The 72,089-nt window shown below is 40.4% G+C and overlaps 1 protein-coding gene across 1 annotated transcript; it reads right to left on the reverse strand.

Annotated features, from left to right (window-relative positions):
• Positions 1-6,221: 6,221 nt before the first annotated feature.
• Positions 6,222-57,316, reverse strand: TXLNB (taxilin beta). Its single transcript, XM_003255796.3, has 10 exons — positions 57,167-57,316; positions 53,688-54,125; positions 42,792-42,883; positions 36,436-36,606; positions 28,583-28,777; positions 26,334-26,453; positions 21,591-21,665; positions 13,872-13,964; positions 10,691-10,786; positions 6,222-9,437 (listed from the first exon to the last, which is right to left on the reverse strand). The coding sequence occupies exons 2-10, from the start codon at positions 54,109-54,111 to the stop codon at positions 8,664-8,666; spliced, it is 2,040 nt and encodes a 679-aa protein (XP_003255844.2). The 5' UTR covers positions 54,112-54,125; positions 57,167-57,316; the 3' UTR covers positions 6,222-8,663.
• Positions 57,317-72,089: the final 14,773 nt, after the last annotated feature.

Genomic DNA, 72,089 nt, shown 5'->3' on the forward strand with positions numbered 1-72,089 from the left:
ATGGGCATGGCTGATGGGCCAGTAGGATCTACAATCAGTCCTGGTTTGCTACCTTCTGATTCACTGATTAAAACATAAATGGACTGGACACTATTTCTCTTTGGCTTTTGGTTCAGGGAAACTATTCAGGGGCTTGATTTCAGCTGGATAATAGCAGAGAAAAAGGAGACTGGGACTCTGCCTCCAAGGACGTCACCCTAGTTAAAGATAGTAACCATCTGAAGAGCTCCTCTCCGCTTAGGCAGGCCAGAATCAATTTAGCCTGTTTGCTACCAGTTCTTGTACTCCGTGCGCTGCAGCTGGTCTCTGTGAGGAATGGCGTGGAGAATTTCTCAAGACATACTCCTTGCCTTGCCTGGGGATGGAGCTGTGAGTCCATGATGACTGTCACATTGGGCTGGTGGTACATGCAATTATTTCATGAATAGCTGACACTATACTTGCAGCCTCACACACCTGCCTGTTTGTTCAGAAGCCAAAATAGTGAGAGCCTTGTGACACTGTAAGCAAAAGAGGATTAGTTAAGCAAACAAAAGTCTGCAGCAAGATGTGATCCTATGAAAAAGTAGGTAGCCACATGACTCAAATTACACCTGCAGTGTTTCAGCTTTTCAGTTCCCAGCCCCAACACATACCCATTGTAAACTTGCATATAATCATTACCTATGTCCATTACTTTATTATGCATAAATACAGTTACATGCAATTACAGGCATTCATATAGAACTACATACATACAATGCACTCCCAGAAAACTACACATACCGGCATGTTTTACACATAAATACTCATACACACCCTCACACACAAGTACACACTGACACATAAATACATGAACACACAAATAACCACACACATATACCCTTAGGGGAGCATGCAGAAGGGCACGCCCTGCAATGGGGATAAGAAGCGAGCCACACCCCCATCACATGCCCTGCAATGGGGATAAGGAAACTTTTCCCATTTCAATAGTGAGTGAGTTCTCACAAGATCTGATTGTTTTATAAGCATCTGGAATTTCCCCTGCTTGAACTCACTGCATCCTGCTGCCCTGTGAAGAAGGCACCTGCTTCTCCTTTGCCTTCCACCATGATTTTAAGTTTCCTGAGGCCTCCCAAGCCATGCAGAATGGTGAGTCAAACCTCTTTCCTTTATAAATTACTCAGTCTTGTGTATTTCTTCATAGCAGTGTGAAAACAGACTAATATACAGGCTCAAGCGATCCTCCTGCCTCAGCCTCCCAAGTAGCTGGGACCACAGGTGCCTGCCACCACACCTGGCTAATTTTGTAATTTTTATAGAGATGGGATTTCGCCATGTTGCTCAGGCTGATCTACAACTGCTGAGCTCAAGTGATCCTCCTGATCCACCCGCCTTGGCCTCCCAAGGTCCTGTGATTACAGACCTGAGCCACTGTGCCTGACCACCTTTATTATTCTAAAAGAAACACAAATAAGAAAACAAGGCAGCAACCCTACAAACCCTGTGTGTAAAAATTCTCCAGGTTGGAGCTGTGGTGTTAAAGTGTATTAAGGTCATCATGGGTTGGGCTTTTTATTGCTATTCTGCTTCCCCAAAAGGGCTCACCAGTTTATGTCCCTCTTCCTTTCATTGTTCTTAATAGTCTTACGGTTTTATCTTATGTGTCATATCTTATCTTAAGGTCTTACCCTCTATATGATAGCTTATAGATTTGAACTCTTTCACATTATTTTTGAAAATATGTAATGTATTGGCCGGGTGCGGTGGCTCACACCTGTAATCCCAGCACTTTTGGAGGGTGAGGCAGGTGGATCAGGAGGTCAGGAGATCAAGACCATCCTGGCTAACACAGTGAAACCCCGTCTCTACTAAAGATACAAAATATTAGCTGGGTGTGGTGGCACATGCCTGTAGTCCCAGCTGCTCAGGAGGCTGAGGCGGGAGAATCGCTTGAACCCGGGAGGCGGAGGTAGCAGTGAGTCAAGATCGTGCTACTGCAGTCCAGCGCCTGGGGGATGGAGTGAGAGACTCCATCTAAAAAAAAAAAAAAAAAAAAAGAAAAAGAAATGATGTAATGTGTCTATTCTAGATATTTTACCTATAACATATATACATATGTAATAGATACAATAGCTATCAGATTGAAAGTATTTCCTTTTTTTCCTCTTATATTGTCTTCTTGCTTGGCTTCTAGCAAGTAGTTTTTGTGTTATTTGACATAAAATGTCATCAACTGACTGTCAGTTCTGAAATAATGAGTTTTACATGTCAGTATGTTTTAGTTATGATTTGAGGTAACTGAACATTATATCACTTAAAAAAAAAGTCAAAGTGGAATAGATGTTGGCATGAATAGAAATCTTGGGCTCTAAAATCCAGCAGGAAGGACTTGCATTTGGGTTTAGCCGAGCTTGACTGTGCTGTAGAAATAATTTATCCTTTTTGTTATCTCCTGGCAAGGTGAAGTAGCTTCGTGAATAATTTTTGTGCCATAGATCAATGAATTTCTAGGCTTATTTTGCTAGTTAAATGTTTCTACCAAATATCCTTATTCAGTGGAAACGATTCTTTTTAATAGTTTTTTCTTGTCAGGAAAGATAATACTAAGTATCCTTTGAAAATACTGGTGTGAGCCCAGGCATGGTGGCTCATGCCTGCAATCCCAGCACTTTGGGAGGCCGAGGCGGGCAGATTACTTGAGGTCAGGAGCTTGAGACCAGTCTGGCCAACATGGTGAAACCTCGTCTCTACTAAAAATACAAAAGTTAGCCGGGCATGGTGGCAGGTGCCTGTAATCCCAGCTACTCAGGAGGCTGAGGCACGAGACTGGCTTAAACCTGGGAGGTGGAGTTTGCAGTAAGCCGAGATCACGCCACTGCACTCCAGCCTGGGCAATAGAGTGAGACTCAGTCTCACAAAAAAGAAAAAAGAAAAGAAAATATTGGTGTAAATACTCATCTATGGGACCAGAATTAAACTTAGGTCAAATTTTATACCTCCGTATTTATGTATATGTATGTGTGTGTGCATTCACATGCACATGTGACAGAAGCTAGCATTTGTAGAACTTTTATCAAGAGATACCACCAAAGAGACTTAATTTCAGTATTGAGGATACAACTTAATAGCGTTGAGAAAAATCTTCATTATTATCACATGAAGCTTCTGTTCCAACAGAGTGCTGTCATGGATGATAACCTTAATTTTCAAGTTCTAAAATACAGAAATGGAAATTATTTAAACCTTGTGAAAATTGAACTCTTATGCCCCACTTCCCTGTGAAATCCTCCTCACCACTTTATGATGAGAATGAACTTCGAGGGCCAGAGTCCTTATTTTCATTTCACATCTTCCATTAGCAAATTCTTTACATTTTAAATTATTTTACTCTCCCAAATACTGGATTTAACTACTGGTTAGAGGAGAATGGGCTGGGAAAATTGTCCTGAAACCATCTGCCTCTCCTGTTTCTTGTTGGTCTTATTGAAAAGCACCATCAGTTTTACAACGAACACGTTACTTTTATAATCTCAAAAAAGGGGGTATTTAAAACGTGTACGTCAATACCAGGCCAAAAGGAGCAAAATCAGCCTTACGGGCAGGTCTTACCTTTTCTCCCTTCCTAGCTCACAATCCTGTTCTCACAGCATGCTAGGAAATGTGGTGCTTGAGAAGCTCCTCCCAGGTCAGTGTGGACTGAGAGAGGGGGAAGAATCAAAAGGCAGAGCAGCTGGGCCTCTTTGAGTCTTGTTCGATGAAATTCTTGGAGCAGTCAGGAGGGCTGGAGAGAGGAAAAGTGCACCGGCACCTTCTACGCTTCCGCCCTTCCTCCAGGAGGACACACGGCAGACAAGCCTGTGGAAAACGTGGTCTCATGGTGACAGGTGACAGCGTACTGGCAGTCCTCACAGCCCTCCCTCGCTCTTGGCTTTTCCTCTGCCTGGGCTCCCACTTTGGCGGCACTTGAGGAGCCCTTCAGCCCACCACTGCACTGTGGGAGCCCCTTTCTGAGCTGGCCAAGGCCGGAGCCCACTCCCTCAGCTTGCAGGGAGGTGTGGAGGGAGAGGCGCGAGCGGGAACCGGGGCTGCACGCGGCGCTTGCGGGCCAGCTGGAGTTCCAGGTGGGCGTGGGCTTGGCGGGCCCTGCACTCGGAGCAGCCGGCCGGCCCTGCTGGCCCCAGGCAATGAGGGGCTTAGCACGCGGGCCAGCGGCTGCAGAGGGTGTACTGGGTCCCCCAGCAGTGCCAGCCCACCGGTGCTGCGCTGGATTTCTCGCCGGGCCTTAGCTGCCTTCCTGTGGGGCAGGGTTCGGGACCTGCAGCCAGCCATGCCTGAGCCTCCCACCCCCTCCATGGGCTCCTGTGCGGCCCGAGCCTCCACTACGAGCGCCACCCCCTGTTCCACGGGGCCCAGTCCCATCGATCACCCAAGGGCTGAGGAGTGCAGGCGCACGGCACGGGACTGGCGGTCAGCTCCACCTGCAGCCCCGGTGCAGGATACACTGGGTGAAGCCAGCTGGGCTCCTGAGTCTGGTGGGGCCTTGGAGAACCTTTATGTCTAGCTGAGGGATTGTAAATACACCAATTGGCACTCTGTATCTAGCTCAAGGTTTGTAAACACACCAATCAGCATCCTGTGTCTAGCTCAAGGTTTGTGAGTGCACCAGTCGACACTCTGTATCTAGCTACCCTGGTGGGGCCTTGGAGAACCTTTATGTCCACACTCTGTATCTAGCTAATCTGGTGGGGACGTGAAGAACCTTTATGTCTAGCTCAGGGATTGTAAACCCACCAATCAGCACCCTGCCAAAACAGACCACTGGGCTCTACCAATCAGCAGGACGTGGGTGGGGCCAGATAAGAGAATAAAAGCAGGCTGCCCGAGCCCCAGAGGCAATCCGCTGGGGTCCCTTTCCACACCGTGGAAGCTTAGTTCTTTCCCTCTTTGCCATAAATCTTGCTACTGCTCACTCTTTGGGTCCACGCTGCCTTAGGAGCTATAACACTCACCGCGAAGGTCTGCAACTTCACTCCTGAAGCCAGCGAGACCATGAGCGCACGAGCCCACCGGGCGGAACGAACAACTCCAGACACGCTGCCTTAAGAGCTGTAACACCGCGAAGGTCTGCAACTTCACTCCTAAAGCCCAGCGGACGACCCAGACCGGAGCGCACCGAGGTCCCCACCCGGGGCCGGGAACGAACAACTCCAGACATGCTGCCTTAAGAGCTGTAACACTCACCGCGAAGGTCTGCAGCTTCACTCCTGAAGCCAGCGAGACCATGAGCCCACCGGGCGGAACGAACAACTCCAGACGCGCTGCCTTAAGAGCTGTAACACTCACCGCGAAGGTCTGCAGCTTCACTCCTGAAGCCAGCGAGACCACGAGCCCACCAGAAGGAAGAAACTCCAAACACATCTGAACATCAAAAGGAACAAACTCCAGACGCGCCACCTTAAGAGCTGTAACACTCCCCGCGAGGGTCCGCCCGCGGCTTCATTCTTGAAGTCAGTGAGACCAAGAACCCACAAATTCCGGACACAATGGGAGGTTGGTACTGAGAAACAGATCAGCCACGTGAGAACTGTCCACCAGCGCTGCAGGGCCAGGCAGAGAAGTCTGGGTTTTGTTTTCTTATTAGCCCTGGGTACTCCGTTTCCAGTGCTTTTCTCTTGTAGGCCTCAGTGAGATTTTTTCTTTTTTTGAGACAGGGTCTCACTCCGTCACCCAGGCTGGAGTACAGTGGCATGATCATGGCTCACTGCAGCCCCAACCTTCCAGGCTCAAGCGATCCTCCTGCCTCAGCTTCCCAAGTGGCTGGGACCAGAGGCGTGTGCCATTATGTCTGGCTAATTTTTTAAAAAAAATTTTATGTAGAGATGGGGGTTTTACTATGTTGCCTAGGCTGGTCTTGAACTCCCAGGCTCAAGTGATGCTCCCACCTTAGTTTCCAAAGTGCTGGGATTATAGACGTGAGCCACCATGCCTGGCCTCCGTGATTTTTAACTGTAGCCTCATTGTTATTTCTCCCTCCCTTTCTCTCTCTGTCTCTCTCTCTCTCACACACACACACACACACACACACACACACACCAATGTCTTCAAAGTGTTGACTACACGTAATTCTATTTAGTGACCAAAAAATTAACTACAGAATAAAATCATAATTTTCATTAGGTATTGTTGAAACATAGAAGTAATAAAAATAGATCAAAGTTAAAAAAATGACTACTAGAGAATTTGGGAAGAGAAGTACCTTTTTAATAGATACATAAATTATAGTTATTTAGAAAACAATAACTTTAGTGTTTCTAGAAAGTAGATGGCATTTCTAAAAAATAGTTACACACACTTGATAAAGAACAGATATTCCTTCTGAATTTAGAACTTTATGAGTTATTGTTATAATTAGTAAGGCTGAATTTTAACACAAAGGACTATAATAAAACATTCTTTGAATATTAAAATAATTCCCCCAAAACCTATATTAAGCTTTACAAATTTCAGGCAAGTCATTCCATCTGAAACTCTGTCCAAGATATACGTGGCTGTGAGTAATGTGTTTCTGTGAAAGTCTTTTGGATGAAAATAATGAACTTTGGGTTTTAGAATATTTGATTTACTGCCTTTGGGTTCCTCTCCTGCCTGTTTCTCTTGCTAAACATTCAGACTGAGACTTTACTATGACTAATCTTACTCCATTCTTGGACATTCTGCCTCTGCAGTGGGGAAGGAGACCCTCCCGGATTATGGTGAATATTTAGCTCTGAATCAAATGAATGTTTAAATCTCTAAGACTTGCAGTAATGTTGAATTTGGCTGGTTACCCTGTGGTTATAATATTTTAAGCCTTTAAAAATATACAGATTCTCAAATAGCGACAAGCTTTTTTCCTGATTTTTTTTCCTGCCTAGCAACTTTGCTATTATCCTCACTGTCTACTTCAAACAAACTGTATGCAGTTTACAATTCTTGTAGCATATGGTTGCTGCCTACAAGCACTTTGTGTGCCTTGGCAAACAGCCACATGCAACATTGAAGAATGGTTTCCTGGATGAGTACTAGAGAATTTTGTTTCTATCCATTTTTCTACTTGAGTTCAACTTTTAAGATAGGGTTGGGTTAGACATTGTTTCTTTCTTCCCTTCTCCTTCCTTCCTTTCTTCCTTCCCTTTCCTCTCTCTCCTTTCCTGTTTCATTGTTGCAGCTATCCTTCACCCTAGGTAATTTATGTTGTCAGTATCATTAGAGGTTCTCATCAAGCAATGTTAATGTAATACTCATGTTGACAACCCCAAGTGTTTCTAGCTTTTGCTTTCTCCTGAATCCTCACCTGTATTTCAAATCATTTTGATTAAGATCCATTGGTTTTTTGTTTTGTACTTCTGGCCTGAAGAGAAATCCTCATGGCAGAAAAAGTGTTGGTTTGTAAGCCTCATCACTGATATTGAGACCCAGTGTAGATATCTGTTTCGGAAAAACAATAGGTTTATTTAGCATTAATTGAAATGAGGGCTGGGTGTAATTTCCTGCTGCAAAGGAGAAATTGGGAAGGAAGGAGCAGAAGCTTTTAGAATATAGACTGGGTCTGACAGCAAGATATGAATATTCTGTCTTGAGACATTGGTAGTGCAAGAGGTAGGGGATCAAAGCACAGGCCCTTCTTAGTGTGAGGTCCCTTAACCCCTCAGTCCCTAGCTCCGTTTCCGACTTCCAACCCTTTCCTTGCAGGAAGCCTGGAATGGGATGTCCTGGCACATGAGGGGGCGGCAAAGCAATGGGCTGAGAAGTGTAGGAGAAGCAGCTGCAAGAGGTGAGCTTGTGTTTCTCTTTTCTGTTTTGGGCCCCTTGTGGCCATCTTTGTGTCCATGCTGTCTGCACAGATTGCAGTCTGCTTTTCTGCCATTCGATCAACTGGTTGAATTCATTTATCTACCATTGGGTTACTTATTTTTGCCCAACATAATGATAGTCTAAGTACAGTCCAAACTCACTTCAGATTTATAGAGCATTAGTCTACCATAGTCCCAAGTGCAAGTAAGAGATCATTTTTTGATTAGCATCTAAATATTCTGCATTGAGAAAAATGCATTAAGGGGTGAGAGAAATGTATGTGTAATAATGCATTTATGTATACATATAAATATATACGTGCATATATGTATATAAACACATATTCACACATCTATACATATGTGTATATATACATATAAATACACACATATGTATATATTATGTATATGTATAGTTTAAATGTAACCTGGACATCCATAAATTACTATGGAACTTATTAAACTATATATCCAAATAAGCAGAACATCACATTTTCAGTATTTATATATTGCAGTGGAAGTCTTTAAACATCAAATCTTACTGGTGATTAACAAATTTAAATATTATCTTAACAGAAAAGTAATATAAATTTGCTATCTGTATGTTTTGTTGCCCTTTGGGAAAATTATACTGTCAACCAGTGTTAAATAGAAAACCTTCAAATCAGTTATAAATTGACAACAAATAGCAAAGTCTGAATCAATGTGTTCTGCCTAACATTAAAAAATGTCTTGATCCTAATTCTCTTCCATTTGACATCTCTAGCCCTTAATGCCTTTTTCAGAAGTCAATCTGTTATGTTGAATATGCAAAGAGGCAGGAAGAAGCCTCTGAAGGCACGGTGAGGCTTAGTCGACGCCTTGCAGATTGGTGTCAGCCACATTGCGCGGCTGGGCCCCTGCTGGCAGCTTCTCTGCTGCTGCTGGTGGGGGCTGCCTACTGGCCTCGCATGCAGGCACCATGGCTGTAACGTGCTCTTCTGCTGTGCATGCTGGAGCAGGCACATCTGCCCCCATCTCTTGTAGGGAGGCGTCGGTGCGAGCCTGTGGGGCCTGACCGGAAGCTTCTGCCTCTGGCTTCCAGAATTGTTGATCAACCTGTGCTCCAACAGGGAGACCCTCGCATTGGGTTTCTGCTCCCAACACGGCAGGAGAATTACTGGCTTTGGAGGGAGGTTCAGCCTCACTACCTTCTTCGGCTTCAGCCTGAGGAGTTAGGGGAGGCAGGGGACTCTCTGAATCCCGTGAAGGGATCAGAGGGGATTGCTCTGGCTCCTTGAGAGCGGCGTTACCACTCTCCTGAGAACTGATTTCGGGTTGGGTTTCTTTGGACTGATGCGGGGTTGATTCTGGATGATGAATTATCATGAAGGCTGTGGCCAGATTTTTCACAGCGGTTTGGACACTATTAACCTCCTCTGCGTCAATCTCTTGATCCACAGAGACATTTGACTCTGGCTCTTCATCGGAGGTGTGCTGACTTTGGTCATCCTTTTCAGATATTTTTGCGTCTCTAATTTTTTTGTAGAGTTCGTTTCTCTCTTCTTGTAAAGCACGGCAGAGGTTCTCTAGCCTCCCAATTTTCATCACGAAGCACTCATATTCTTTAGCTCTCAGTGCTTTCTGTGATGTGAAAACACACGCACATACACACACACATGAAATGACATGATAAGCAAAATGTCTAGGATGCTCTCTGGAAACAAGCAAAACTATTTGTCCCAGAATTTGTCTACTAGAGGCTGAACAGACGCTTGGTCATGGACGTCACTTCCTTTTTTTTTTTTTTTTTGGCATTGTGTACTAGACTGGTAGATTTTTTAATCACCATAGCCTATTCATTGGGAAAGAAAGATGGTCAGGCTTCCTTCTGCTTTGGTCCATAGCCTCTCAAATCTTATGGATGAATTTTCTGCTTCCGAGACTTAGAAGGTAGAAGCAAGACTTGTGGCAAGATAAATGAGATGGATTGGGACTTGGGTTTCAGCAGTGCCTTCCTTATCTATTCTATGAATAAACTGCTATGTGCTAATCCCGGCGGCCACTTGATTTATGTTGATGAGTAATATCTCTTTGGAATTGGTTGCAATTTGAGAAGAATTGTTAGAACAGTAATTATAACCATAGAAATTCACCATATACTAATTCATGATGCTGGCTGCTCAAACGGTTCAATTTTTTCCTCTAGAAATGTCCATTTGTGCATGAAAATGTTCCTGATTATCTCACTCCTTCACCTCACCTCTGAGCTACTCTGTCCCTTTGAGACCTTTTTTTCCCCACTCGTTATACATGGAGAGACCTTCACCTGTAAGCCCTACTTCTCGGGTCAGGGGCCATGTATCTTTGCCTTTGGACTCTCAAAACCTACTTGGAGCCTGGCATGAGATCAGTATTTAAATGTCTGTTGGAGGAATTAAAAAGATATCTCCGTATCTGTTTACATTAGAAAATAGCACGTGCACTGGACGCTTGGGCTGGTGTCTTCTCACAGTATGTTCAAATCAACTAATTAATTTATTCAGCACCTGTTATGTGTCAGACACTGGGGAAATTTAAAGTAAAATAAGACACTCATCCTACCTTTAAGGAATTCACAGCCCTTAAAGGGGACAGCTGCCCTGGGTACAGCTATAGAATCAACAGGTAAGCATGTGACTTAGGGTCACAAAACTCTTTGTGAGTCTGGACCTGATTCTAAATGACCTTTGCTCTTATTATACTTATTATAATTTAAAATGTCACATCCTGCCACACCAAATTCAGCTCTTTTTCACACATAACCATTTGTACTATTAGCAGGTTATAATTGTATCATAAGTCTGAATATTTTGACTAGACAGAGAGGATTAAAGCTAAGGGAGAAACTTCCTCACCTCTTCAATCATGTCCAACAGAGCTTTGTTACAGTTCTCAAATCGGGCTTTCCATGTGGCTGTGTCCTTTTCCAGCTTCTTCATTTTCTTAGTTGTCTACAGAAATTAGAGTGAGTGTGTGTTAATCTTGAAGAGTTAACATATCAAGGAAGCTATTAGCTCCACATGTGAGACCAGGAGAAATCCTTTTGTTACCAGCTGCTGAAGCAAACAAATGTTCAATGTCAAGAATGAAGATTGCAGCGGAGTCATGATTTATTTCTGAGCCATCTAGGGCAGTGGTGAGCAAACTTATTTGCACCTGAGCCAATTCAGGAAACGGGAAATGACTTAGGGGCACATGGTTTTGTCACTGCTTTTTCTTTCATTTAAAAGAAGAATATCTTTATGGAGTTCCATGAACAAGCCTGTAATTTAGGATATTTACTGTATTGAATAGAAGACTATCACAGTGGGAAAGCTGGTATGGTCTTTTTAGCCATTAAAATGTTGATAATATCTGGGCACATCTGAGAAGTAGCTACACAAAAGCAGTCTCTGTATTTTCTGGGTCTTTACATTTATAGAGTGAGGTAGAGTTCACAAAATGTGATTACATGCATTATGTATTTTACCCCCATTTTATAAATGGAGAAACCGAAGTTTGGAGAGGTAGAGTAATATTTAGGTGAATTAACATAATAGTGGGGCTGCCATTCTTTTATTTCATTTAGTGAAGCATATAGAATGTCTGGTGGTCACCAGGCCCTGGGCTGGGTGCGAGGAAGTAAGAAGTGAATAAAATGCAGCCTGTCTTTTTTGAACCTGAGGCTACTCACATTCTTGTTTGTAGGATCTCTTCTTTGCTTGGATGAAGTGGAGAACAAGGCATGTACTCAGGTGCAGTTTTCTTGTATGAAACATAGCTGGGCACTCGCTGCTTGGTGCCAAGCTGCCTGAAGCTGGGTACCCACGGAGGCCAGAGGCTGCGCCCAAGACTGTCAGCCCCTGGCTCTATAGACAAGCTAGGTTTTTAATTTTGATCATATTTTAATTTAGTTAGTAGTTTGTAAACTTCTTTGTTTTCTTGTTTTTTGTTTTTGTTGTTGTTGTTTGTTTGTTTTTCACTCTTTTGCCCAGGCTGGAGTGCAATGGCGTGATCTTGGCTCACTGCATACTTTGCCTCCCGAGTTCAAGCGATTCTCCTGCCTCAGCCTCCTGGGTAGCTGGGATTACAGGCGCCTGCCACCACATCCAGCTAATTTTTTGTATTTTCAGTAGAAACAGGGTTTCTCCATGTTGGCCAGGCGGTCTTGAACTCCTGAAGTGATCCACCCGCCTCAGCCTCCCAAAATGCTGGGATTGCAGGCATGAACCACTGTGCCCAGCCAGTTGTTTGTAAACTTTAAGGTCATCAATCTTTTTAAGAATGGTGAAAGCTATGGGACCACACTTCACAAAAATGTGCATATGTGCATCATTTTTTTTGTAATTTCTAGAGAGTTCTCAGATAAACTACTAATGTCCATAAATGGACCCAAGATTAAGAACTCCTGATTTACTATTTATTCCACTCTTAAAACTACATAATTTTGAAAAACACTTTTTCCTGTTCTAATTTATTCCAATCTTAAAATGCTAGAATTTCAAAAAAAAATTAAGAAAATGGATAGTTCCATTCTGAAGTGGGAGAACTGTAACATTTAACAAGTGTCAATCTTCTTCAGATTGCTCATTGTAAAATTTATCATAATATTTTAAAAATATATTTTAAGAGGATGTTTTCTACACTTCAAAACCATTAATGCCTATCCCTGTTTAGAAACACAGTTCTGATGGCTGATTTTGTATTGGGAAGACACTGAACAAGCTTTAAACATTACATTAAATTATAATACTGGCACCTTATATTTGAAAAATACACGTAAAAAGTTAAAATCCCTTCCAAAATGTATAATTTAACTTCACAATCTTGTGAGTTAGGCGGGGAAAGTAGTATCTGCATGGATTTAAAAAAATTAGAGGCCAGGCATGGTGGCTCATGCCTGTAATCCCAGCACTTTGAGAGGCCGCGGTGGGTGGATCACATGAGGTCAGGAGTTTGAGACCAGCCTGACCAACACTGTGAAACCCCGTCTTTACTAAAAATATGAAATTAGCCGGACATGGTGGTACATGCCTGTAATCCCAGCTACTCGGGAGACTGAGGCAGGAGAATTGCTTGAACCCAGAAGGCAGAGGTTGCAGTGAGCCAAGATCATACCATTGCACTCCAGCCTGGGCAACAAGAGCGAAATTCCATCTCAAAAAAAAAAAAAAAATTAGATTCAGGAAGTCAAGTGAATTGATGAGTAAGACCACTTGATGAGAAAGAACACACCAGAATTGAATTCAGGCTTTCATCTTCTCATTCAAGGCTCTGTCAGTTACATTACATTACATAAGTTAAATTCTCTTCTAAGAAGGTTCTTATAAGATGGTATTTCCTATTCTAACATTCTACTTTTGTATATTTATATGGAAGTTTTTTTGGTTTTTTGTGTTTTTGTTTTGAGACAGAGTCTCGCTCTGTTGCCCAGGCCGGAGTGCAGTGGCATGATCTCACTCGCTGCAACCTCTGCCTCCCAGGTTCAAGCAATTCTCCTGCCTCACCCTCCTGAGTAGCTGGGACTACAGGCACATGCCACCACGCCTGGCTAATTTTTGTGTTTTTAGTAGAGACGGGGTTTCACCATCTTGGCCAGGCTGGTCTCAAACTCCTGACCTTGTGATCCACATGCCTCGGGCTCCCAAAGTGCTGGGATTACAGGCGTGAGCCACCGCATCTGGCCAAAAGTTTTTTGTTTTTTTTTTAATTCTTAGAAGGTTATATTTTGACTTCAGTATATACACCATAATGTTAAATTGCTAGCTCTGGTCTTTTTTTTTTTTTTTTTTTTTTTAAGTTATCCATGGGTTAGGAAAAGAACTATTCTTCCTCAGAGTGAAAATGTAACCTAGAATTTTTGGACTCCTGCTCAGATTAATTCACTAGATACTTACCAATTTAAAAATACAACCCAAACCTCATTCCTACCTATAAACTTTTCATTACTTCACAAAATGCACCAAAATATCTTAGTGAGAGAAAAAGGAAACCAAAGGAAATTTGCCTGTCAAAATAGAAAATGTCAATATTTTGTTGGTGATAAGCAATACTCACTTTGTCCATTTCCTGTTTGAACGTGGCAAACACCTCGTTGCTTTTAGTTAGTGTGCTCTGGAATTCTTCAAACCTTCCTGAGTAGAGAGTGAGCTGTGAACAGAGGAAAGAGTGGATCTTTCAGAATACTTTCCAGAAGAAAACATGTCATTGTTCATTATTTAAAGGAATTCTCAATATAGTATTAGTAATATGTTTAATTATTTTATTTACTACAACATCAACCTAGGCCAGTGAGCATGATTGAAATGCTTCTTTAAAGAAAAATGGAAAAATAGTCTGGGCGCGGTGGCTCATGCCTGTAATGCCAGCACTTTGGGAGGCCAAGGCAGATGGATCGCCTGAGGTCAAGAATTTGAGACCAGGAGAATGGCGTGAACCTGGGAGGCGGGGCTTGCAGTGAGCCGAGATCATGCCACTGCACTCCAGCCTGGGCGACAGAGTGGGACTACGTCTCAAAAAAAAAAAAAAAAAAAAAAGAGTTTGAGACCATTCTGGCCAACATGGTGAAACCCCGTCTCTACTAAAAATACAAAAATTAGCCGGGCATGGTGGTGGGCACCTGTAATCCCAGCTACTTGGGATGCTGAGGCAGGAGCATCACTTGAACCCAGGAGGCGGGGGTTGCAGTGAGCCGAGATCACGCCATTGCACTCCATCCTGGGCAACGAGCAAAACTCTGTCTCCAGAAAAAAAAAAAAGAAAAAAAATGTTATTTCATTATATTAAAACTTTTGTCAACATTTATTGAGTACTACGTGCATGGACTGTATGTACAAAAGTATTTAACCCATGGATCTGCATTTGAGGGACCTGCACTTCTAATGGGAAGACCATCTCAAAGACAACTTGACTGTGGGACAATGGCTACAAAGTCAAGTCAGTTAAGGACAGTGGGTGATCGGAGAATGTGAGCGTGGCAGGTGATCATGTGAGCCACATGTTTATGGAGAAGGTAAACCTGGAACTTGGTCTTGAAGGAAGGGAAAAAATAGACAAATGAAAAGATGTGATAAAGGCAATGTGGGCTGGACACGGACGAGGGCCGTTGCCGTGATGCAGGTTGTACGCCACTCTAGGCAGTTGGCATTTCTGTTTCAGACATCAGAGTTTTGTATGTTTATGAATATAGCATTCTAGCCAATAGCAGTTAAATGTCCCTTTTTATCAAAATCAGTTTATTACATCAGTTTTCCACAGATGGAAGTAATGAGTCTTGAAAAAGAGATGCCTTTTTTTAATTTGCAGAGAAGCATTGTATGGGTTTGCATTTGCCAAGTGTGTGGCTCACCATAGAGATATAGCGAGGAGCATTTGTATCGCCAAGTCCTTAATTCCAGTGCTTACATTCGGGGTGGAAATGGGGCAACACAGGGAAGGAAAGTGTGTAAATACTTGATCGTTAATGACAGTGATAAAATAATAAAATCTTGTCTTTGAAAATAATATTAGGGTAGCATGTTTTGAATGAGAGAGGATTTAGTATGGATGAGTCAGATTGGTCAAGCCTCAATTTTCAAATGAATCTTTGGTACTCTTGAGTGTCCAGAATAGTCCCAAGTCTTCAAATGGGTATAACATTTTCATACAACATATTTTTTTTGTATGAAGAAGCAGACTTGCAGCATCCATCAATAAACAAGGGCCCTGGCTGCACTGGATAGACCAGGAAGGCTGGGTTATCAGCTGGAAGGAAGGCACCGACTGGTGTTATCAGTGAGACTGTCTTTTTTAAAGTACAGAAAGCACCCTGAATGAAAGCTGGCAGATTGGAGAGTTTCCAGACTTGGGGTGTGGGTGTGAGAGGGAATATGTATGAGTCAAACAACCCCTAGAGCCCAGAAAATTGCTTATCTAGAATGGGTTTTCCCCAATAATTTGGAGTAGTGGAAATTTTACTGCAGTAGACAGCAATGATAACATAAATCATTTCCATAGAATACAGATTATCCAAAGAAAAGCCAAATGACAGCTGATCATCATTTTGAAATCTCTCATTTAGTACTGTGAGTATATGACAGAACCAAAATTTGTTTCTCATGATTCCTTGACATACAGATTAAAGAAGACAGAGTAAAGGGGCATCAAGGAATTCATGGCCAAGAAGGGGCTCTAGGGTTTTACACACACAGAGAGACACACACTCTCTCTCTCTCCCACATACACACACACACACACGCATGGTGCATAAGACAATATTTACTGTGGTTTTTTTTTTCTTTCTTTTAAGGGACAGTCTGATTCTGTCACCCAGGCTAGAGTGCAATTGTGTGATTCTAGCTCACTGCAGCCTCAACCTCCTGGGCTTAAGAGATCCTCCTGCATCAGCCTCCAGAGTTGCTAGGATACAGGCACATGCCACCATGCCTGGCTTTTTTTTTTTTTTTTTCCCACACAGGCTGGTCTCAAACTCCTGGCCTCAAGCAATCCTCCTGCCTCAACATCCCAAAGTGGTGGCATTACAGGCATGAGCCACTGTACCCAGCCAATCATGTGCAAGGCACTCTGACATATTCTGTTCAACTGTGTTTTCTTTTTTCTTTTTTTTTTTTTTCAAAATACTGGTTGGAATCCACTGTGGGCCAGAATTAATTTCAGGGCCCACAAATGGGTCAGACCTCTTGGTCTGAGACACTGTGCCCTAGGGTTAGCTCTTGGGGACTGGCTACCTATCCTGTACATCATCCATTGGCCTAGGGTGGGAACAACTATCCCCAGCAGATTCTGGTCACCTTCTATCACAAAAATCTTTTCATTAGTATTCTCAGCCCAGCCTCTTTTGTTAACTTTTTCCTTAATTTCTCCCCATTCTTTTTCCAACTTATCAGTAACTCTAGCAGAGTTACATAGAGGCCTCAGACACTGTGGTCTCCTGAGCTGGTCCTCCCAATCCCTCTTGCAGCACTGTAGTTGCGGGCTGCAGACAGACGGGGCAGGAGTGAGCACGTGTCTAGTCCATCTCACAGATGCAGCCTTGTTGGAATCAGCAAGAACAACCACCCCCAGGACTTCAGCCTCAATATGAGCTAACAGGCATTAAAAGCCCTCGGGTTTGATTGTCTTCACTTAACTGGGTAAGGCTGTCATCATGTCTTACTTTTCCATTTGTACCTGTTATATTTTTCCATCATGTCTCAAAGTAAAGGCTTTAAAAAAGAAAAAGGCAGAATGTTCTTTGTGGTGTATTAACTGGGTGTATTAATTTGTTTCCTTTTCTTATGTTTTCTTGTTGCTGGCTCATGAGCATGGAGAAGACAGACACACCCAGAGTTCTGAGAAGTAGTGTCTTGATTCATCACCAGCTCTTCTGTGCTTTTTCTAGTTATGGTTTTCATTTTTGCTTTCTATTAAAAAAATTAATTGTAGTAAAATACACATAACACAAAAGTTACCATCCTAACCATTTTTAAGTGTATAGTTCAGAATTGCTAAGTATATTTCCAGTGTGGTGCAACCAATCTCTAGAACTTTTTCCATCTTGCAAAATGGAAACTTTATACACATTAAACAACAATTCCCCATTTCTTCCTTCCAGTGACCAGTCTAACATTTTGCTTTTCTTCCTATTTGACCTCTCTGGTGGCAAAAACTATGGATTTCTCAGATAACTCTAACACTCTCCTACTTACTAAACGTTTGTACTTCTTGTTTACTAAATGGATATTTGTTTGGTAGTGTCTTCCCTCACTATCATGCTGACAGGATACATGTTTGGTTTCGTGTATCATGTTCCCAGTCTCACTTTGGTATTTCACAGAGCCAGGGAAGGACATCCAGAGGTCATGCACAGCATTTCCCCTGCCAGAGGCAGAAATAGAAACAAACTCTTCTATGATTAGAACAACAACAAAAATTGCATCAATTTTTCACTGAGCACCAAATTTTAATTATAGACATTCATAGAGATGGGAAACAACTGTGTCCAGGAATCGTCTTGGTGAACCTGTGAGATTTGGTTTGGGAGTAAGTCCTATGACAAGAACAGGTGCAGCAGTGCTCTCCTCTCACCTGTAGAGGTATGGGGAGGATTTCAGACTTTAAAGACTCTGATGACATGCTTTCCACAATTTACCCACTCATCTTTCTCCTTGGGCAGTATTTTGTGTCCACATCAGATATTGCTGACTTCCCACATCTGCTACTGTCTTCATCCTTGTTGATCCAAAGAACACTATTTTGTAGTGACAATTGTATCCCATTGATCATCTCTGACATTAATTCTGTTGCCTTGGCTTGTATAATTGAAAGCCAGACATCGCTTCCTTAAGTGAGAAGCCTGCCCCCAATTGGCCAGCAGTTGTCTTATGACTGAAAAGTGACTTTTCCAGGAAAATAACATAATCTGTCCTTGATAATTCTGTTGCCCAGACCTTAGAAATGAGGCCTTGGCCTTGGCCTCCTGCTACTCCCACCCCTTTAAAGACAGCGTAAAACCAAAGGAAGTGTTGGAGTGTTATGTAAAAGAATCTGTGATAGAGTTTGTTTTCAAAGTTTAGAAGTTTTAGAAATATAATGTTGATACTTTTTAATGAGGAGCTTGTTTAAACATGATTACACATACGGATTCAGGACCTCTATTTTCTTCTTGAGGCTTAAGTAATTATTGGAATTTCAAAGGTAACTTGGAGACAAAAAAGAAAGACAAAGGAGGGTTCTTGCAATTAGTGAGGCTGCCTGCACTGTGGAACACTGTGGGCAATGGAGAAGGCGGGGTCAACTTAGCTTAGGGCCACACTTCTTCAGCTCTGGAAGTTCTCTATGCTCATGAACTACAGCTGAATAGCATCTTGAGATCATCTTTTCTAGCGGTTCTTCAACTTTTTTGCAACTTAAAACTCCTGTTGGACCGGGCGCGGTGGCTCACGCCTGTAATCCCAGCACTTTGGGAGGCCGAGGTGGGCTGATCACGAGGCCAGGAGATCAAGACCATCCTGGCTAACACGGTGAAACCCTGTCTCTACTAAAAATACAAAAAATTAGCCAGATGTGGTGGCGGGTGCCTGTAGTCCCAGCTACTCAGGAGGCTGAGGCAGGAGAATGGCGTGAAACCGGGAGGTGGAGCTTGCAGTGAGCTGACATCACGCCACTGAACTCCAGCCTGGGCAACAGAGTGAGACTCCGTCTCAAAAACAAACAAACAAAAAAAGACTCCTGTTGTCTCATATTTCCCTCTCATATTTCCATATTTCCTTATTTGAATCCTTACCTATGAAATAATACTACTAGTTCATACACTAATTAATAGTCAAGCAGAGACTTTTCTCTCTTATTGGTGATTATATTGCCAAACCTAGAACCATGGCTAGCACTTAGTAGATGCTCAGTAAATACTGGTTGAATTAATTCTGCTTATTTTGGGCCAGACACTGAGCAAAATGCTTTTCATGCATGATTTGAAAACCAACTACATATATTACATATGCATTAATTGATTTTCCTTTTAAAAACTTAAACATAGGCATAATTTCCATCCACAGTTGCTGAGCAAGAGGTGAAGTAATATCAGAAACAACTACATTTTAGATATTAGCTGCTACCTTATATGCTGATGTTTTGGAAACGCTGAAAAGTCATAGGCCTCTCAGGGGTTGCAGGACTCCAGGCTAGGGTCACTGATTCATTGTAGCATTTTCATTTTGCAGACAAGGAAATTTACTTCCACAGAGGTTTAGGTGAGTTGCATGGGGTCACACAGCTTCTCGGTAAAAGAGCCAGGACTCTAACCCGGTGCCTGGACTCAGGGATGAATGAGGAACAATAGTGAATCTAGAACCCCTGGTTGATGGTTTTTTAAGTTTGAGGGGGTATAAGCGGGAAATTAGATCAAAACCTTTATATTTGTATTGTACAGGTCATTAGAGGCCTCAATTCTGATGCCAGCTGAGTGAATCACTCTGTAGCCCACAGTTTAACATTATAATCTACTCTGCTCAAGTTGATTGTCTTCATTTTGCATGGAGGAGTAGAGATTGAATGTGGCAGATGATGTGAACAGTGCACAGCTTCAAGTATTATTTATTGTTCCCCTCAAGGCTCTGTGTGGTGAATGAGGCACAGATAGAATTAGAGGCCTTGGTTTGATTCCTTGAGGTCACACCCCCTTTCCTTCTGCTAGACAGTCAGCAGTCAGCTACCCACCCTACACCATGATGTGATGAGTTCCGTGACTGCCTCAAGGATGATCTTGAGTTTGTAACTCTGGGCCCTTTGCTTCAGACACATTATAGTTCTAACTTCTATGTATCTAGTGTATTAAGACAATTCTTCTTTATTATCAGAGAGTAGTTCATACTGGAGAAAATAATTTATTATTGCTTTGCTATATATACATTGCAGAAATATACTTTAAGAAGGCTAGATATGAAAATGTTCCCTGTATTTTTGTCTATGTAGTAGTATAATCTGTGATTTTAAATTTCTTTTTTGATTTTATCTTTTACAATGAACACGATTTGTGTGTGTGTGTGTGTGTATGTTTACAATGAACAAGTACTCAGCTGTCAGCATATAAACATTTACAAATCTTAAATTAATGCTGCCCAACTTGGAAGGTTTCTGATTTCCGTGCCTTCGGTGAATTTCTCCCTGTGACCTCACAGTCCCTTTAGCACTTGGGTGTTTCCCAGGGCAGTGGAAGTCTGTGGCCTGTGGCAGCATGGTACTCCTGGAACCCACAGGGACCATTATTTAGGACAGGCAGAGCCCCAGGTAGGGGGAATATGGGTAGGTCTGGCTTTCTTCCAGAGTCAGCTGTGGCATAAATGTCCAGAATGGTCCCCCTTTTTTTCGAGTCTGAAATAGGAACCCCCAGAGTCTAATAGAAGCACATAAAAGTTGCCATGCAGCCAAATCAAAATGGTTCCTGACTTGCCTGCCACTTCTATCCATTCACCACTGACAACGTCAACCTCTGATGGCACAGAAACTTGAGTGGTGACTATTTTTCTCATTTTCTTTTCTTTTCTTTCTTTTTTTTTTTTTTTTTTTTTTTTTTTTAATTGAGATGGAGTCTCACTCTGTCGCCCAGGCTGGAGTGTAGTGGTGTGATCTCGGCTCACTGCAGCCTCTGCCTCTTGAGTTCCAGTGATTCTTCTGCCTCAGCCTCCTGGGTGGCTGGGATTACAGGCACATGCTACCACGCCTGGCTAATGTTTGTATTTTTTAAATAGAGACGGGGTTTCACCATGTTGGCCAGGCTGGTCTCGAACTCCTGACCTCAGGTGATCCGCCCACCTGGGCCTCCCAAAGTGCTGACGTTACAGGCATGAGCCACCGCACCCGGCCTCATTTTCTTTTTATGATAAATAATATCAAAACATGAGGACATTTTAAGAATAGCCAGTCATAGATGGTGCATCTGAGCAGTTTACGTTTTCTTCTTACCTTAACAGGGCAATGAGAGGGGAAACACAGTGGAAATAAGAAGCCCTAGATGGGAACCTGGACATTGGCTGACTCTGTTGACCATTGTACTGTCACTCTGTCAACAAACCTTTGACTGGATGTTGCCAGCGCAGAACATTTCTTTTTCATAGATATAATATTGTGCTTTTATTTTTACTTAAAAATACGAATAAATGTGAAGTTGTTCTTCATTTGCAACTCCATCCCCCAATCCCCTGCCACATAGGAGGACTTCTGCTGCCCACCTTTGGCCCCAGCCTTTTTATCTGGGGACAGTGAGGACAGTGCCCCCATGCCTCGTCCGCCTGGCCTCACCTGAGCCTGCAGGACTGTCTCTTGCTCCTTCAGCACTTTTGCCTGAAGTTTCCACTCTGCCGCCTGGTTCAGCAACTATGAGAAGAGAGGGTGTGTGGAAAGATGGTCAGATTTGCCTTTTAGATTACTATTTGGCTGTAATTTGTCTACAAAACTTAACCTGCTCATTAACCTCCTTAAGTAATTTTTTGGAACTTTGAAAAGAATCTAAGAAAGCTTAAAAAACCAGGCCCAGCATGGTGACTCATGCCTATAATCCCAGCACTTTGGGTGGCTGAGCTGGGAGGATTGCTGGAGGCCAGGAGTTTGAGAACAGCCTGGGCTACATAGGGAGACCTTGTCACTGAAAAAAAATACAAAAATACAAAAATTAGTCAGGGGTGGTGGTGCATGCCCGCAGTCCCAGCAACTCGAGAGGCTGAGGCAAGAGGATCACTTGAGCCCAGGAATCCCAGGTTGCAATGAGCTATGATGGCACTGCTGCACTGTAGCCTGGGCAGCAGAGTGAGACTCCATTTCTAAAAAAAAAAAAAAAAAGGAAGAAAAAGAAAGCTAAGAAAATAATTGGTCTAAAAAAGTTGGATTCTCAACTATAAACTAGTGGTTTTAATGAAAAAAAAAAAAAGTCTCCAGCTCAAGTATGAATCACAAAAAATTCAACTTCCCACCACATTCTGGAACCTTCTCTAGCAATCCTGGCCAACAATCATTCGGCCTCTGCTGGAACCTCTCCAGAACATCCCCACTTGGTGCACTTTTGTCAGCAACTATTTCTTTTCTTTTTTCTTTGAGACGGAGTTTCTCTTTTTGTCGCCCAGGCTGGAATGCAGTGGTGTGACCTCAGCTCCCTGCAACCTCCGCCTCCTGGGTTCAACCAATTCTCCTGCCTCAGCCTTCTCAGTAGCTGGAATTACAGACAGCTGCCACCATGCCCAGCTAATTTTTATATTTTTAGTAGAGACGGGGTTTTGCCATGTTGGCCAGGCTGGCCTCCAACTCCTGACCTCGTGATCTGCCCTCCTCAGCCTCCCAAAGTGCTGGGATCATAGGTGTGAGCCACTGTGCCCGGCCAACAACTGTTTCTTTGTAGTACACACAGAGTCATTCTCCTAGACTGTTCTCCACCGTAGCACATGTGATACAATAAGAAATACGTATATTCTTGGTCTTTGTCCCTGATTCCTGACACAGAGCTTCTAACATGCATCAGAATCTCCTATGGAACATATTAAAATGCAGATGCCTCTCAGATAATACGATTTAGGAAGTACAGAGTGTGACTGAATTCTGTGCTTAAAGAAAATACCCAGAATGGTCTGGATATTGGTGGCCTGTGGAGTACATGTTGAGAAATATGGGTTAGAAGTTTGACCTATTGGTCTAAATGCTGGCCCCTGAGAGCTGATGGGTTAAATTGGAAAGGTGATTTGGGCATACAATAACACATTCATATATAAGCTTGCAATTTTAACTTAAGATGAATGTCTATTTATCAATTTTGAGGTAGGGCTGTGGTCTTTGTTTTGGGTATGGATCTTCTGATTAGAGTTCAGAGGGTTTTTTGTTTGGTTTTTATTATTATTTTTAAAAATCACATCCATAGTGTGCCATATAAGATTTCTAGGTTGTTAGGCTTGTGTGTGTGTGTGTTTAGCAATAGTGCTAGAACCTAAAAATACTTATGAAGCAGCTTGTCTGGATAATTCTCTAGAGTTTTCCACTTCCCCCCAGTCTTTTATACCTACTCATATCTAGTTTTACAGTTGTTTTTTGCCATTTGCTTGCATTTAGTCTTTCAAAGCACTAAGCATAATTTGCACAGTTTTTTGTTTTCATAGTTATATTTCATCAGTTTATGTAACATCCTGTTGATTTACACAAAAGCAAGTGCAATTGGAAAGAAAAGGTTTGTGCAAAGAGCTGATTCTTGGTAAGCTCCACCTTACTAAACTGGGGCAAATTTTGTAGCCCTTCCAGAGAGTGGCTTGGTACACTTGCGAGTCAGCATACTGTGGGCATCGGTCAGTGTGTTTTACAGAGAGAATAGTGAACATAGAGATCAATCTGGCTAGTCAGTCTGGAGGCTATCAATTAAGAAGTTTCTCTTGTATTTGAAGATAAGCTGATTAAAATTTCCTACTTTTAGTTTATCCCTATTGTAAAAAAAGTCCACGATGTCTATGTATTACTTATATAATCAGAACGAAAAAAACTAACAATAAAATCATTTTTTAAAACTGGAAAGCTTCTTCTTCCTCATCTAAGTTTGTCTTTTTCCCATGACCCAACCTCTCCATTTGTAAAATGGGTTGCATTTGTTCCTCTATGCCTCCTCGGGTGCAATGAAGATTGATTCTCATAGAAGTGCAACCAACTGGTCCTATGAGAGGACTGGGGCAGCTGTGGAATAGAAGCCCTACAGTGTCCCCTCTGGCCATCTGAGGAGAGTGGTGGCACTGTGCCTGCTTATTGTGAGCTGGCTATGCAGCTTTGTTGTGATTGGTGACCCCCAACCTTGAGGGAGGCTGGTGGCTGCCTATTCTGCCTGAGTGACTTGATATCTCATTGCTTCCAAAAGGAGGTGTCCGAGCTGCAACCCAGGTAGGTAGGTGGCTAGCTTCTAAGAACTGAGATGAGCTCCCTCTCTTTGACTCAAATCTGTTTTGCTGAACCAAAACAGGTGCTAGTTTCCTGCTAAGGCTGGGTCGTCTCAAACCTGCTCTCCAATGTCTCTCAAGTGCATCTTTGTCTAGTTCTCTCTTTCATGTCTCGTGTTATATAGCAAAGTATCGATATCCTGTGGGAAGCATATTTTACCCAAGAGGCTAATTACACCAATGGTGGAATTTCTGTTCTCTTGGATTGTGAATAATAATTGAATGTTGTATTTCTTACTTTCAGAGCTAGGTTGTAGATGGATTTCATAAATTAATCTTTTTCTTAAGAGAACATGGACTTCTGATTTGAAATTATCCAATGTCCACCAGATTATGTTGCCCAAAATTTGTCTTTTTGTTGCCATGTTTGAAAAATTATTTTAAAATTACTATTCTAATCAATTGAATTGATTCTGGTCTGATTTTAAGTAAATGAAAAGCTCAAGATCAAAATGTGAAATGGCCAAATTTGAATAATTGGTCCATGGACCATGTTTTACCTCTCTCTTACCCCAGCAACAGATATATGCGTCAACTTACACCTCTGAAACACACGTCTGGGTGTGATGCACCATCACAGAGAGTGTGGGCTTTGGGAACAGATGCACATAAGATCAAAACACATCTTGCTCAGTCAGCAGTGTGCAACCTTAACAAGTTGCGTATCTTCTTGGAGCCTCAATTCTCTCATCTGTAGAATGACCCTACAGCTTTTTGGGGAGTGCTTGGGGTTAATGAGATATCAATAAACACTGCCACTCAGTTTCCTCAGCCCAAAACTTAGGAGTCATCCTTGACTTTTTCCTTTTCTCTTTGTCACCAGCTTCAGGTCTGTAGCACTGCCTGTTGATTTCACATTGAAAACAACTTTCATCCATCTCCACCCCTCTTTTCTGCTGCCATATCCCTAAACCAAGTCATCGTCATATTTCATCTGATTGCTATAGTGGCCTCCTAACTGTCTTCTTGCTCTCTCGTCCCTCTGCAGTCTATTTTCCATCCAGGAGCCAAATTAATCTTAGCAGATGCAGAGCAGATCATGCCATCATTTCCTTTGCAGAAGCACCCAGTACTTTCCCATTGTATTTAGAATGAAATCTAAATGACTTTTTAAGCCCTACAAAGCTACACGGTTTGGCCCCTGCTTACCTCTTCTACTTCATTTTGAACCTCTCCCCCATGCTTTTGCTTCCCTGACCTTTTCCTGTTTCTGGAGCACACCAAACTGGTTCTAGCATTAGGGCATTTGTTGCTGCTGCAGATGCTGGAGACGATGCTCCAAGTGGCAGCTCCTCATCGGGCAAGGCTTAGCTCAAGCATTCTCCCCTCCAGGAGGCCTTCCTGGTCACTCAATCTAACGTACGTCCCCTTTGGCCCCTTCTCAGTTTCTCCTTACTTCCTTAGTAGTGGTGATTATTGTCTGAAATGACCCTCCCTTGTTTGCTTGTCTATTGCCTGTCTCTTTCCAGTTAGACTCTAATCTCCATAGTGGGAGATGCCCCTTCTCTGTCTTGTTCACGGCTATGTCCCAGCACCTAACACAGTGCTTAGTAGATAACAGGCCCTTGAAAAATATGTGTGGAATGGATGAATGACTATTTTATGTAGAAAGTAGTGTAGATACAGTGCCTCAGACTGGGCTGGCTAATTTAGTTCTCCATAGAAGCTCGGGCTCTTTCTCCATCAGTCTAGTGCTCTTTGACCATTATAAAAACAAGTTTCGGCCGGGCACAATGGCTCGTGCCTGTAATCCCAGCACTTTGGGAGGCTGAGGAAAGCGGATTACCTGAGGTCAGGAGTTCAAGACCAGCCTGGCCAACATGGTGAAATCCCGTCTCTACTAAAAATACAAAAAAAGTAGCCTGGCGTGGTGGTGGGCACCTGTAATCCCAGCTACTCGGGAGGTAGGAGAATCGCTGGAATCCTGGAGGCCGAGGTTGCAGTGAGCCGATATCGCACCACTGCATTTCAGCCTGAATGACAGAGCGAGACTCTGTCTCAAATAAATAAATACAAAACAACTTGCTCAGAGTGTCTCTGACACTGAGGTAGACCAGATATGCACAATGACTAAAATAATAAGTACATATTCCTTTTCTCGTTTGTGTCGCTCCTCTGCTTCCTTCATCATTTCTTGGGCTTGCTCAAGCTTTGCATCCACCAGCTTCTGCTGCAGTTCTCTGTGTTTAAATATTTTGTCCAGATGCTAAGAAAAATAAAGTATACATAGAAAGCTTGGTTTATTATTGGTGCTTAAAATGCAGAGTAAAATAATTCACATTAATACACATTCCCCAGGTTTTAAGATTTTAAAAAAGAGAGGGATAAATGCATTGGCATCACTTACAGCTTTATACTAAAGCTGTAAATTGGTGAACCCCTCCCCCCAACTTTGCACCACACACACAAAGGTAGCTATAAAAGGTAGAGGCACCAGAGTTCAGCAGTGTCAACGCCAAAAGATCCATACAATATTTTTCAACATTTGGTAACTATTAGATATGATGCTATTTATTATGCTAGACAGCACAGACAATGATGTATCAGTATACAATATACAGGGGCTGCAGTTGTATCATTTGGTATTTTGGCTCTTTCTGTGAATATAAAACCACTTTTAATCGCAACATTTGTGTAATGTATCATGATGAATTCTCCGCATTCTTGCCTCTGGTGTTGTGAGAAAGCCTTGGGGTGCCAGCATGTGGTCCGAGGTCTGGGAGTCAGGCCTGAGCCCCCCTGAATTCTACTCTGTTGCTCTGGTGGGGATGACAAGGCCAAGGGTCATAGAGAAATTGATTTGCAAATGTGCAGACCTCGCCACACCTTTTGACCTCTGGACTAGTTTGGTGAAGAGAAACTTCCAACTCAACCTCAGGATGGATAACTTCCTGGTCACTGGGAGGTCCCATCAGAAACAGAATATGGAATTCTACCCTTGGGCTTTACTTAGAACCAGTCCCAGGAATATACAACTAGTATAGCAGCCCATTCCCATCTGAGATCTCTGAAAAGTATGGACATTTTCCTTTCACTCCTTCCTTTCTTCTTTAGTCTGAACCTCCATTCTGGAGCAGGATTGATCCTCGTGACAAGATGAAATGGTAGCATGGCATTTTGGCTTACTGTGAGGAGTTTCTTGATTTACCTAACCACTGCGACCATATGCTGTTGGCTCAGTTTTGTGCCTGATAAAATCTTAGCATGTTGCCAACAGAGCCGCTTTGACTATGTTATGTTACATTTTAAAGCAGAGATTTAAAATTTGGGTGGGATAGGGAAAGGAATATGATGTATCAAAATCCTGAGAGGGTGTCTGGAATCTTAAAAATACATTAAATATTAAAATATAAGGGGATAACAAAAGACCTTGATCATCCCCCTAATATAACCTATTCAAAGTAAAAGGCTTTTGCCTCTTGTGACTGTGGGAAAGTGGTTTAATCTCTTAGCTTCTGCTTCTCATCTATAAGATATGGATAATATATTATTATCTAGTGCATAAGATTGTTGAGACAATTAAATGCCATATGGTATGTAAAGTACAGCACTTAGCACATTGCCTGATACAAACTAAGCACTTAATAAATGATATCATTATTATTACAATGATTACATTATTAATACTATTATTGGCCTGGTAGGGTACATAGAATACAGACTCTTTTTTTTTTTTTTTTTTTTGAGACGGAGTCTCACACTGTTGCCTGGGCTAGAGTGCAGTGGTGTGATCTCAGCTCACTGCAACCTCCGCCTCCTGGGTTCAAGAGATTCTCCTGCCTCAGCCTCTCTAGTAGCTGGGATTACAGGCGCCCACCACCACGCCTGGCTAATTTTTTTTGCATTTTTAGTAGAGACGGGGTTTCACTATGTTGGCCAGGCTGTTCTCGAAGTCCTGACCTCTTGATCCGCCTGCCTCGGCCTCCCAAAGTGCTGGGATTACAGGCGTGAGCCACCGCGCCCAGCCAGAATACAGACTCTTAATTTAGATGACATGGCAATTCTTAAGAGGGAGTGCGTGAGTTATTTTTGGCTACACAGAGAGGATTTTTAAAAGGCTGAGAAATATTATTTTCAAGGAAAACTGTGCCCACAGCCTATCACTTTCTATTTATTGCCTTTGCGGTGATGCCAGTTTTGAAGAAATCCCATATAACTTTCAGTCAGGTATTTTGTAAGACCATCTGTCTTCATTTTGGCTAGTCAAGGAAATCCAATCCTGAACATTAATCAGTTGAGAGGGCTGGCCGTAACTGTCTTATTAACCAAGTTCCCACCTTTAGCACACAGATCCGGATCTATGTACTGTTCTAAGTTGTTTGATGTGGTTCTCACCTCCTCTCTGAGCTCATACTGATCGATGATGCTTTTCAGCTTTTCTGCAAGCTCTGTGTTCTCCTGACAGAGCTTCATATTTCGCTCACTCTGCTGCTCGATCTGGCCCTGGATGTCCGTGAGGGTACTCTGGAAATGGCTTGTGATTTCTTTCCTTTTCTCTTCTTCCTCACGTGCCCGCTGAAGCGCCTCTTCCTGCGGATAAAAAGCAAAACATTTTGTTTAAATGCACCCCGGGTTTATAGAACTCAGGATTAGGTCACCTAAAGGAGATTAGTGTGCAGAGTAGATGGGATGTTTTTTCTCAGTTCTCTAGAGCTAAAGCTGCTCAGCCCCAAAATAAATGTATGAGTAAAGGTTTCAGCTGTGAGTACATAATTACTCAGAACAGGTGCTGTGAAGGCCTTGAATTTGTAGTCAGTGATGAATAGACTTGTTTTAAAGATGACAGGTCTCTTGCTGAGTGAATGAACTGCAGCGATTTCTAACAAACACACAGCCACACGATTTCGATCTCTTGGCTGTGGCCTGAAAAAAAGGCCCCTTGAGTTTACTGATAGATGAGACAGATCATGTGTTTCTCTGGTTTGGTAAAGGGAGAACAATAGATCTTATATTTCTCTATAGAAACCATGGATATTAACCACATAATTATATTACCAAGTTTTGTAAATATGAGTGATCACAATAAAAATTTTCTCTTCCTGAGAAAAAACTTTCATCAAAAAGCTTTAAAAAAGGAAACTAAGATAGCATAGCTCAATTACAGCCATTCAAGAATATAAAAGGGAATCTTTCCAAATATGCTGGATATTATTTTGTTTTTTAAAGAACAATCATTAAATGTGTCACATAGGGTAATTAAAATGTTCAATGTAAATTTTGAATCTGAAAGCAATATTAAGTTTCAACTCTTCTTTAACTCTAAAGTGAAACGTCTAATTTTCCTTCTTCCGCTTTGCATTGAAGAATTGCAAATTAACTTTTATATCATTTCTGTTCTCTTTTCTCCTAAATCAAAACTCTCCATTCATTGCTAGCCACTAACAATGAGCTCCAATTTCCTCCATATCTATATTGAGAATTGCTTTGTGATTGTTATTCTTATTCTTTTTGAATAAAAGAGTTTAATCTTGCTACATCCTACCAAAGATAGAGACATTTACGTGGCTGACAAATGATACAGACATTTTAGGATTCCTTTCAGTTCTGATTAATTGTTAATATGAAAGCTTGCTTCGTTGTTGGCAAGTAAAATTATACTGCATTTGATTGCCTACCAAGTTCAAATTATGTAACAAGATTTTTTAAAAGAAATAATTTTTAACAGAAGTAATTGTACAGACCTTTATCATAACAGAATAATGTGACCCAAATAAAAACTGATGCTGAAAATATATGCTCTGAAAATATTTTATCATTAGGTTTCTTCTTTCCTCTACAGTAACAACACATTTCCTAACTCTAATGTGACTCCTGATGTCAGAATCATAGTTTATTAATGTTATAAACCTTTATTAAGCAACAACTTCTCAGGAGTATTGAAGATATCTGTACTTCCTAAACTGAAGAAACAAACTATCCGAGATGTTATTTCCCTGAACTTTGTATACTAACACTATATGTGTTTCGCTAAAAATGATTATGGCTACCAGTTAGGAGCAACTAAATATATGTGTGATTGCGATTGTTTCCTCATTGGTCCTGATTAGCTTAGAAGTCAGCAAGTTTGGAATCAGAACTACAGACCATGATTTGAATTCCATTTGTATGTACAAATATTCCATGAATGAATAAATGAACCACCCCATGCAAGTCTGAGTTTTTTTTGTTTTTTTTTTAAATTGGGAACTGGCTATAGAAAGAAGGTACAGATGTTAGGATTGGCACTAAATAAATGTCAAACAAACAATCATAACCCCCAATCCTGGCCCAAAAGATGTAATCTTGCATATATATATATATATATATATATATGTACATTTTTTTTTTTTTTTTTTTTTTTTTTTGAGATGAAGTCTCACTCTGTCGCCCAGGCTGGAGTGCAGTGGCACAATCTCGGCTCACTGCAACCTCCACCACCCGAGTTCAAGTGATGCTCCTGCCTCAGCCCCCTGAGTAGCTGGGATTACAGGCACGCATCACCAAGCCCAGCTAATTTTTTTATTTTTAGTAGAGATGGGGTTTCACCATGTTGGCGAGGCTGGTCTCAAACTCCCAACCTCAGATAATCTGCCCACCTTGGCCTCCCAAAGTTCTGGGATTATGGGCGTTGAGCCACTGCGCCTGGCCTATATTGTTTTTCAATGAGACCAAAAGAAATCTAGCAAAATCTTACAAAATTTGAGTCCATTGTTAAAGGATTTTCAATCATTTGGACAGTGTCTGAGATAAAATTATCTTTTCTTTATCAAATACATTATTCAAAGTCAAAATAATGTCAATAAAATTGAGGGACGAAGTCTGAGATAACAAAGAAAAAAACCTTGCAAGCATCATTGTGCATCTTACAATTGGTGCTGTGCCTGGCACATAATCCATAGGTATTCAGTAAATGTTTATTTAATGAATCAATGAATTATTAATTTATGTACAGACATGTGAGTAGCTTGGACTAGATCATTCCTACAGTCTTTTCCACATTAAAATTCTGTGATATTCTGATAACAAATGCTTCTCATTTCTTTAGGAAAATCGTGCTCCCTGAGACACTTACGCCTCTCTTACTAGGCAGTTCTTTTTCAGCATAGTTTGAGGCTCAGATTTATCACTTCGAATATATGTATCATTTTCTTGAAACAAACCCATGTCTCAGACTTTCATCAATCCTTTCTTAAGTTATCCTAAATTGTGAGGTTCTGTGTGTATGTGTGTTTGACTCATTAAAGAAGCGGTTTTAATAAAGAAAAGTAAAAGCTAAAATTTGTGATGGTGGAAATACCTAGTTATACATTGTCTTTCTATATCTTCCCAAGCTCCCAGCACATGGATTTTAGATTTAGGTACACTTAAGCTGTTTCACTAATATGGCCAAGGAAGCTCATATCAAGTTGACCCTTTTGCAAATAACAACTATAAACTTTGGATGAAATGCAAGAAACAATGATGACACTAGGGAGTAAACAAAATCAGACAGACTCTAGAGGGAAGTTGGCACTTGTACATGAGTTTCCTATTTTTTATAGCTTTTAGCTTGAGGGAAATCTGCAGTTGGCAGGAGTATGAGGTGGGCAAAATTCTCATATAAAACATACCATCTTTCATATTGGAAGAATAAGAATACAGAGTTCTGGACAACTATAGTCCCTCAACAGTGAGGGGAAGATCACCACAAAAAAGAGAGAGTCAGAGACATAGAGCCCAGATCCTGTGAATAAACTTTACACAAATCTGATTGGCCTTGAGCCACACATGTGCAAAGCAGTCTAGCTAAGTAAAAAAGAACTGAACTGAGATTTCAGCTGCTGTTCAACAAGAGACAAAGTTTATGGTTTGAATCTAACCAAATTAATTGTCTGCTTAAAAAAATAAAAAGTATTCAGCATATAGTGGAATCCAGATTCTCCACAACATAATAGTCACAGCATCCAGGATCCAATAGACAATGGCTTGACATATGGAGAACCAAGAAAATGTGGCCTATTTTCAAAAGAAAAGACAATTAGAGGAGGCCTGTTATACAATGCTGCAAATGTGGAATTAGCAGACAAATATTTTAAAACAGGTATTATAACTATGGTTAATGATGTAAAGGAAAACATTATCTCAATGAATGAAAAGGTAGAAAATCTCAGGTGAGAGATTATGTGTAAAAAAAGAACCAAATGGAAATTCTGAAATTAAAAATTGCAAAATCTGAAATGTAAACATCACTGGATGGGTTTAGAGCAGAATGAAAATGAGAGAGAAGAGAATCACTGAATGTGAAGATAGACCAATCAAAATAAGATAATCTAAAAATAAAAGAGAAAAAGTATTGGTGAAGAATGTGAAGATTGACTCGACCTGTGGGACAATATCAAAAGGTCTAACACACATAGAGTTAGAATCTTAGAAGGAAAGAAGATGGAGAGAAAGTGGAGCAGAAAAACTATTTGAAGAAATAAGGGCTGAAAAAAATTCAAATTTGGTAAAAGACATATAATTACAGACACAAAAAAGCTTAGCAAATACCAAGTAGGATACATATGAAAAAAACCACTCCTGGCCATAAAGCAGTAAAAGTTCTGAAAACCAAAGATCAATACAAAGACCTTGAAAAGGGCAGAGAAAAAGGACATACCACATACGGGGGAACAATAATTCAAATGATTGTTGATTTTCATGAGAAATTTTAAAAGCCAGTATAGTGGCACATTTATTTAAGCCTAAAAGGAAAAAACCCACGAATAGGTTCTCTCAATGCAGAATTCTATATCCAATGAATTTAGCCTTCAATTTTTTTAAAAAAAATAAAGATGTTTTAAAGATAAAAGACAACTAAGAGAATTGATTACCAGCAGATTTGTACTATAAAAAATACTAAAAGAAGTACTTTAGGCTGAGGGAAATGACATCAGACAGAAATGTGAAGCTACAGAATGAATAAGAAGTATCAGGAATGGTAAACATCTGGGTAGATAAAAGGGATATAGTTTTGCCTTTAATTTAAGAAGAAATACATATTATTGTTTAAAGTAAAAATTATAACAATGTCTCATTGGCTTTACAAAAGTATATAAATATAATACATATGATGATAGCTTAAAGCCTGAGGGAGTAAATTGATCTATTTAGTTGCAGTGTTACTACATGTTATGTGAAGTAATTCAACATTAACTCCAGGAAGACTATGAAAAATTAAGAATGTATATTGTAATCACAGAGCAACTACTAAAGATAATGTGTAGTGTCATAATTTAAAAATACAAGAGATAAAATGTAATTTTTAAATATTCAAATAATCCAAAGGAAGGCAGGAAAAGAACAAGATAAAGTAGAGGTGACAAATCATAAACAAATAATAAAATGGTAGACATATACCAAACCACATCGATAAGTACATTATATGTTAACGGATTAGTACTGCAATTAAAGGGCAGATACTGTAGGAATGAAAAGAAGTAAGATCCAGCTATATGCTGTTTTGAAAGGATGCGCTTTAAATATAAAGACCCAGGCTGAAAGTGAATGGATGAAAAGAGATACACCAGGCAAACAGTAAGAGTAAGAAAACTAGAGTGGCCAAATTGGTATCAGATAAGGTAGACATCCAGACAAAGATTATTACTGGTCAGGCGTGGTGGCTCACACCTGTAATCCCAACACTTTGGGAGGCCAAGGCAGGCAGATCACAAGGTCAGGAGTTCAAGGCCAGCCTGGACAAGATGGTGAAACCCCATCTCTACTGAAAATACAAAAACTAGCCAGGCATGGTGGCAGGTGCCTGTAATTCCAGCTACTCGGGAGGCTAAGGCAGAGAATTGCTTGAACCCGGGAGGCGGAGGTTGCAGTGAGCCGAGATTGCACCACCACACTCCGGCCTGGGCGACAGAGTGAGACTCCATCTCACAAAAAAAAAAAAAAAAAAAAAAAAAAAAGATTACTAAGGGACATTTCATAAAGGTAAAATCACCAATTCATCAAGAGGACATAATAATCATAAATGTATATATGCCTAATATTAATGCTTCAAAGTACATAAAGCAGAAATTGACATAATTAAAATAAGCGGACAATTCCACAATTATATGAGGAGATTTTTAACTCTCATTTCTCAGCAATTGATAGATAAAAAAATTCAAAGAAGACATAAATGATTTAAAGCTAATTGTTACTTATAGAATGCTACACCCAACATCTGAAAAACATTGTTTCGAAGTACATATGGTATTAAGATAGACCATGTATGATAGGCTATAAAAGTTAAATAATACTTCTAAATAATCCCTGGGTCAAAGAAAAAATTAGAAAATTTGAAAATATTTTGAATTTGAATTCTGATTTTGACATTTAAAATATGCTTGATCTTGGACAACCGATTTGGATTGCTGAGTGTCAGTTTCTTCATCAGTAAAGTGGAGATATTAACCTTCACTGGGTTATCATGAAGATTAAATGAAATAATGTATGTAAAGCACTTAGCATAACTTCTGGCATAATAATGATACTTAATGTCATTGTTCATAATGAGAAGCCATTACTGAGGGCATATGGGCACACTTACAGGGTCTCCTGCTACTTTGATCATTCTGTCTTTGTTTGTTTGGTGGAGGAGGGTCTCTAGCCAGTTGGATGATATTAATAAGATCTCTCTCTCTCTCTCTCTCTTTTTTCTAAGACACTGCTCTGTCACTCAGGTTGGAGTGTAGTGGTGCAGTCATAACTTACTGCAGGCTCTAACTTCTGGGCTCAAATGATCCTCCTGCTTCAGCCTCCCAAGTAGCTGGCACTGCAGGATCGTGCCACACTCAGCTAATTTTCTTGATTTTTGGTGGAGACAACGTCTCACTATCATAAATGTTGCCCAGGCTGGTCTCGAATTCCCAAGCTCAAGTGATCCTCCTGCCTTGGCCCTCCAAAATGCTAGGATTACAGATGTGACCCACTGTGACCAGCTGAACATTCTGTCTTTCAATACTACCCAAGAAGACCATGCTATATCATTCTACTCTTTATATCTCTTTGTTGATAAATGATCCCACCCTATCTGATATAATTTTTATCTCCTTACTGTGTAACATTACTGAGAGACAGTGGATTTATGTAGGCACACAAGAGATTTATGCATCCTTTGAATCCAAATCTTGAGTTGAGGACGATGCTTCCATCCTCAGGCCCCCATTCAGCCCAGGTGTCTGTCTTCAGTACCATTGTTGACAAGATGCCAGTAGCCCATCTCCTAAAACTTGCCATTTGAGACTTTGACTTAATCACACTGGTTCTCCATTTCCCAAATATCAAAAAACAATTTGGAAGATGAGGAACCATGATTCTCTTCTATTTTTCTTCCTAACTAAATTGTACGAATTCAACAATGATTTTCATGTACTCTGTTTCTTGAAGTATCTCCTTTTAAATGCTTATAATAATAACTACCTCACAGGAACACTGGTGTCTAATTAATTATTATTTGTCAAAAGCTTTAGGATCTTCCACTGGAAAGGGGATCGGGGATGCACACAGTATCATCTTGGAGAGCTCTGCATCTTGCTATATTTGAATGGAGCTAGTGTCTCTGTGTAATCAAATTAACCACACTGCTAGGGCTTACGCTGTAATTAATGAAACCCATGCAGACCAAATGAAGTGATCAGTCTATTATTTTTAGATTGAATAATTAAACCTGAAGAGCTTCAGTGCTTTCTCCAATAGCTTCCTTTTTTTCAGATGACTATTGACATTTTGGTTCTCAATCTCACTTCATTGTGTCAATTTGGTGTGTGTCCATTTATCTCATGTCATGCAGAATTCATTATAACACCAAAAGTGCTGAGTCTTTACAAATGTATTTTTTAAAAAGAACTAAGGCCCATCTTATAAACAAACTCAACATAATAGAAAGGTAAGGGGAATGGTTTGCATTTCATTAAGGGCCTGCACCGTGTCAGGTACTGCGCGGGTACCTTACATATTCAACTTCATCTAAATTTTTCCCAGCCACACAGTGAAGCTGGTCTAATCTCCATTTTACGGATGAAGAAAGTAGCTCAAGGAGGTAAAATTATTTAAGGTCACAAGCAAGCAAGGGGCAGAGGCAGTATTTGAACCCAAGCCTCTCTGATTCTAAAATTCACACTCTTTCCATGAGTAGCAGAGGCCTGTCTTTGTGCCCCATTTAAGAAAGTATGTTATTCTGAGCCATTGGGACATACCTTCAGAGTCTTGTTGTGTCTCTGCAGCTCCCGGCACAGACTCTCCAATTTGCTTCGGGCGAGGATAGCTCTGCTGTGTTCACCTTGTAACTGGTCCTTTTCTTTTTGAATTTGTACCTGTTTCTTTTGGAGGAGCTTTAACTTCTTTTGCTCAGTACGATGTTCATCCAGCTGTACACATGGAGATACAAACATGAAAGAATATGGCAGGGATCTCCTTGGAGTGGATAGAAAAAAAGCAAGCCTAAAGATTACCCTGTGGTTGTTTGGAAACATTTTTTCCTATTATCTCTTCCTCTGGAAGTAAATGAAATTCACAAATGTCACCTTCGTAGTACTTGAAGGTATATAGTTTTTAGAGCACAGCGTTGATAGGTTTTTCATTATTATTAGTCTCTTTTTACTTTGATCTACTTTTGGATGGTCTAGAAATACTTTTCCTGAGTCTATCTAATCAATATTGAATAGCCAGACAAAATAGAAAGGCATGTCTCAGAATCTGTAAACCGCCAGAGTTCATGACGATGCCTTGCATTGAGGCAATGATCAACAGTCTGTCTGCTTGGGTTGCATTTAGTTTTCCTAATTCTTCCTTGAAACAAGCTTCTAGCGCTATTTTTAAAAATAGGAAAGAGAAATGCAGCCTCCTGGTGAACAGAAGATGAAGTCCTCTTCTTTATAATTTTGGGCTCTGAGTGTGGATTGTTTGCGTGTGGGAAAGGAGAAGAGAAAGTACCCTTCCACTACCTAAGCATTGACGGGTTTTCACCAAAGCATCAGAAATAGCTACTGCATGATTCAACAGCATGAATAGCAAATATCTGTAACATGCCTTGCTGCTCCCCACCCGCACCCGCTCTATGCTTATAACAAATAAATCATTCTGCTGGTTTCTGCTGAGCCCAGATGAACTCTTCTCACGTTCCTCCAGCAGGCACGACTAAAGTACTGTATCAGGACTGCCTTGGAACATGAAACCAACTTACCACTGTACTTTCCATCTTGGATGCTGAAGTTCTAGGGTAGGGTTGTCAGTAAAATGCAGGACACCCAGTTAAATTTAAATTTCAAATAAATAACAAATAATATTTAGCATAAGTATTAATATATTCCAAAAATTGCATGAGACATATTTTTGCCAAAAAGTTATTTGTTGTTTATCTGAAACGTAAACTTTGTATTTTTATTTGTTACATCTGGCAACATTATTATGGAGTTCTAGACCTGGTGTGGGGAATATGGGGATCAACCTCAGAAGCCTCCAGAGAGAGATCAGTGGACTCTAGGAGTGTCGATCTCAGACTGACCATCACTGGGGCCACATTCAGGCAGCAGCCCTTTGTCTAGTGCCATTTCCTACACTGGCCTCAGTTCCTTTAGGGTCCAGATGGTGCTGAAGTCAGGTAATTACTAGTCCTGATAACGACTTTGTTGGTGAACGGAAAGGAAAAGCCCTGGTTCTTCTGGACCTCAGGTGTTCTGGTGCCTCACAGAGCCTAATGCAAATGGATACAGATGCCACATGAGCCCTGACACATGCCTCAGTTTCCCCGTTTTTAAAAAGCCATTGGGGCTGGGTGTGGCGGCTCATGCCTGTAATCCCAGCACTTTGGGATGTTGAGGCAGGCGGATCATGAGGTCAGGAGATCAAGACCATCCTGGCCAACATGGCGAAACCCCATCTCTACTAAAAATACAAAAATTAGCCAGGCGTGGTGGTGCACACCTATAATCCCAGCTACTTGGAAGGCTGAGGCAGGAGAATTGCTTAAACCAGGGAGATGGAGGTTGCAGTGAGTCAATATTGTGCCACTGCACTCCAGCCTGGGCAACAGAGCAAGACTCCATCTCAAAAAACAATAATAATAAATAAAAAAGCAGTTGTTCTTTCTGAGCAAGATGAACACCTGTCACACTTTCTTCAGTTCACATTTTATTTCTTTCCTCTCTCCCTCCTGCCACCCTAAAATAAGCATTTTAAACCCTTGCCAGATAAAGCTAAGGATATGTATATATGATATTCTATCTTCATACTTATGTGCAATTTCTAGCTACTAGTGGAAATTAGCATTGTAAAAACAGGACCCATATTACTAAAAATATTGATTGAAATAGATATCCTCCTTGGAAAATAAATAATCTTATTAAATATTCTCATGCTAAGCTGCTCATAGTATAGATGTGAGCCTTTCATTTTGCACCATAGTTATTAGATACGCATGAAATTTCTTGTACATATATTTGGATTTTAAATGACTATTGTCCTTTCTTGAAATTTATATATTGTAGGCCGGGCACGGTGGCTCATGCCTGTAATCCTAGCACTTTGGGAGGCCCAGGCGGGCGGATCACCTGAAGTTAGGAAGTCAAGACCAGCCTGGCCAACATGGTGAAACCTCATTTCTACTGAAAATACAAAAATTAGCCGGGCCTAGGGGCGGGCGCCTGTAATCCCAGCTACTAGGGAGGCTGAGGCAGGAGAATCGCTTGAGCCTGGGAGGCGGAAGTTGCAGTGAGTTGAGATCATGCCATTGCACTCCAGCCTGGGCGACAAGAGCAAGACTCCATCTCAAAAAAAAAAAGAAAATAAAATAAATTTATATATTGTGATTATTATTGCCATTCTGGTTTAGACTTTACCTTCTGAAGATTAAACCATATGTCAGGGCTTCTGATCCCCAGCACAAGAAACATATTGGGCCAGATAATTTTTTGTTGTTGGGGCTGTCCTATGCCTTGTAAGTTGCTCAACACCATCCCTGGCCCCTACCTGCTATATGCCAGTAGCACTGCCCAATTGCGAGACCCCAAAATATCTCCAGACAGACATGCCTATTGTCACCTGGTGAACAAAACTGTCCCTGTTTAGGGAACTCTGCACTATGTGGCTTTATCTGAGTGTCAGGAGGAAGACACCATACAGGTGTTTCATAAATTGAAAAGAGAAATGATTTGTGCTTGCTCATTATCCATTTAATGTTTTATTTTTATTTTTAATTTTAATTTTTTAGAGACAGCGTCTTGCTCAGTCACCCAGGCTGGAGTGCAGTGGCACAATCATTCATAGTTCACTGAAGCCTCAAATGCCTGGCTCCAGCCAGCCTCCTGCCTCAGCCTTCTGAGTAGCTGGGACAACAGTTGTGTGCCACCATGCCCAGCTAATTTTTTTGTAGAGATGGGTTCTTGCCATATTGTCTAGGCTGGTCTTGAACTCCTGAGCTCAAGGAATCCGCCTGCCTTGGCCTCCCAGAGTGCTGGGATTACAGGCACGGGCCACTGTGCTTGGCTTATTTTGTTTCTAATATTAAGCCAGATAATACTTCAGAACTTTCCTTTATATTTAAAAAATTTTAAATTATTAACAAAAGAATTCAGCCAATATTCAAGTGATTCTTGGCATTGAAGACAATGAAAAATACACATTCCCTGCCCTCTAGGTTCTTACTGCCTAGCTTCAGTCAAATGCTGGCTTTGTGATTTAACTTAAGCATAGTTCTTCTGTACAATTGTAATAGGCATATAGAATTTCTGTCCGTAATTTCTCGTTCTCTTTCTCTTTTTTTACTAAGTTAAAAAGTAAAATTAATGCTAAGTACTAAATTAAAATCCTATTACTGATGTTGTCTTAACTACATAAGAATTGAGGAAATTAAATGCGAAAAATATTTCTCCCAGGCCATTTCCTAATTTAGTCATGAAATGTCCTGACTTATTAATGAGCTTATCTTTATTTATTAATGAATACAATGTCAGATAATATTACAGGATTTAGACTCTGCAAGGATGAGTGAGCTAGAGTGGCAGTTTGATTCACAGCTTTGAATTTGATGATTTATTCTATGTGAACACTTATATTTCAGTCGTTTTCTATATTAATATCCAAATCAGTGAGCAAGGAAATAGGCTTTAGTCTCCACGTAAAAAATTGAAATTCCTCATAATTTTTCTTTTCTGAAAAGGAAATGTAATAAGTTTTTTGGGTCAATTTTCTCCTATTCATTTTTTCTAGGATGATCTCTCAGGTTTGAAAGTTTATTACATGAGATGATACAAATGCCAAAGTATAGCAAGTAAGGCTTGAATTGAATATGGTCTCTGGAAAAACAATCTCCTGTTTATTGGGGGTGACTGCTTTGCTAGGAGGATGAGTAGACACAGGGAGTTCCCTGAGACCAGGATGAACAACCCTGGCTCATGGAGAAAATATCGGTTAAGTCTGGAAAAGTGATGCTTCCCCAGTGTACTGTTGTGGGAATGTAACACCATACATCACTTCTTGTATTAGCCTAGAATGCTGCCCAGTCCCCTCAAGCATAGAACATGGCACTGGAAACTAAACATGAATGGCCTTGGTATGAGTTGGTAAATTGAAGGGGTAAAGGAAAAATGACTCGGAAAATATTAAAAAGAGCAAGGATGGATAGGTGACAATCACATGGAAACGTGAGAGTGGGGGCCAGATTTGGGGAGAAAATATTATTTTTGACACCTAACTTATTTTATGGTATTGAAGTTGTTAATAGCCAGTGCAATACAAGTTGCAAGAAAATTGATACACTGATACTTGCTTTGTGAGTTTCTACTGCTCTTTTGGAAAGCAATATGGCCATAAAGTTTAAAAACCAGAAAGCACTCATCTTGTTTAATTTAGTAATCCTATTTCTGGAAATTTTTCTTAAAATCAGAAAAAAGGAAAAAGAACAAAGCTAATACGTGATAATGTTCAATGAAGAAATATTTGGTAAAGCAAAACAGTGAGAGGAATTTAAATATATTCAAATTATTGAATCAGTAGATACAGCCGCTTAATGCAATATGACACTTTTACAAAATATATTTGTGAAGACTATATATTATATGGAAAAATGCCTGTCATGTAAGAAAACCAGATATCAACTTATATATACCTTATGACTGTAATTATAATGAAAACCTGCATACACAGTAGAACAGGAAAAGAATATGCATAAAACAAAGTTTGTATTTTACATGAGGGATTAGAGATATTTTTGTTTATTTTGTGTATTCAGCATTATATATCTTCATGATGTAGTTTGTGTGTCTAAAAAAGAATTTAAAAATACTGTTGGCAGGGGTAAGCAAACAGCCAGTCATGTAGAGTTTCAGAATTTTTCTGGATCTACTGCATAGTAGTTCAGCATAACAGGACACATTAGGTAGAAGGACAGAAAGATTACAGGACTAGATTCAGAGTGAAAAACAAAGAAAACAAGTCACTTAGTAAAGTGTACTCCATCAACAGGGATGAAGAGTTTGTGGGCCTGAAGCTTATTAAGTTTTGGAGGCCCTCTTCAAAATAAAAAATTAAAGAGAATTAGGCCCCGGGCCTCAAGGGGGCCCATGCAAGTGAGATGTCCTGAGGTTTAAGCTTCCTTAGCTGCAATGGTAAATCTACTGTTGGAGGCAGTTCAACTTACTGCCTGGAGGGATTTTTTGCTATATGTAGTCTCTAAAGTTGCATTCTCCTGTCACTGTTTCTCCAAAAGAAGTAAGTGAAAGAATTTTTGTTTTGCCTCAAACTACTTTTTATTTGCAACTACATGATTTCATGCAATTCTTCTAAACAACAATGACATAAAATAGATTTCCTTGTTTATAAATAACTTAAATATGTCCCATACAGTACATGCTGAAAGTTGCTAGAACAGCTCATCCACTCCTATAGTATTCTGGTATCCAACAGAGTTGATGCACATATATAAATGCCAAGTCCAATATTAAAATCTCAGGCAACTGAATGACTTTAATAAAGTTTCCCAAACTATGTCAATATACCTAAAAATGCATATATGTACAAAAGAAAGATTATTCTCAGTAACTTCTATAAAAATAAGTTCAATTGTTTGCTCCATCTAACTTCACTACTATTAGTATGAACTTTTAATGTATGGTAAGATTTATTTTACCTTTTTCTCAACATGACACCAACACAATCAAAAGGAGCTAGTGAGGTGCTAACATGTGAGAATTAACCTAGTGATTCTGGTCACAATGCATTTCAGGGAGAGGTACCTATCTCACTGGGATTGGGTGATACGGGTTATTTTCATTCCCTGATTTAGATAACCAAATGGAACAGATAGAGATTCTGATGGGCATTCCTTCAAAATAATTTTTTAAGAAGCAGAAATAAAGGAGAAGGCCACTGCCTAGCTTTACTAGAGAGAATGCCACACCTTAGCTGCGGGTCTCTTAATCTGCAGAGTTAGCGCACAGACCTCAGATGTTGCTGTTTACATTTCATTCTCGGGTTGGCAGGTGTTTGTTGTTCCTTGAAGCTAGAGGCACTGGGCTCACTAATCGTTCTGAGAAAAGAAGCTAATCCAAGATCTTACCAGTTCAGCATACTTCTTGAATAAAAAATCAAACTTTTCTTCAGGTGTTTGCAACTTGTTCAGATTTTGCATTAGCAGGTTGGCTTCTTTGCCTTAAAAAAAAAGACATGAAAAAAATAAGTGTTGAATTTACAGTCAGGTGATAAGGGCTGGAGTCTCAGATTGACCACTTGCTAATTATTCCCAACCTTGGCTAAGCCATTCATCTTATCAGATGTAATTTTCTTTCCTATAGAAATGATGACACCTACCTTACAGAGTGAACGTTAGTTGGGAAGTTTGTGAATGTGTGGTACGGTGTGAGGTTCATGGCAGACTCTCAATAAATGTTTGCTATAACAGAAGTCTCCCAGTTTTCATCACAAGAATACCTTCTTATTTCTCCTCCCTGTATTCTTCAGAATCAAAAGATTTAATACATCAAAAATACTTTCTGAAAGAATACGTCACCCATTTTCCCACTTGAATTAGCAAAAAGGAAGCAAAACAGCCAATCAAAATTTCCGACTAGTATGAAACAGGAACACGGAGTTGCTAGGATTCCAGCCAAAAGCAGAGAAGCTTGATGAAGTAGCCTGCCCATTTTTTCCCGTGTTTTTTGTTCTTTTGGTACTTCTTTTCCCTCTTTCAGGGGGAACCAAGTTTCTCTTTTTTGTACATAAACCCATTCCCTGGCATTGGAGTGGGAATAACTCTGATCCTATTTCCTACCAAATAGAATAAACTCATTATAGAAAGAAAACCAAGCGAAGACATGGAGAGCCTTTCCACAAGCCTTTTTGTGTCTCTGTGATAATGGACACAGCCTTCTCTGGCCTTCCTTTCCCCCACCTAGGGCCTTAATATCCATTGGCAGTTTCATTTTGTTTCCAGTTGGAGTTTATGCTACACTAAAAAAAAAAAATTAACCCTGTTAAATAATCATAAAAAGGTGGGGCATTTTTCCCTTCCCTACCTATGAAAACCACTCTGTTTAATCAGAGTAGGGTGGTCAAGCCACACAACAAAGCCCACACTTCCTGATATAAATCTGCTTAAGAAAATTAACAACTTTGACAACCTTTCCCCCAAGAACAGACATTTCCCCTTGGCTAAAGTACTTGCTTTCATCTTGGAGCAGCATATATGTCATGAAATTAAGATTGCCAGATGAAATATAGGACATGGGGCATATTTGTATTAAAAAATGATTCGTTGTTTACCTGAAATTCTAATTTTTCTAGACATCCTGTATTTTCCTTTGCTAAACCTGGCAACTTTACATGGAACCAAGGAATTTTGGGTCTAGAAGGAATTTCAAAGAGCATCCAGACTAACAGGTTAATTTTATGGATTTTAGTATTTAAGGCCCAGAAAAGTCCAAAGTTACATGATTAGTGCTGGCAGAGCGAAAGCTTGAATCCAAGGCTAGCCTACTTGTTCTAAGTCACTCCACTCTCATGTGGAATTCTGATGCTAGAGAAACCTAGAGAAATAGAAGGAAACTTTTTTTTTTAAATGACCTCATTCCCAGCAGTTAGTTTTGTCTATCTTTGCCTAGTGAGTCAGTTCAGATTAGCCTAAAACAGGGGAAGGTGGGTGTGAGTAGGGTCCCTCCCAGCTCTCCAATTATGGCTTCTGGCATTTGCAGCTAATAATCACTGACGCCTCGCCCCTGCCAGGCATGTGCTTTGGGTTATCCCTCTAGTGACAGGGATGGATTTGCATTGGTCAGGCCATCCCTTCACCCTTGTCTTCAGTCCAGGGAAGGTGCCCACATGAAGACTACAGTCCCAAGTTAGAGTGTCATCTATTAAAGTCAAGAGACTGTACTCTTGATCATTCTTGGCCCAGGATGCAGCACAGTGTTTGGCCCATGGCAAGTGCTCAGTAAATGATGATAATAATAGAATAAAACAAAGCTGGCCAGGCGCGGTGGCTCACGCCTGTAATCCCAACACTTTGGGAGGCTGAGGCGGGCGCATCACGAGGTCAGGAGATCAAGACCATCCTGGCCAACATGGTGAAACCCCATCTCTACTAAAATACAAAAACTTAGCTAGGCATGGTGATACACGCCTGTAGTCCCAGCTACTCGGGAGGCTGAGGCAGGGGAATCGCTTGAACCCAGGAAGTGGAGATTGCAGTGAGCTGAGATTGCACCACTGCACTCCACTGCAAAAAACAAACAAATAAAAAAACAAAGCCAACTATAGCTCAAACTCATATCGTGTGAATCAAATAAACACTGTCATGAAAACAATTTTTTTGTGACCAACTAGAGGAAAAACAGGTCTTACTCTCACCTGTGATGTTTTATGTATCCTGGGATACCTCTCAGTGTGTGTACTGACATGTAAAACCATTACATGTCTTGTTTGGGAGGGATAGAAATGAGTGAGTTCAAAGGTTCTTGTTTCTTCCCACATTAAGTATCTTCTCCCTTTTGGTTTTATTTTCTGTAACTGTGAGAAGAGGTTTCTTTTTGGTTTTGTTTTGTTTTTTAATCTTCACACACACTGAGGTCTGTTTCTGCTCTAGTCTGTTGTTTTGTATAGAAGGTTAACATCGGGTGCATCGGCCGGGAGTGGTGGCTCACGCCTGTAATCCCAGCACTTTGGGAGGCCAAGGTGGGCGGATCATGAGGTCAGGAGATCGAGACCATCCTGGCTAACACGGTGAAACCCTGTCTCTACTAAAAATACAAAAAATTAGCCAGGCGCGGTGGCGGGCGCCTGTAGTCCTAGCTACTCGGGAGGCTGAGACAGGAGAATGGCGTGAACCTGGGAGGCGGAGCTTGCAGTGAGCCGAGATCATGCCACTGCACTCCAGCCTGGGTGACAGAGTGAGACTCCGTCTCAAAAAAAAAAAAAAAAAAGGTGCATCAGTATGCCTTTAAAAGTTATTCCTCCCTTCAACAAAAAATCCAGGAAAACAGAATTTCTAAGTCTCACAGGAAAAGCACTAAAACTGGAGATTAATTTTTAAAAAAATCCAGGAAACTGGAGATGGGCATGTGCAGAATTCATAAATTACAACATCACTGACCTCAGTTTTTAAACTTCCATTGGTGTTGTTGGACTAGGGTGCTGTATGAAGTAATCATGGAGGAGGGGAGTAGACAGAGACTTGCTCATCATCTACAAAAGGCTATCATTACATCTCCATGGAAATAGGGTCATTTGGTGACAGTGTCAAACACAAGAGGAAAAACTGACTTTATTCAGGGACGCTTTATCAAGAAGGAATCACCTGCCTTCTCCCTAATGTGTCCTTCCAAAGCAAGCTTCATTTCTTCCTCATGAAAGCTAGGAAGGCATGTGAGCATGTAGCCACCACACTGCGAAATGCTCAGCATGGTAGGAAGCCTACATGAAAGTGGAACCACCGGTGCAGCAGACACAGCGCTGTCGCATAAGGCTGTGGTCACTGGCACAGTTTTACTGGAAGATGGAGAAATTATTTTTACATCAAAGAAACAAAAAAACTGGCCGGGCACGGTGGCTCATGCTTGTAATTCCAGCACTTTGGGAGGCCAAGGCGGGCAGATCACAAGGTCAGGAGATCGAGACCATCCTGGCCAACATGGTGAAACCCCGCCTCTACTAAAAATACAAAAATTAGCTGGTGTTGTGGCACGTGCCTATAATCCCAGCTACTCGAGAGGCTGAGGCAGGAGAATTGCTTGAACCAGGGAGGCAGAAGTTACAGTGAGCTGAGACTGTGCCACTGCACTCCAGCCTGGCAACAGAGCAAGACTGTCTAAAAAAAAAAAAAGAAAGAAAAAAGAAAAAAAGAAAGAAACAGAAAACCTGAAATTAAAGGCAACTAAGCCAGCTGCAGAAATGTGGACCAGGATTTTTCTGAAACTTTTAGCATAGTAATGATTGTTTATACTAAGTTTGGTGACAACTTATGCAGACTTAATGTGTTCAAAACTATGCCTTTTCTGGCCGGGCGCGGTGGCTCACACCTGTTATCTAGCACTTTGGGAGGTCAAGGCAGGCAGATCACCAGAGGTCAGGAGAACCAGCCTGGCCAATATATAGTAAAACCCCGTCTCTACTAAATATTCCAAAAATTAGCTGGGCGTGGTGGCACAGGTCTGTAGTCCCAGCTACTTGGGAAACTGAGGCAGGAGACTTGCTTGAACCTGAGAGGCAGAGGTTGCAGTGAGCTGAGATTGGCCATTCCACTCCAGCCTGGGGGACAGAGCGAGACTCCATCTCTCAAAAACAAAAGTATGCCTTTTCTCTTTCAAAATTTTTTTTTTAGAACTTTGGGGTTAAATTTGATTATGAATACGTACTTGTGTACCTTTCTAACCACCTTCCTGATTTCCATGAATTGTGGCAGAAACTTAAAGCCAGAAAAGACTGTGAATGTCCCTCTTTCAAATGTTAGACCTAGATTCATATTTCACTGTTAGTTTTGTTTTTCTTTTACTATGATATGATTTCTAAAATTAAGCATGAGATAAATAATTCCTGAGCATCTATAGATATCTTCTAAGGGAAGTAAAATTCATGTATGCAGGAAAGTATTATTAAATTCACACTGGACTAAGGATAGGAGACCTGGGTTCCAGAACCGACTCTGCCACCAACTAGTTGAGTGATTTTTTTTTTTTTGTGGACTCTCAAACTCTCTGGCTTTAATTTCCCTGTCTATAAAATTAGTGGGTTGACTAAATGGATTCTGAGTTCAACCTTTAAGATTTGGTCATTTCACAACTAAAATAGCTTTCACCATTTTTAGCTTGATTTAGATAACAAAACAAAAGCAACATTGTTCGGATGGCATATTTGTTATCTTAGACTATTACGGTCCACTTTTTAAATTTACAAAGGTTCTTTTACTCCTCACTGTCACCACTCATTGTCAGGGCTTTCATTTGCTTGTTTCATTTGGTTTTAAGTCCTCTTATCAGTTTCAAAAATACCACCTAGCCTGTGTTTTCTTGTCAGATTTTGTTCCCTTTGGCTGACGTTTTTTATCTCTTATCTTTCAGGGGCCTTGTCATATTTGTAGGGCAACTTTGGCCTCTCGCTCAGTAGAAGAGTGGATCTGGAGTTCTCATTAGGTCAATGGTGATGATGTGTATACACTATTACCAATAACAAAAATAAAAATATTAGAAAAACAGTAAAATATTCATCCATCCACTCCCTACCTTGGTCAGAAGAGAGTACTAATAATTTTCCTCAAGGCTTTTCTCTCCCCTTCCATCTGCTTCTGTAAACTCTCCTCCCTATCAAGGTCTGGTCTAGGTTCTAGCTTCTCTATGAATCTACTTGTCAAGCTTTATCTCTGCTTATTCCTCTTTCCCTTGAATTCCTCTGGTCTTCTTATTATCTCCTTCAGAAAATTTAGTCTCCTTCAGAAAATACCATCTCCTTCAGAAAATATCAAAGCAGCAGGTTATTACTCTCTCAGAGAAACTAGAAATCCAGCTAAAACCTATGAAACAGACTATCTGGGAGAGTGACTGGATGGTTCAAAGGAAGACTAGGGGCCGGGCACAGTGGCTCACGTCTGCAATCCCAGCACTTTGGGAGGGTGAGGTGGGCAGATCACTTGAGGTCAGGAGTTTGAGACGAGTCTGGCCAACATAGTGAAACCCCGTCTCTACTAAAAATATAAAAATTAGCCATGCATGGTGGCACGTGGCTGTAATCCTAGCTACATGGGAGACTGAGGCAGGAGAATCGCTTGAACCTGGGAGGTGGAGGTTGCAGTGAGCTGAGATCGCACCACTGTACTCCAGCCTGGGCGACAGAGTGAGACTTCGTCTCAAAAAATAAAGGAAGACTATGTAAATGGATGTCTGAAGACATTTCAGAATACTGATATCCTAGTCAGGAGCCTCCCAGAAGGTACCACTGAAGCTCACTTGTAACTAGAAAGACAAAATTCATTAACTGAGCTGCAATAAATGCTCCTTAACCAATATGATGCTTGCTTCTGTACCACTTTGGTCCTGCGATGTCAGTGACACAAGGTCCATCCCTTGCTTTATGACTAATCTTGCAATCACATCAACTAGATGAGTAACATTTTTTGGCGGACTCTGAAACTCCCTAGGCTTCAATTTCCCTGTCTATAAAATTAGTAGGTTGACTAGATGGATTCTGAGCTCAGAATAGCCCTGTGAATGAGCTTTGTTTTTCTCCCAGCCCACATAATGTCAAAGAAGTGATAAATGAGAGATACCTCTGAGCCTGGAGGATGCGAATAGGAGAACAAAGGGGATACTTCAGATGTGAACGTGGCATGGTGCTGCATAATGGGAAATCCGTTTTCATTTCTTTTATTTCAGATGCCAAGGGGAAAGTGACTTTACCCACAAGAGAGATTTTTAAATATTCCCCCAACTGCTCCAGTAAGTACTGTGTTTATTGTAGGAGAATGTGCAGCCTCAAAAGGAAAAATAAGTCCTGGGTGCTTAGGTTGTAGAGACATTTCCCAAATATTCAAGGTGTTCTGTAAAAAAAAAAAAAAAAAAAAAGGCTCTTGGCCAGGCGCGGTGGTTCATGCCTGTAATCCCAGCACTTTGGGAGGCTGAGGCAGGCAGATCACCTGAGGTCGGGAGTTCGAGACCAGCCTGACCAACATGGAGAAATCCTTTCTCTATTAAAAATACAAAATTAGCCGGGAGTAGTGGCACATGCCTGTAATCCCAGCTACTTGGGAGGCTGAGGCAGGAGAATTGCTTGAACCCGGAGGGTGGAGGTTGCTATGAGCTGAGATCACACCATTGCACTCCAGCCTGGGCAACAAGAGCGAAACTCCGTCTCAAAAAAAAAGTCTCTCATTGATCCAATCAGTCAATAAGTTTTGGAAATGATGGAAACTATGCTCATCACTATTTTAGATCTTCATTGTGTATACAGTAAAGGTCAGAGAATTCTGGCAGTAAAGAAACTGTTTAACTTTGTGAAATCTCAAGCATCCCAAAGTAGACACACTTTGGAAAATGTTGTAGTAGAGAGTCAAAACATTTTAGCATCTCAAATGTACCAGTAAAGCAAATAGCATCTAATAAATGCAATGATTAAAGACATCTTTGATCAAGTACATAAGCAAAATCTAAGAATGTATCTTCAGATATGGGTTGAATGACTTATTAAAATTCTCTAAGAGGTCCAAATAGGTTATAAAAGGAGACCACAGCCAGATGTTTATATTTTCTCCAAAAGAGTGGAGAAAACACTTTCTGAAGAATCAGAACCATTGCTTCCACAATCTGCTTGTGTCAAAATTACCCAGGGTGAACATCTCCCATGCTCTCCTAAAAATTTTCCTGTTCCTGGTCTTGCACTTATACTATATGACACAATTAGCTTATGTGTCTTCTTTTTCCTCTCTACCTAGAGATCCTTGACTAAAGGCCATGACTTATTTATCTTTGTGCACGTAGCACAGTGCGTCATAAAGACTAGGCATTAATAAATACTCATTGTGGGCCATGCGCGGTGGCTCACGCCTGTAATCCCAGTACTTTGGGAGCCCGAGGCAGGTGGATCACGAGGTCAGGAGATCAAGACCATCCTGGCCAACCTGGTGAAATCCCGTCTCTACTAAAAATACCAAAATTAGCTGGGCATGGTGGCTCATGCCTGTAATCCCAGCTACTCGAGAGGCTGAGGCAGGAGAATCGCTTGAACTAGGGAGTCGGAGGTTGTAGTGAGCCGAAATTGCACCACTGCACTCCAGCCTGGCAACAGAGTGAGACTCTGTCTCAAAGAAAAAAAGTAAATAAATAAAAATAAATAAATAAGTACTCATTGGGGATTTGAGGATAGGTAGAAATTTCTAGGCAAAGAAACTAGAATGTGCACAGGCCTTGTGGGAAATAGAGTATAGCATGTTCAAAGAACTGAGAGACAAGATCAGGTTCACTCCAGGCCTACAAACTCCAAATATCTGTGTGTGGGGGCTCAGGAGCAGCATTTTTCACAAATTTTGCAATTGATTCTAATAAACAGTTAAGTTGGAAAACCATTAGTCTAGACAATGGCACAGTACCACTTAACTGAAAAGTAGCTAAGAAGGCTGCCAAAGCTACTTGCAAACAACTGAAAGCTTAAAATGGTGGTTACAAGTTGCGGTTAGCCTAAAAATGTTGTTTTCATGCATAATGTAGCTGTTAAATAGCCCAGTGTTTACAATAACATGCTAATGATGGTGAGTGAGCAGGCACAGAAAGGTCATGAGCCCACACACACTCAATTAAAGTGGACACACCTAGATACTCTAATCCACAAGCATTGATTTTGGTCAAACACAAGTCAGGTGGAATTTGGTAATTTGTAAATAGCGGCAGAATTAGGGAGTTGGAATTTTTAAAAACATCATCCTGATTATTTGGTAATTGTAAGGTTCATGCAGATTACGAAATAACTCGTGGAAGAAAGTAGAAACCCAAATTGGTTATTTTAACTTTATCCCTACTTTCTTCATATCTTTCCCCTCAACACACACACACACACACACACACACACACACACACCCCAATTCCTATGTAAAAGTTTTAGGGTGATTGAAAAATAACTTTTCTGGTTAGGAACACTTGAAGTTGCTTACCTCTGGAATGAGATTTTGTATATTGTCTTACGGAAACTTGAATAATGACCAACGTTGCAAAGGGACACATTTGAGATGTTTGGTCAGAGAAGAAAAAATTGCTCTGTAACACAGAGCAATTTTATTATGTTTTTCCATGTTCCAAGACACTAGAGTGATTCCAACCCTGCACTTTGGAACTTGAAGATACTTAAAAGTTATTACCTGGGTTCTTTTAATTTTATACTAGTTGCGTCAAGTATGCTATCTGAATGTATCATTTAGCCCTTCTCGAAAGCACTGTAGCAATGGGTTTTAGCATCATAGCTATATCTGTAGGAAAACAGCCCGTTGCATGGCAAGAGTGATGCCATCTTAAAGCAAACCTGCCATGATGACCAATGTTTGACTCCTCCATACCAAGGTGTTCTGCAGCAGATATGTCTAACCCCCAGGCCACGGACTGGTAGCAGTCCGTGGCCTGTTAGGAACTGGGCTGCACAGCAGGAAATGAGTGGCAGGCGACAGAGCAAAACTTCATCTGTATTTGCAGCTGCTCCCCATCACTCACATTACCACCTGAGCTCCACCTCCTGTCAGATCAGTGGTGGCATTAGATTCTCATAGGAGCGCGAACCCTATTGTGAACTGCACATGCAAGGGATGTAGGTTGCATGCTCCCTGTGAGAATCTAATGCCTGATGATCTGTCACTGTCTCCTATCACCCCCAGATGGGACCGTCTAGTTGCAGGAAAACAAGCTCAGGGCTCCCACTGATTCTACATTACGGTGAGTTGTATAATCATTTCATTATATATTACAATGTAATAATAATAGAAATAAGGTGCACAATAAATGTAATGCACTTGAATCATCCCTAAACTATCCCTCCCCAGTCCATGGAAAAACTGTCTTCCCTGGTGCCAAAAAGGTTGACCGCTGTTCTGCAGCAAGGTCTTTAAACAATGCCTGTCACATAGATAATCCCTCAGAAAGATGCTTATCTAACGTTCCCACTGGTCATGACTTTTGGCAAGAAAGTCTGAGATGTGACTAGCCTCACATGACTTTACCTAAAAGCTTGCTAGGTAAAGGACACTTACTGGAGAGTGGGTGCAGGGATTCACTGTCTCACTGCTGCCCAAGACAGCACTACTGTTTGTAAGCCCCTATTAAATATTTCTTTCTGAGAAAGTGGATTTGTCAGCTTCTGTTTTGGGCCTTCAGCTCCCTTGGTCTTTGTGGGTAGGTTCGTATATACCTGCTCACTGCAGAAAAATATTCTACTCCAGTATAGGGATATTTTTGGATTTACAGATAATCTGGTTACTGGAGTTTGAACCCAGTTCTGACTCTAATGCTCATGATCTTTCACTCTACCACACAGTCTTCCAGAAACAAATAAGATGTGGTCTCTGCCCTTCATAGATTCTCCATCTAGCATGGGAGATGGGTATATAAACAAATGATTGCTGCAGAAAATTTGATGGAAAACTAAGGAAGGTGATGCTAACTCTACCTGGGCATGTCAGGGAAAGTATCACATAGGAGGGGGTATTCGTAGTGAGTGTTTCCACCAGGAAAAATAAGCAGAGGGACTTTCCTATGTACACTAACATGCTTTCACTCATAGTTAAAAAAATTAACATTCTCACCCTTTTCTCACAGCCATCGTTGGTGTTACCAATCTCCCATGTTCTCCTAAAAAATTTTCCTTTTCCCGTTTTTGCACTTCTCCTATATCATTAATTTACATGTCTTCTGTTTCTCTATACTTACAGCTCCTTGACCAAAAGACCATGACTTATTTATCTTTGTGCACCTAGCACAGTGCCTTACAAAGACTAGGCATTAATAAACACTCATTGGGCACTTGAAGATAGGTACAGATTTCTAGGTAAAGAAACTAGGATGTACACAGGCCTTGTGGGCGATGGAGCATAGCATGTTCAAAGGCCTGAAAGACAAGATCAGAATGACTAGCTATTAGGCAGTAGCGGTGGCAGTGGTAATAGAGACAGAGTGTTCAGGAAGGTGATGTTGTAGGGTAGAGTAATCTGAGATAAAACTGGGACTGGTTGGAGTTAGATCATTAGGATCTTAGAGAACATGTTAGAGATTTTGGAGCAGTAGGAGGCCATGGAACAAAGGGTCAATGGGTAGCACACTGAAAAGTTCATCTGAGCTCCATTGAGGGGCAAGGGCTGGGGACAAATACAGCAAGGGAAAATACAGAAGGCTACTACAGTCATCCAAATATTAGATGTGGCTTTTAGTGAAGGTTGGAAGAAGTGCCCCTTTTTTTAGGAATACCATACAGAAAAGTCACATATTTGAACATAACTACTTGCCTAATCCTTTTAGGATTTTCTTTTCCAATTTTTGCTCTTTATTGCTGATGGGCTCTTTCACAGTGGATGGCTCTCCAGAAGCAGCGGGTTCTCTTCCAGCCTCTTCAGTTGTTTCCTCACAGTCCCCATCCTCGTTGTCAGGTGATTCTGCATTCTCAGGCTGCTCACTGGCCCTGGCGGAGCCCTCTTTCCCTGCTGTGCTGGCAGCAGACCCATAAGTGTTAATGATGTCTTCCAGCTGTCGATTCAGCTCTTCAGAGATATCAGGGTGCACACTTGCCTCTTTCTCTGGTGGCTGGACTGGGGTTGAAGAATCCTGGCCATCTTCCTTCTCCAGGCCATTGTGACTGGGTAATGATGAACTGTCACCTGGAGGTGTTGACTGTCTTTCCGCTGAGAGCTGTTCAGAGTGATTAGCCTCCATCTTGGCAGTAGTATCTAGTGGTAAGCACAGGTAGGCTTTATATAGCTAACCTAGTTGCTACATATCAATGCTACGTTTCAATGGTAAGGATATCCCCCAAGTGAATACCAGCTAATTATGGTCTCTAACATAGAGTGAATGTCCTTTCACAAACCATTGATGTTACTAAGGGAGGAGACCACCCCTCATATCGTCTTATGCCCAATTTCTGCCTCCAAAGAAGTAAAAACTAAAAGGCAGAAATGAAATCCACAGGCAGACAGCCTGATGCCACGCCCTGGGCCTGGTAGTTAAAGATCGACCCCTGACCTAATTATGTTATCTATAGATTATTAGATAATTATAACCTATAGATTAATTAGGTTACGTTATCTATAGATTACAGACATTGTATAGAAAAGCACAGTGAAAATCCCTATCCTGTTTTGTTCCGATCTAATTACCAGTGCATGCAGCCCCCAGTCACATACCCCCTGCTTGCTCAATCAATCACGACCCTCTCACATGCACCCCCTTAGAGTTGTGAGCCCTTAAAAGGGATAAGAATTGCTCACTCGGGGAGCTCGACTCTTGACACATGAGTCTTGCTGACACTCCCGGCCAATTAAACCGCTTCCTTCTTTAACTTGGTGTCTGAAGGGTTTTGTCTGTGGCTTGTCCTGCTACATTACAATTATTAAAGTAGGGACAGTGGAAAGTTGTTCTTCCAAATCAAGTCACGCTACTGGCATATTTTTGCTTTTGATCTTCAATTTTCAGTAGTATTCCTTATTATTCACATTAAGAAAGTAATTCATGCTTTTTTTTGTGGCCATATTTGTCATTTTGCTTACACTCGTCAGTTTGTGTTATCATTTTCCTGTATAATTCTATGTAGATTAACAATCACTGGGGGTACATGACTGTATATATTTAAAATGTTTAAATCTAAAGTGGCATTAGTTTTCTTTCAGTTAAAATATTTAATAGAAGAGCCATTGAATTTATTTGAATGACTCATAACAATAACATCTCTAAGCTCTATTTGACTCATAAATCAATATTTTGCTTAGTATGAATATTTTGATGTAAATTCATTATTACACCGGATAGAGGAGACATTTCTCACTTTTCTGGCATTTTCTTTTTCAGATAAGCAACACGAATGCTTTTTTTGAGGCTTAAACTGGCATCATTTTTAGATTAAGACAGGGAATGAGGGAAGGTATAAATAAATAAACCAAGTAGTATGGAAACACGGGCTGGGTGCTGTGGCTCATGTCTGTAATTCCAGCACTTTAGGAAGCCGAGGCGGGTGGATCACTTGAGGCCAGGAGACCAGCCTGGCCAACATGGTGAAACCCTGTCTCTACTAAAAATACAAAAATTAGCTGGGTGTGGTGGCGGGCACCGGTAGTCCCAGCTACTTGGGAGGCTGAGGTATGAGAATTGCTTGAACTTGGGAGGCGGAGGTTGTAGTGAGCCAAGATTGCGCCACTGCACTCCAGCCTGGGTGACAGAGCAAGACTTCGTCTCAAAAACAAAACAAAACAAAAGCATGATGATGCTTATAACAACAATTCCATAAATTTCTATAATACTCTTTTATTCCAATATATAAACCAATTTTTTAAAAGAGAAAAACAGATTACAACTTTCTCTTCTAAGTCAGGAAGCTCTAGAAAAACAATGATTTTTAAGAAGTAGCAATGTTTCATAAACAAGGAGGAGACCAACTCAAGAAATAATTCAGCAATAATAAGGGCGCTTAGGAAAGGGTGAGAGATGGAACTGAGTCAGAGATTCCAGGGTTTCTGACTATTACCACTTCAAGGGTTGCAATAGATTTGGTTTAGGCCTTTAAGTTACGGTGTATTTTATTTGTAAATAATATTTAACAGTGATGCTGCTAAATAGCAGCATAAAAATACGGCAAGATCCTCATAATTCGCAGGTTTTGCTGTTGTGGTAACATGAAAGTGAAAACAAAATCATACTGTTCTACAACTGCACAGCTTCCTTTTCCTGTTCTCAGGGCAGTAGATGTCAATCGAATGCTCGGACACCAACAAGAACAGAAAATTCAACACACAGACATTGCCACCGACTTGCGATGCTCACCAAACACTCATAACTTAGAGGAAGTACTTTATTTCTTTCACTGATTTGAATTCACCAACTTGATTATCAAATAATGCAGCAGTTTCATTATTTTCATCACTGGGATTTCTTTATCCTGACCTCACTTGTTGATTGCACTCATCTATATATAACTTAGGCCTCCCCTGAACACGGAGAAAGACACACGGCACCTGCTGTCCATCCAGAAGTTATTTTAAGCTATTCTAAAATGAGTCATGCCATTTAGCACTTCATCCTTGAAAATCAAGAGAATACTTTTTCAGTCAAATTGAAAACAGTAAACATTTACTGGCTTAAATCCATACGTGGGTTTTAAAGTCGGGGAGACTATTTTAGGATGAAATAAAATCTCAAGTAAAATGAACTTCAAAATAATTAATTTAAGATAAGCTGTCCATAGGAGTTTTACTTCGGTTAGTCTAAATGCAAGTGGCTGTTTGTATTTGATTTATTCTTTATGAGATGCCACAATCATTGATTTTTTAAATTCTTAATTCCATGGCTATTCTTTAAACTCCTGTTCCACATTTACTTTAAAACAGAACAGTCATTATAAAGCCCAGGACAATTAAATTCCTAAAAGTAGCCTCAAGACAAGTTAACAAGAAGGAAAAAAACAAAGTCAGAGAACTTTGTTACTTTTCAATCATCCATTTTATATTATGTGGCAAAGAAATTATTTCTAACTTTTATCTTATATAAACTTTATTGCCTTATTTTCCCCTCCCTAGGGAGAGAACTTTTCACTTGTGTTGGCTATTCCAGATGACTATCACAGACACATCCCTCCCTAAGCAACACATTTTATTTATAAATACAACAATGAAAAGTTCTCCAACAGTTCACTGGCAATCTCAAAGTTGCAAGTTTCGAACACCACAAACCACACCCTACATCTTCTCACAGGGCTTGGGGGAGTGTTTGTCATACTTACCAGAAGGCAAGAAGCTAAGCAAGAAGAGAGAGGAGAGGAAAGAGGCAGGAAAAAGCAAGTCAGAGCTGCAGCAACAGCAGGAGAGGGCGGGCTGGCTGTGTTCTTACAAGAGAGAGAGAAACCCAATACACACACACACATACACACACGCGCACACACACACACACACACACATGCCACAGGCACTGATGGAGGCAGCAGTCTGGAGGAGGTGGGGGTAGGGAAAGGAACATCGTATGACACAGCAAGGGGAAAATACACCCAAGCTTCCCTAGCTGTCGCCAGGGGAAATATTTTAGCAGAGAGAAGCAGCTGGAAGATCTCATCAGACTCTCCATGTTTTGTTTGTCCTTTCGGAAATTTAAACTCTGAGTGTATCACCCCCTTTGCAAATGCAGTCTTTCACCATTGTTGTCCTTTTTGGGTAGAGATCAGTTTTTCTTACTTCTTGGTTTATCTCCAGTGTGGTGGATGATTCATCTTCTTCTTCTTGCGCTAGCTTAATTAGTGTCAGGTTTCTTATAGGAATCATGGAAAAAGAAAAACAATGGCATAAGAACAGGGAGGTGGTGGAACCATTTTAATTCTGATGTCATTGTTTGGTTTGTTTGCAAAGTTTGAAATAAACATGTAGATGGTGATTTTGGAGCTGAACTGAGTATAACCTTCATGCACGTGGTAATTGGTGTGACCTTGGAGCACAGTCTTTCCCAGGTAACTGTTCCCATCTCAAACAAACCCTCAGGGAAGCAGTCTGCTTTTTCTTCCTTAGTTGGTAGCTTTCCCACACTTTGTAAATCCTCAACATGCTCCTTGATCCCCCTCAGAAAAAGAAATTTTTTTCTGATTCACCATAAAATACCTCTCTATTAATTTACATCCATTCGCCTTTTATTTTTCTTTCTGGAGCTTGTGTTCCCATACTTCCAAAGCAGATTCCTCCATCAGTTTCTGCTCTGGGGACAGGCTAGGCATAGTGGCATTCCTTGTGGGAGGCAGAATAATGCCACCCAAAAGATCTCCATGTCCTACTCCCTGGAACCTGTGAATATGTTTCATTACATGATAAAAGAGACTTTGCAGATGTGAGTAAGGATCCTGAGGTAGGGAGGTTATCTTGAACTATCTGAGTGGGCTCAATGTAATCATAAGGGTATTTATTTATTTATTTATTTATTGAGACAGAGTCTCGCTGTGTCACTCAGGCTGAAGTGCAGTGGTGCAATCTCAGCTCACTGCAACCTCCCGGGTTCATGCAATTCTCCTCCCTCAGCCTCCCGAGTAGCTGGGATTACAGGCACCTGCCACCACATCCAGCTAATTTTTGTATATTTAGTAGAGACCAGGTTTCGATGTGTTGGCTAGGCTGGTCTCGAACTCCTGACCTCATGATCCACCCACCTTGGCCTCCCAAAGTGCTGGGATTATAAGCGTGAGCCATTGCACTCAGCCTCATAAGGGTCTTTATAAATGAGGGAGGAAGGCAGTATGGTTGGAGGCAGAAAAGGAGATTTGATGACCTCAGCATAGGTCAGGAAGCTTCTAGAAGCTGGGAAAGGCAAGGAAACAGATTCTACTCTAGAGCCTCCAGAGGGATGCAATCCTGCGACACTGATTTTAGATCAAAGAAATTCATTTTGGATTTCTGACCTCCAGAAATATAAAATAGCAAAGTTATGTTGTTTTTAAGCTGCTAAATTTGTGATAAGATGTTATGGCAACAAAAGGAAATGAAAACATCCCACCCCCAGTTTTGTCCTACTTATTCTCTGAGTTTAGGGGAGGCATAAGTTATATATAGATGAGTGCACCCAACAAGCAGAAGTCGGGATAAAGAAATTCCAGTGTTGAAGACAATGAAGCTGTTCACTATATTATTTGATAATTAAGTTGGTGAATTAAAATTGATGAAAGAGAAAAGTACTTTCTTCTAAATTAATGAATACTTAGTGAGTGCCACAAATTGGGTGGCATTACATCCTGGACCATAGCAAACTGACCTGATCAGATCTCTTAGTAAATATAAACAAGTCAGTGCTTTTCAAATTTAAATAATGTATAGATTCACTTAACAGAATAACTTAAATAATGTGGAAATTATTTGAAGAATTGTATTATTATTTGAACCTACATGTACTAAAATGAAAATACGATAAACTCCTTATGCTTACATTAGTTATATAAATTTTAAAATGTATACATTTTAAAGCCTACAAAATCAATAAATGTGACTCAAATTAATAACACTACTTTTATGTGACAGATACTGTTTTGCTGAACTTAAATTGCTACTTGCAACATGAATACTATATTGACTGCTGGGTTTTTTGAGTTTCTGGTACTCTTCTACAATGTGGTTTGGGAATTTCCTCAACACTTGATTCATTCAAATTATTACATAGTTTTTATTCATATGGCCTGCTATGATTTCATGGGGACTTCATTTGATACGGCTGCATCATTTACTGCTTTCTATGGTCTGAATGTTTGTGTCCCCCCAAAATTCACGTGTTGAAATCATAAACCCCAAGGTGAGGGTATGAGGAGGCGGGGCCTTTGGGAAGTGATTAGATTATGAGGGTAGAGCTTTTATGAATGGGATTACTGTTCTTATAAAAAAGATCTGAAAGAAACCCCTTACCCCTCTACCGTGTGAGGTTTCAGTGAGAAGAAGGCCTTGTACGAGGAAGTCACCAGACACAGAATTCACCTGCACCTTGATCTTAGACTTTCCAGCCTACAGAACTATGAGAAATAAATTTCCATTGTTGGCCTGGCACGGTGGCTCACGGCTGTAATCCTGGCACGTTGGGAGGCCAAGGCAGGTGGATCACTTGAGGTCAGGAGTTCAAGACCAGCCTGGCCATCATGGTGCAACCCTGTCTCTACTAAAATACAGAAATTAGCTAGATGTAGTGGTGCATGCTTGTAATCGCAGCTACTGGGGAGGCTGGGTCAGGAGAATCATTTGAACCCAGGAGACAGAGGTTGCAGTGAGCTGAGATTGTGCCACTGCACTCCAGCCTGGGCGACAGAGCAAGACTCTGTCTCAAAAAAAAAAAAAAAAAAAAAAATTCCATTGTTTATTAGTCACTCAGTTTATGGTATTTTGTTATAGCAGCCTGAATAGATGAAACTCCTATTCTTTCTCATTGTCCTGCAATTATTAAAGTAGTGCTAATTGGCCCTAACTTGAATAGATACACACATGATAGTGGAGGTATCAAAATAACACTTACACAGTGGCTACCCAGATCCAAAACAGGCATATGCATTTTCAAGTATAATTGAAAGGAATACAAACATGCAAAACTGTGACTCCCAAGAATTTATCTGTGGCCTGATAGGGGCCCAAAATACTGGGATAGGTTAATAAAGACAGCAAATTAATAGAGCTCAGTGTTTTATTGTAAAATCAACCTTAAGAGAACACAAATTACACATCTAAGGCTTTGAACTTTTGTAAAGAATACATTTATTTTTTGAAAATACATTTAACTGTTTATGCAAATATCACAGGAAAATAATTTGAAAATTCAAATGATGCTAAAAAGCTTATCCCAAGAAACAATAACTCCTTGTTCCTACACCTTCCTCCAACCTTGTGATGCTTTCTAGAGGTAATAACATAAAACCGTTGTAGATATTTTTTGGGGGGGATTTACTCTATCATTTATAAACAAAATGCCTTGATTGCTATCACCAATTTTTGAAATTATTTATTGTCTTCTCACGATGGTAGATGAAGATTTTCATTATTTACACTCCCCTTTTTCTCCTCTTTTCATTTTCCCCATAAAATTATATCTCAATGTTTAATTCATACCCTATATTGTCTTTATTGAAATAATGTTTACTGTTAAACCAGGTAGGGCATTGTGATTATAGTTCTATTCATATGCAACTTTCTGTTTTTCCTGGAGTTGATAATTTCCTTTTCTTTTCATTTGCCTAGTATTGAGAATACTCTGTCTTCCCAAACAGCGTAAGAGGCCTGTAAATCTTTCTATACAATATTCCCAAAGGTCAAATGTGTCAAATAATTTATGTATTCTAGTATTTTTTTGGAGATATGATCCCCACATACAAACACTCTTAGAACCTTGACCCCCCTCCTCCAGCCTGGGCTGGTGGCTTCTAGGCCTGCTACACAGCTGTGGTCCTGGCACTTCCCCTACTGTCATTCTGGGAATTCCCGTTACCTCTCTCCTGTTTCCTGGCTCCCATTCTTCCTCTTTCTTGGTTTAATTCCTCATTTAGGAAAACATATCCTCTAGTGGCTTCCTGAGAAAGCATTTATGGGAGACTGTGTGTGTGCCTGAAATATCTTTTTGATACCCTTATACTTACTTGATTGATAGTTTGGCTAGATGTAACCTTTTAGGTTGAAAATAATTTTTATTAAAAATCTTAAGACATATTATTTTCCCGTCTTTTATTTTTTAATGTTTCTTAAAAATGCAAGGTCATTCTTATTCCTAATCCTTTGGATATAATCCATTTTTTTCCTCTCTGGAACTGTTTGGCATCTTTATCATGATGTTCTGAAGTTTCACAATGATTAAATTTGATGTAGATCTTTTTTTCATTTATTATTTTGGATGCTTACTTGGTTTTAATGTCTGGAGACTCAAATGTTTAACCTCTTCTCTTTTTCGTCATTGTTGCTCACCCTTGTCCTCCTCTGAGCCTCATATCGCTCAGTTCAGAGCCTTTCTGGTTAAGCTTCTTCAGAGAACAATCCTCAGGTATCCTGAAAGGGGCTTGATTTTGAAGGGTGGCATTTAGGACTCTTTGTTCTAACTGTTCCTTCTCCTAACTGGAAACAAACAAACAAGCCAGGTGTGATGGTGCGCACCTGGTAGTCGCAGCTACTTGGAAGACAGGGGCGGGCGAGAGGATCATTTGAACACAGGAATTCAAATCCAGCCTGAGCAACATAGTGAGACCCCATCTCTGAAAACAAACAAACAAACAAACCCAACAGCCATCAAACCATCCTACTATTTGTAGTCGCCTGCTTTACTGCTAATTTCAATAGTATCTCCACTTGCAGAGTATTAACCTTAAATTCCTTAGTGTTTCCAGTCTACCAGGGAAATCAGCTTGCCTCTCACTGCTAGCCTGTCCCACTTACATCCAACTCATCCCTGTGAAGCACACTTCCTGTTGAATCATTTACCACTCACTATGTATTGTGTTCTACTCCTCATCCGTTGTGGTTTGGGGTTAATGGATTCAATTCTTCTGGCTTGCCTAACATTAGAGCTTCCCTTTTTCTGCTTTTTTTTCTTCTTCTTGTTTACTGGTGAATTTTATAGAAGAAAGAAGTCAGAATTGTCTTCTTTTCTGATTTTTACCATGAAGATGTGTTTAACCATTGTAGCAGTCCAGTAATGAAATGACTTATCCCTCAAAATGAAAAGCATCAGCATTGGAAATATCCAGTAGAGACTTGGTTGTTCTTTCTTTGAGGAATACTGATAAAGAAATGACTGGAAAGGGGGCAGGGGTAAACTAAATGACTCACTTAAGATCTTTTTCAAGTATACAAGTTTATAAATTCTGTACTATTCTACCATGGGCTGAAAGGAAGCAGAAATCATTAAAAAATTAAGATTATGAGCCTTAAAATCAAGTAGCTTCCACATGAATTCCAGATCTGTCTTTTACTTGGGCTACATTTTAATTTCTTTAGTTTCAATTTCCTACTCCATAGAATGGGGGACTACCTATTGTATATGATTGTTATGAAATTAACACAGTAAATGTGGTTTAATATAAACATGTAATCTTTGTTAATCAATTCCAATAATTATGTGTTTAAATAAAGCCTGTGAATGGGGATTAATATTTTCTACACCAATAACATTTTCAAATTGTTGCTGCGTAGGACCAAGTTGAAGGAATCTATTGTATCATCTCTTGGTTGTGGTATTTATATTTTTGACCTAGGCTAGATCTGGCTTGGGGTGGCGAGGGCACATCGTTCTATACTGCTTCTACTCAGCAGACATCACCTTTGTCTTTCTAAAATGGAGGGAAATGTGGGCTTGTAATCAAATAGATTATTTTGTATTAATCCAAATACAAAACCATACAGCAGGTTACAATATTCAATTCCCATGGTGACAACTCTTTAATATGCACTAAAAGTGAACTATGATTCCCACCCTGTGAAAAGAATTTAGTTTTATCACTTTTCAGCAAAATTAGGCAAGCAAATATTATTTCTAGTAAAGAGTAGATGGACTTGCGTAAATAAAATAGTTTTAAATTTGTATAAATATTGGGTGCCACACTTGTACTTGCAAAGAGCCCCACCTCTTAAGTAGCCTTATTACTCTTACATTTTTATATTAACAATTTAATCATGAAAGTCTTCTTATAAATAATGCAGACAGATTCTAGGATAGGCTCCTTTATACCAATTCTCTGTTGAATTCAAATTAATACAACTGCTGCATGCATTCTACAGGGGACATTTGGCTCATGTCAATATTTTCTTCAAGGAAGATCAGAATAAGGTGTGTTATTTTGCAGGAATATTGGACCTCCCCATCTTTGAAGAGCTCCTCCTTATCCCATTGCTGGATGTAGCAGAGATTCAGAAGCATAGAACTGCATGTTGACTTGTTCATCCAGAGTGTCCACTGAGGGTAGAGTTGGATTTTAGTGGCTACTATGGGCTGCAGCAATGACATTCCCCTAAAGCAGACTCCACTGTTCCAACCCCTGCATGCCAGCAAGAGGAAGTGAAGGTCAAGTGATTGGTCCCAGTTAAAGTATGTGATATAGTTTGGATATTTGTCCCCTCAGAGTCTCATGTAGAAATTTGATCCCCAGTGTTGGAGGTGGAGGCTTTTGGGTCATGGAGGCAGATCTCTCATGAATGGCTAGGTGCCAGTGTCTTGGAATCAAGTTCTTGCTCAATTAGTTTCCACAAGAACTGATTGCTAAAAAGCACCTGGTACCTTCCTCCACGTTCTCTCCTTCTTCCTCCCTCTTGCCATGTGATGCCTGCTTCCCGTCACCTTCCACCATGAGTGGAAACTTCCTGAAACCCTCCCCAGAAGGAGATGCTGGCACCATGCATCTTGTGCAGCCTGCAATACTGTGAACCAAATAAATATCTTCTTTTAAATAAACAACCCAGCCTCAGGTGTCCCTTTATTGAAACACAAACAGACTAAGACAATCTGTGTTGCCATTGGCTTGTTCCCATTGGCTTGCCCCCAGCTGCTCCTGGGGATGGATCGCCTTATTGCTGCACATGGGTAGGAAAGACCAGCTGGTGTGTGAATAGTCAACAACCCTAGGAGCAAAAGTTGCTGAACTCGAAGGGCTCATGTCACCCTTTTTGTGGCATCCTGCTTCCTTTGGCTCATGTGCCCTATAAGAAACTTGGGAAACATATCCCACCTGAAAGAACTCTGGCCACAAGATACCCAAATGAACCTCACTAATGACAAGAAGAAGGCAATAATGCAGATTAACTGAAATGTCAAATGTTAATAGTCCCAACTTTGAAGTCCTCAGGCCACCCATGGTTTTGGACTGGGACCTCCTGGACAGGGATGTTTCTTCCCTCCCTCCCCTCTTCTCATTCCTCCTTGTCCTGGGGTTTGCCAGCTATTGTGGGGTCTGCAGAATCTTAGTGAGGGAAGGGAACTCACAGATCATCTCCCCACTTGGGGAGATGCCTGGCTGAGATGCCTTGTTACCTAACTCCAGGGGTCACTGTTCAGACAAAATAGATGTGGGACCCCCTGGGTTTGTGGTACATAGAGTTCATAGACTCAACTCGGGACCCTGATACTAGACAGGACTCAGAGGTCCTGTCTAAGCCACGCTGATCTGTCCTTAGGTAGATGACATTTGATGAAAAAAAAAAATTGGCTCTTTTAAATAAGACAGTACTACTTGCCAAATAGTTAAGTCTCTAAAGATGATAGATCCATGATGTTTTACCATACAAGCACTGTGACTCCTTTCAGAGGTTTGATAAAAGCATCCCTTTCAAATAGCCTTTTTGAGGTTTTCTAACTAACTAACTATAAGGTTCATTTTTCTCTTCTCCGTATAGTATGATAAGTTCTTTTGATTCCCCTCCCTAAGGGTCAGAAGTTCTTCTCTCCCTTACATGAGTGTCATGAAGCCCCTCCTCCCCTGCTGATCACAAAGCAATTCTCAGGAGGGGTCTAAGGTTGAACTTGTCTTGAAAGGAAAGCCTGTCATTTTGATGTGTTAGAAAACAGGTGTGTGGTGGTCACCTAGTTCTGAGCTGGTGGACACTCCTTCCTTCTTGCCATGCAGTTCTTATCAAAGAGCATGGACTAACTTTTAAATTCTATGTGTGGTCTTTTTCTCTGTAATAATTTGGTATGGCTTTGATAGGATCTAGAACAACACAAACCCTGGGAACAGCAGAGATGGTCAACAGCATTGGGACTGAGTGAGCAAATGCTTAGACTCCTGCTACCTTGCCTCTTTATCTTCCCAATTATGTCTCTTTTTTCCCTCCCTTTCATGGTGAGGGGATGCCTAGGCTAACTGTCCATTGATAGGCTTAAAGAGAGCCCATTACCTGAACCTATCTGGCTTTCAAAAGGCTTTCAGAGCCTTTCTGCTCCTAATATATCTTATATGACTGGTTTGTCCTTAGAAGAGAACTTCGGCCAGGCACGGTGGCTCACGCCTGTAATCCCAGCACTTTCGGAGGCTGACGTGGTGGATCACAAGGCCAGGGGTTCGAGACCAGCCTGACCAAAATGGTGAAACCCTATCTCTACTAAAAATAAAAAAATTAGCCAGCGTGGTGGCACGCGGCTATAATCCCAGCTACTCAGGAGGCTAAGGCAGGAGAATCACTTGAACCAGGGAGGCGGAGGTTGCAGTGAGCTGAGATCGCACCACTGCACTCCAGCCTGGGCGACACAGCGAGACTCCATCTCAAAAAAAAAAAAAGGAGAATAACTTCCCTTGTGTGTTCCTTAATTCAAGCTCAAGGACTACAAAGGAAGCACCGCATCTCTTCTATTCTTCTTTAAACTGTGTCAGGGCCCCCATTCTGTGTAAATTTGGAATTGTGCCAGTTAGGAGCCCAAATTGTAGTTGGATCCTGGCTGAGATGCCTTGTTACCTAACTCCAGGGGTCACTGTTCAAACAAAATGGAAGTGGGACCCCCTGGGTTTGTGGAACATAGAGTTCCTAGACTCAACTTGGGACCTTGATACCAGAAACTATGGCTAGGCGAAATCATGGTCTCTGTGGGAAGGACAAACTCCTAGTTGTCTTTCTCATACATACCCAAGAGAGGTTGCAAAATCATTAAAAAATATGAAGGAAAAATTGCAGGGGAATTTTCTCGGGTATCTGTATAGTGCCACCAAATACAAAAGATGACATCTTAGATGACCTTATTGGGGTGAAAAGATTACTATTATTAAAAGTAATAATACCTGCTACTGGCGACATGAGTGTCTGAGTAAGCCTCTGCAACCTCCATTGTCCCCTGAGTTCCAAAGCTACCTTCCTATGAAATCCCCATAAACGTCCATATATCTTTCCTCTAGGACTGCCAGGAAATCTTCTATAGATGGTCTGGAAAAAAGAGTAAGCTCTTGAGACGTGATCACTAAGTCTTCCATGGGTTAGAAGAGCACACCCAAGATATAATGGGTTTGGAATCATCAGAGTCCTCACCAAAGAAAGTGCTGTACTCTAGTGCCCCACACTGAATGGGGCAACAAGCCCCCACCAAGTCTGTGCACAGAAATCAATGCTTCCACTGCCTGACCTTTACTTTCACAGTAACTTGATACAGATAATAATGAACTAATCCCCACCCCCCGACCATGGTACATATTTTAGTATTTATTTAGTACTTAGTAAGCAACTCTGTGCGTATTAATAAAAAAAGATTTGTCCCTTCCCCTAAAACAAAACAAAACAAAAACAAAGCAAAGCAAGGAACCCTTGACAGGCTGATAATATACGTTCTTAGAATTCAAAACTTTAAATTCAGAGATCTTAGGATCTAAAGAATGAATGTTTTTTGGGGGGGAAGCAAACTATATATATATATGCTTAATTGAAACTACGATGCCTTATTGGGTAAAAACATATGATAAAAAATGTATTTGAGGCCGGGCGCGGTGGCTTACGCCTGTAATCCCAGCACTTTGGGAGGCCGAGCGGGGTGGATCACGAGGTCAGGAGATCGAGACCATCTTGGCTAACACGGTGAAACCCCATCTCTACTAAAAATACAAAAAATTAGCCGGGCGTCATGGCGGGCACCTGTAGTCCCAGCCACTCGGGAGGCTGAGGCAGGAGAATGGTGTGAACCCGGGAGTCGGAGCTTGCAGTGAGCCGAGATCGTGCCACTGCACTCCACCCTGGGCGACACAGCAAGACTCCACCTCAAAAAAAAAAAAAATGTATTTGAATATTTTGCTTAGATGAATTTTTGTATATTTAGCTAAAAATAAGATGGTAGTATACATGTAGGTATATAAAGTTGAATATCATATGAATTAAGCTGTTTTAATAAATACGTTTTAAGTCAGATTTTTAAGCATAAGAAGAGAAACTTAGTTTTGTGTTAGTAAGAGGAAAATAAGGCCAACAAAGGGATTAGAAACTTGGGTCTGGGTAAAGGTCTGAGAGAGAGGAGAAAAAAAAAAAAAGTAGCTGTTTTAAATCAGTCCCTAACAGCGAAACCCATCTAGAAAGGCAGAGTTTGAAAAACAGCAACCACAAAAATCAATCTAGTGGGTTTTCTATAATATTTCTTCCAAAATTGGGTGATTTTGTATTAAAAACCTGTTAAGTTAGCTGGGTGCGGTGGCTCACACCTGTAATCCCAGCACTTTGGGAGGCTGAGGCGGGTGGATTGCCTGAGGTCAGGAGTTCAAGACCAGCCTGGCCAACATAGTGAAACCCCATCTCTACTAAAAATACAAAAAAAAAAAAAAATCAGCTGGGTGTGGTGGCAGGCGCCTGAAATCCCAGCTACGAGGGAGGCTGAGGCAAGAGAATCACTTGAACCTGGGAGGAGGAGGTTGCAGTGAGCTGAGACTGTGCCATTGCACTCCAGCTTGGGCAACAAGAGTGAAACTATGTCTTGAAAAAAAAAAAAAAGAAAAGAGAAAAAGCTGTGTTAAGCTTTGAAAGGTAACTACATTTATATTGTGTAATAAAACTGGAAAATTAATACGATTTTGTGGTTTTTCTGTATAAGGATAAATGATACAAATTCAGATTTCTGCATAAAAATTGACAGAGAAATATGCAATTACCTTATGTAAATGTACATAGTATTTGTATTAAACTGTCTTATTTTGACACATTCTGCTTATTTTCTGATATTCCAAAGTGGTTTTTGAAAGTTTTGAATTCATAAAATATTAAAGTAACGTATATTTTGATTTATCCAAAGACCTCTGAAAAATTAGAGTTCTATAATAGTGTCATTGGTAATTAACAAATGTGTTTTTGATGAGTGATAATTCATCAGATAACATATTTAAAATATATGAATTTTGGATCTTGGGTCAAAGAAGAGACTTTCAGTTTAAACCTCAAAAGCCTGAGTTTGCATGTAATGTTACTCACTTACAAAGTCTCTCCTTGATCTTCTTGCAAGAAAATGAAACGCTTTGAACTGGTCTGGCACTGGATGGAAGTACACATATACACAGTACTAACTAGGCAAATGACTTGGGTTCATGAAATGCAAATAAAACATTCCATGATATATTAGGTTCCTGAGGGAATAAGGAAATGTTGCATGTTATACAAGGAAGTGTTTATGGCTCAGGAAAGAATGGAATGCATTTTCTTTCTGGAAAACCTTCTAAAAACAAAAGTAACTATGTAGAAAAGGTTAAGCTTAACTCAGTACTTTATTGTTCATACTGATGTTGGTGTTAGCATCTTGGCACTCAGGCAAATGAAGAATATAAGTAATTATAAATTACTTAACATTTATATAAAGTAAATATAAGTATTCTTACATAAGAGAGAATGTGCTACAATTATAGAATTCCTCAAATTAATGAGGAATGTTATAATTTTAGAACAGAATTAGAAATATTAACATAAATATTAAATTTAAAAGAAAACATTTGTAGTTTTGATACAGAAATAATCTAGGAACAATGTCAATCCATGTTGTAGCCAATCACCCAGTTCCTGGTCTTTTTTTTTTTTTTTTTTTTTTTTTTTAACTAAAAGAAACTAAGGATTCTTAAGAGAAACATCTCAATCTTTCTTTGGCCCAGAAATGTGCAAGACAGCTTGAACTGCCTTGTGCTAGAAAGCAAGAAAGCTTTCAAAACTTTCTAAAGTTCTATCAAAAAGACCTAAGAACCTACCTAAAAGAAACTACCACTAGCCAAAGTTGTAGCATTAAGAATTATAATAAATCTTCCAGTCAACTGAAATCTATTAAACAGCCATGATTCCCTAGCAATGAACAAAAAGAAAAGAAATAACAGGAAGTATTTGAAAAGAAGGTGAAGAAGTTATTACTGCTGAGCTTTGTTATTTATTTGGCATTATTGGCTCATCGATTGTATCCATAAAGAATACAGAAATGAATAATGCTATAAATATATCAGTTAAAGGCATTTTCTAACACAAGGTGAGAATATCAGTAGAAAGACTCCATAATTTGTGACTACAAGTCAGACAAAAGCCATGGAAAGTATCCAAAATTCGATTTTATCAGTTTTTAAATGATGCAAAGAAATAGGAAGAAATGTATCCCGTACAGATGTCTTTAGAGATAAATGGAAAAGGCGATCACTACCACGATGCACAAAAGGGGGTCACTTCCACTAAAAGAGCAGTAAAAGAAGGGCTCAAGAGGTGACGAGCAAGGTTATCAACCAAGCCTGCCCATGTGAGCTGAAACAAGTGGCAACAGGCAACAGGATAGAACCAATCTTCAGACGAAAATGAATGCAAACAAAACAGAATAGGCAAACAAAAGTAAAGCAGGTAGAGACGGCTATCCAAGAACTTAAGAAGACTCTGGCAGAAACCAGAGAAACTAACAATGAAGAGAGTCCAGACTCCAATGAAGCCAAATGAAAAAGAAGTGAAGTCCAATGAGTGTCATAAACCAACTCTCACCGCTGGTCTCCATATATCTGTTTATATCAACCCAGAGGTATTTGTGTCCACTTTTCTATAAACGCAAATTTTTGGTAGCTCTAGGAAAACAGTTTAAAGGAGAAAATACCACCTCATTCCATTTTAATAAAACATATTTAGGTGGGTGCCTTTTTGTGTGTAAATCCTGTTTTTTAAAGAGGTAAATAACTGTCTCGTTTGTCAACTTAACATTCCACAGGCTGCAGAAGGGCAATTTTGATAGCTTGCAAAATGAAATATAACTAAATAGCAATTTGAAATCATAATCATGAATTCAGCGTAACTTAAACATTTTAAATTACCTTTTCCACTCACTCTTAAGTAGAATTGTTCCCCCAAAAGCCTTCTCCTTGTTCATAACTCTCCCATTGAAACTTTGACATCTTTGGTAGTGGTAGTCCAGTTTTTCTTATTACTTGATTGATGTGTTGTGAAAGATTGGAAATTTTTGAGCATGTGGTGTGTATGTATTAAGACATAAATTGGAGGGAAATGAGATCTAACAGCTTTCTAGTATTTTAAAATATTGACTTTTACAATCCTCTATTTAAGGACAATTTGCCTACAAGTTTTAAGATAGAAAGGCACCAGAAAAATTGCTATGGATTATAACCATATGCATTTAAATTTTTTTTTTGGTATTTGTATTAAGAATTGCTTCCACATAGTTATATAACATCTGTGGATTGACCATGGAACAAAGACTCATTTATAAAAAACAGTTCAATGAAAAGGCATCTAAATCTTTTACAATGTTATCAGTTTATAAATTGTTACAGTCAGAAAGAGATTCACATATTTAAAAAATCCCAAACACATTGAATGGATCATCCTGGACAGTAGCCGTAGATTTCTATAGGAAGATAGAAGAATTAGGTACTATGTACAATGTAAGTCCAAGGAAGTTGGCTGAGTGATAACTTCTATCAGAGTTGTGGAATTATTAACATAATAACTATAAGACTTTTGCATGTATCATTAGGTCTTGGGAAAGGATCCAGATCCTCCATCTGTCTCTGATAGTAAATAATCTCAATTAATTAGGAAGATATTCATCTTCCTTAATGAGTTTGCATTTTTTAAATCCACAGAATATTTGGAATTAAGTATAGAACAATTTAAAGGAATGAAAATGATTTATTAATATTTGTGTAAAGTAGGAAACTAGATCTACCTAGGAAAATAGCCCTGATTGTAGCAGTTCAACAATTTTCATTGAAGTGATTTATTTGCCTACATCCCCAGGAAACTGAGTTCCTTAGAAACAAGAATGGTGTATTTTATCTGAGTATACTCAATACAGTGCCTGGCCCAGAGTCAGTGCCCAGTAACTATGAATGAATAAATGAGGTCCTTAAGGTTGTAATGAGATTTGGTTTCCATCAGCGTCTCCTTCCACAAAGATCAGAGAAAGGTCTGTCTCCTTCCAGTCCTACTGAGCTGCTCCTATTTTTGAACGCTCCCTCCTGCAGCCATTTCAGAAAGTACTAGAGACAGAGGAAAAGTTTTCTCTGATGTTTTTGATGTTTATTCCAGGGCATGCTCACAGATGGAAAGGGTCAAACTTCTGGGACGCTCCAGAGACACAGCCCCTGACATTCTCTGTGAAAGGATGTGCTATACAAAATGTGCCTGCCAGCAACTGGGCTTGAATGGCAAATGGTTGAGGCATGAAGATAGTTTTTCTTTCAGACCCTGTCTAAGCATTTGTTATCAGGAGTCACAGATATTTCAAACCACTTCCTCATGACTGCCCTT

This window comes from Nomascus leucogenys, chromosome 3, assembly GCF_006542625.1.
Source record: "Nomascus leucogenys isolate Asia chromosome 3, Asia_NLE_v1, whole genome shotgun sequence".
Classification (NCBI taxonomy): Eukaryota; Metazoa; Chordata; class Mammalia; order Primates; family Hylobatidae; genus Nomascus; species Nomascus leucogenys.

Coding starts and splice junctions, on each gene's coding strand:
- TXLNB (XM_003255796.3), bottom strand. CDS start 54,111: ATGGAGGCTAATCACTCTGAACAGCTCTCAGCGGAAAGACAGTCAACA. Junction 36,607..42,791: donor TCAAGAAGTATGCTGAACTG/GTAAGATCTTGG, acceptor CCATGTGTACAG/CTGGATGAACATCGTACTGA. Junction 9,438..10,690: donor TGTTGGACATGATTGAAGAG/GTGAGGAAGTTT, acceptor TTCACATCACAG/AAAGCACTGAGAGCTAAAGA.